Source organism: Cynocephalus volans, chromosome 4 (genome assembly GCF_027409185.1).
Source record: "Cynocephalus volans isolate mCynVol1 chromosome 4, mCynVol1.pri, whole genome shotgun sequence".
NCBI lineage: Eukaryota > Metazoa > Chordata > Mammalia > Dermoptera > Cynocephalidae > Cynocephalus > Cynocephalus volans.
The window spans coordinates 117,604,714-117,675,360 of record NC_084463.1 but is presented as its reverse complement, the minus strand read 5'-3'; the positions used below and the strand labels follow the sequence as shown (position 1 = coordinate 117,675,360).

At 51.8% G+C, this 70,647-nt stretch overlaps 2 protein-coding genes across 7 annotated transcripts in view; one reads left to right on the top strand and one right to left on the bottom strand.

The window, feature by feature from the left end:
• The window catches only part of SERGEF (secretion regulating guanine nucleotide exchange factor), a 271,297-nt gene extending 255,554 nt beyond the window's left edge, over positions 1–15,743 (top strand). For all 5 annotated transcript variants that reach the window (XM_063094497.1, XM_063094499.1, XM_063094498.1 and 2 more), the window contains one exon: positions 15,437–15,743. In XM_063094497.1, the coding sequence (XP_062950567.1) occupies positions 15,437–15,699 (263 nt within the window). In that variant the 3' untranslated portion in view covers positions 15,700–15,743. The remainder of the gene's footprint in view (positions 1–15,436) is intronic.
• Positions 15,744–21,212: 5,469 nt separating this feature from the next.
• On the bottom strand, positions 21,213–64,143 carry KCNC1 (potassium voltage-gated channel subfamily C member 1). Of its 2 annotated transcripts, XM_063093987.1 has the most exons (4): positions 63,574–64,143; positions 30,806–31,739; positions 23,501–23,689; positions 21,213–21,449 (listed from the first exon to the last, which is right to left on the bottom strand). In XM_063093987.1, exons 1-4 carry the CDS (start codon positions 64,141–64,143, stop codon positions 21,385–21,387), a joined length of 1,758 nt encoding a protein of 585 aa, XP_062950057.1. In that variant the 3' UTR covers positions 21,213–21,384. The 2 variants fall into 2 exon arrangements, with proteins under 2 accessions (XP_062950057.1, XP_062950058.1); XM_063093988.1 differs by lacking the exons at positions 21,213–21,449; positions 23,501–23,689 and having other exon boundaries at positions 30,483–31,739.
• Positions 64,144–70,647: the final 6,504 nt, after the last annotated feature.

Below are 70,647 nucleotides of genomic sequence, written 5' to 3'. Positions count from 1 at the left end.
TGAGGATTTTTGCATCTATATTCATCAAGGATATCGGCCTTTAGTTTTCTTTTTTGGTCATATCTTTACCTGGTTTTGGTATCAGGATGATGTTTGCTTCATAGAATGACTTTGGGAGATTTGCGTCCGTTTCAATCTTTTGGAATAGTTTGTAAAGAATCGGTGTCAATTCAAAATTCTGCTGTGAATCCATCTGGTCCTGGGCTTTTCTTTGTTGGGAGCCTTCTGATAACAGCTTCAATCTCCTTTATTGTTATTAGTCTGTTCAAATTTTCTACGTCTTCATGGTTCAGTTTTGGGAGCTTGTGTGTGTCCAGAAATTTATCCATTTCCTCCAGATTTTCAAATTTGTTGGCATATAGTTGTTTATAGTAGTCTCGAATGATTCCTTGTATTTCAGATGAATCAGTTGTAATATCGCCTTTTTCATTTCTAATTTTTGTTATTTGAGTCATCTCTCTTCTTTTTTTAGTTAACCATGCTAATGGTTTGTCAATTTTATTTATCTTTTCAAAAAACCAACTTTTTGATTCATTGATCTTTTGAATTTTTTTTTTGTTTTCAATTTCATTCAGTTCTTCTCTATCTTAATGATTTCTTTCCGTCTGCTAAATTTAGGTTTGGATTGTTCTTGTTTTTCTAGTTCTTTAAGGTGAAGTGTTAAGTTGTTCACTTGCCATCTTTCCATTCTTCTGAGGTGAGCATTTAATGCAATAAATTTCCCCCTTAATACTGCTTTTGCAGTATCCCACAGGTTTTGGTATGATGTATCATTATTTTCATTAGTTTCAATAAATTTTTTGATTTCCTGCTTGATTTCTTCTTGGACCCATATGTCATTAAGTAGAATGCTGTTTAATTTCCATGTGTTTGTATAGTTTCCAGAGTTTCGTTTGTTATTAATTTCTAGTTTTAATCCATTGTGGTCTGAGAAAATACATGGGATAATTCCAATTTTTTTGAATTTATTGAGACTTGATTTGTGACCTAATATGTGATCTATCCTGGAGAATGATCCATGTGCTGATGAGAAGAATGACTATTCTGAGGTTGTTGAATGGAATGTTCTGTAGATATCTGTCAATTCCAATTGGTCTAGAGTGTTGTTTAGATCTTGTGTTTCTCTACTGATTCTTTGCCTAGATGATCTGTCTAATATTGACAGTGGGGTGTTCAGGTCCCCTGGTATTATGGTATTAGTGTCTATTTCCTTGTTTAGGTCTAATAGAGTTTGTTTTATAAATCTGGCTGCTCCAACATTGGGTGCGTACATATTTATGATTGTTATGTCTTCTTGATGGATCAGTCCTTTTATCATTAAGTAGTGTCCCTCATTGTCTCTTTTTATGGTTTTTAGTTTAAAGTCTATTTTATCAGATATAAGAATAGCTACTCCAGCTCGTTTTTCTTTTCTGTTTGCATGGTAAATCTTTTTCCATCCTTTCACTCTTAGTCTATGTGAATCTTTATGGGTGAGGTGGGTCTCTTGTAGGCAGCATATAGTTGGGTCCTCCTTTTTGATCCAGTCAGCCAGTCTTTGTCTTTTGATTGGGGAATTTAAGCCTTTTACTTTAAGAGTTGTTATTGAAAGGTGTTGATTTATTCCTAGCATTTTATTGGTTGTTTGGTTGTCTTAGGTGTCTTTTGTTCCTTGCTTTCTGATTTACTGTTTGGTTTCTTTGTTTGTTGGTTCCTTAGGTTGTAGATAGCGTTTTTGTTTGTTTGTTTTCTCTTCATGAATGCCATTTTTATTATACTAGTGGGTTTTGATTTTTCTTGGGTTTTTATGGCAGTGGTAGTTATTTTTCAGGAACCAAACCCAGTACTCTCTTGAGGATTTCTTGTAAGGGTGGTCGTGTGGTAGTGAACTCCCGCAGTTTTTGTTTGTCTGAGAAATATACTATTTGTCCTTCATTTCGCAAGGATAGCCTTGCAGCGTAGAGTATTCTTGGCTGGCAATCTTTGTCTTTTAGTATTTTGAATATATCATCCCATTTCTTTCCAGCTTTTAGGATTTGTGATGAAAAGTCTGATGTTAGCCTGATTGGGGCTCCCTTATAGGTGATTTGACGCTTCTCTCTTGCAGCTTTTAAGATTCTCTCTTTGTCTCTGAGTTTTGCCAATTTGAGTATGACATGTCTTGGAGAAGGCCTTTTTGGGTTGAATACATTTGGAGATCGTTGAGCTTCCTGGATCTGAAGATCTGTGATTTTTCCTATACCTGGGAAGTTTTCTGCCACTATTTTGTTGAATATGTTTTCAATGCAATCTCCGTTTTCCTCCCCTTCTGGAATACCCATGACTTGGATATTTAAGCGCTTAAGGTTGTCTGATATCTCTCTCAGATTTTCTTCAATGTCTTTGATTCTTTTTTCTTTCTTTTTGTCTGCTTGTGTTATTTCAAACAGCCCATCTTCAAGTTCAGAGGTTCTCTCTTCAACTAGCCTGCTGGTTAAACTCTCCGTTGTGTTTTTTATTTTGCTGAATAACTTCTTCAGTTCAGCAAGTTCTGCTACATTTTTTTTCAGGACATTGATTTCCTTGTACATTTCCTCTTTCAGGTCCTGTATACTTTTCCTCATTTCATCATGATGCCTAGCTGAGTTTTCTTGTATCTCATTCAGTTTCCTTAGAATTATCACTCGAAATTCCTTGTCAGTCATTTCAAGGGCTTCTTGTTCTATAAGATCTAGAGTTTGAGATTTATTAACTTTTGGTGGTGTACTTTCTTGATTTTTTGTATTTCTGGTATCTTTTTTTTGATGTTTATTCATTGTGTCAGGGGGTTTCACAGTCCACCAGTTTGAGACTATTGACTAACTAAGATGTTGCTGTGGTTGCCAATTTGGTATGGCTACCTCCGTGACTGCTCAGTTGGCCTCTACTGCCTTGTGTGTATGGTTGCCTCAGGTCTTGGGCCTCTCCGGGGAGCCACCTCTCTGGTCAGCTTGGACTCTGCTGGGCTGCTGGATCACGTACCACAGGGTGTATGATCTCTGCTGAGCTTTCACTTCCCGTGCAGGACTTCTCCCTGTTCTGTGCCCTCTGGCCCGGGCTTTTGGATCGTGCAGTGGCAACCCCACAGGGTGTGTGGTTTCTGTCGAGTCTCTGCCTCCCTGGCCGGACGTCTCCCCGCTCTGTGCACACTGGGCTGGGCTGGGACGTGTCTTCTTTGAACTTATGGAATACTGCCCACAGCTCTGCAATGTCGGTTGCAAAGGTGATATCTGTGTCAAGGACAATCACTCTCTCCAGGTTGGCAGGAAGAGTCTTGGTCAAGACGAGCTTTATCAGACCATAAATCCCAGAGTAATGTTTGTTGGGGATCCAGGAAACTTCAGAGATTCTGGGACAGCTGCATCTGGCACGGGCCTCAGGCTGCTTGATTCTGGGACAGCTGCGTCTGGCATGGGCCTCAGGCTGCTTAGATTCAGAGGCTGGGAAGTCCAAAGTCCAAGGAACACATTTGGTGAGGTTCTCCTCAGAGGTGGTTTTACAGCAATGTAGGGGTCTCACATGGCAGAAAATGGCAGAGCAGAGAGAGAGCTAATTTTCTTTTCTGTCACCTCTCCCATGGCAGCTGATAAGCCCAAAAAGCCAGCAGTTCTAGCAGAGAGCACAGAATTCAGAAAGACAGACTGTGGGGAGGATTTCAGTTGTTTATAAAACAGGCCAACACGTTTCCACCTCGTAAGTTCTAAATCCGTCATCCCTAGCTCCCTAGATCTAAGAATAGTCACCCGGTGCAGCCAACATGCCACGGCATGCTCTCTCTGCAGGTGACTAAGGAAATGTGTCCACAGCAGCCTCAGCAGCCTCCTACTCCTGGGGAGTTGGGGTGGGGAGGGCTGGCCTCCGGCTCTCCCAGCTTGTCTGTTTCTGAACCTCACCCGGACTCAGTTTTGTCTTCCATATAGTGTTGATGCAAATACCTGCCTTGCTGAGGTGCTCTGTCGGATGATGCAGAGGAGGATATTGGAGAACAGTGGGGAAGCAGGCAGGTGGGGACCTTTTGAACAGTATTGCCCCACTGTGGGCCTCAGTTTCCTCTTAGGTAAAGGGAAAGAGATTGACAAAGAGAAATGAACAACCTTTTGAGCAGTGGGGTTCTAAAAGAGGTTCTAGAGCAGTCCCCAGCCTTGTAGCCTCAAACCCATCAATTCAACACTTTTTTACTTATCACCTGGACCAAGGCCATTCCTCTGTCTGGTTTGAAGGAGCCAGCCCGAAGAGTGTGTATTCCACCACTCTGCTCTTCTGCCTCCACCTTCCTTCTCTTTCTTATACATATCCATACCCACCCACACAACACACAAGTTCTCCAGGATCAGAAGGACTTTTGATTTGTCTCATCCCAGCCTCTGCCGACCATAAGAATGCCCTCACCAGCTGGGGGCTTGGAACCTCCAGCAAGGGCTGTGTACCAGAGCAGCCTTCCAGTCATTGCAGCATTCTTCCTGATAGTGAACTGAAATCAGCCATTCCCAGGACTTCTTCTCCCCACTTCCATGGGTTCTCTTTTGGCGCTCTAAGAGAGAACAAGGCAGCTCCATTCTCTCACTAGCCATTCATTCATTTGTTCCTTCATTTCCACCATGGTATTTATTGAGCACTACTGTATGCCAAGCACTGTTTCAGGTGCTGGGATACAGCAGCAAACAAAACAGAGCCCCTGCCCTCAAAGAGCTTGTGTTTTGCTCAGGAGAAATAGATAATAAAAGAAACAGTAAAAAATATAAAGAAAAATAGAGGTGAGGAGGTGAAGATGGGAATGGGGGTAAATTGCTATTTCATATAGATTTATCAGGAAAGGCGTCTCAAATAAGGTGACATATGAGCAAATAGCTGAACAACATGAGGGAGTGAACTTGTAGATATCAGGGGCAGCAGCATTCCAGACAGCAGGAACAGCAAGTGCAAAGGTTCTGAGGCAAGTACTATTTGAAGAACAGTGAGGAAGTCAGTGTCACTATGGTGATGCCAGCAAAGTGGAACATAATAGGACATAACATCAGAGAAGGAGCCAGGGACCAGCTGTTCTGAGTAAGATGAGAGGCCATTGGAGGGTTCTGAGCAGAGCAGTGCCATGTCTAACTTAGGTCCTGATAGGATCACTCAAGCTGCTATGTGGAGAATAGACCATAGGGGGCTATAGACCACTTTAGGAAGCCCTCGCAGGAATACCAGTGAGTGGTGATTGGGCTGGAGAGAAACGGCCTGATTCTGGCTGTGTTTTGAACATTGCCTTCCTAAATCCCTCGTCCACAGGCCCTCATCTTTCTTATGTGGTGGACAGCCACAGCCTGCTCACTCCCTGTCTACTCCTCTCACCCCATTCTCAGGGCTGCCATGGATCCTGGTCTGGAGGGGACCCTAGGCCAGCCTACTCTCTTTTCTGAGGCAATTTGGGCCACAAACCCAAAACATCTCCAGAGTAATTCTTTGGGTGAATATCCACTTTCTGATTCTGGAATAGCTTCTTCCCACTGCCTCAGCTTCTACCTTGAGGACATCAGTGGCCCCGGAGAGTGATAGATGGTCTCATTATTGAAAGGGCCTGTCTTAGTCCATTTTCTGCTGCTATAACAGAATACTACAGACTGGGTAATTTATAAAGAAGACAGATTTATCTGACTTATGGTTCCAGAGGCTGGAAAGACTAAGATTAGGGGCTGCATATGGTGTGGGCCTTCTTGCTGCATCACAAAGAAGTGGAAGGGCAAAGGAGCATGCAAGACAGAGTGAGAAAGGGGCCCAAACTCCTGAGATAACTAACCCACTCCCATGATGACATTATTAATCCATTCATGAGGGCAGAGCCTTCATGACCTAATCACCTCTTAAAGGTCCCAGCTCTCAACACTGTTGCATGGGGAATTAAGTTTCCAAAACATGAATTTTGGGGGGACACATTCAAACCGTAGCAGGGCCCAGTGCTGACAGTGTCTCTTTCCTCAGTCAGGCCCAATGGGGCCAATGTCTTCACAGCCGTTCTCTGTAGGAGCTGCCACTCGTCTGGGTCAGCATGACCAAGAACAGAGACTTGCAGCTCTCTGTTCTTGAGGCCTGTGACCAGGAGGCTGGTCTGGCCACAGACCAGGGAATAGAGATAAGCAGGCAGACATAGGAGTGAGATTGATGACACTGGATCTCAGCATTACGTGTGTGTGCATGCCCTTCCCCTACTGCTCTCCAAAGCAGGGAGCTCAGAAAGACTGTGGGCAGGGGAAAGGCCCAGATATATTCACTTCCACTCAGTAACTGTATCCTAAGTGCCTGTCCCATACACCTGAAGACTGATTGATGAGCCAGCCCTGCTCCCAGCACCCCACTCCCACCCCTAGCTCACAGACTGGTAAGACAGTTACAAATAGAAATACCTCTAAAATCAGGAGGAGTGTAATGTGTATGCTTAGAGAGGTCTGGGTACCATAAGAGCTCAGAGGAAGTTAACAGCCTTCCAGCAGCCCAGCAGGACCTAGCCCTACACCCAGACACAATTCACTTCTGCAGCAAAATAAACTGTCAGGATCAATGAAGGCAGCTTAGAGTGGGCAAATTTCAATGGGTATTCTCTATGTAAGGCTGGTGACCTCTTATTAATCCTTCAAAACCCAGAATTATCCTCTGGAACTTTCAGAGACCCCCATCTTTGTCCCCAGTCGAATACATCATCCTCTCCTCTATTCTACCTCTGTCTCTTAGAGTAATTGTTTGTTTTTTCTTATCATTTCCCTGTGTTATTGCTTTATAAATTATTATAACAATGTACAACAAAGAAAATGAGGGTCACCCTTCCCCCATTTTTCCCTCTCTCCCTCAAGGACTGTTCTCAGTTTGGGATATATTCTTTAGGATCTGTACACATAAAACTGTATAGAAGCTTTACATAATTTGAATCATACTCTATTTGTTCTGAAACCTATTTTCTCTTAAAAATGTCTTAGATACCTTCCCATGTCAGACCATAGAGCTCTATAATAGCTGCATATTATTCAATAGTAAGGTCAAACCCTAGTTTCTTGAAATACCCCCCCCACTGGTATATATTTTGGGGTTCCCCCAATCTTTTGTGATTACAAATAGTGCTACAGTAAACATCGCTGCCTCCCTGTGTGCACATGCCATCATTCCCATAATCATCTTTTCCTGTGGACTGACTTCCCCAGTGGACTGGGGACCCTGAAGACACAAACGGAATTTTTCTCTGCTCTGGGTCTTGTGTCCAGCACAGGGCCTAAGCCATAAAAGGCACCCACATGATGAAATAAACAAACTCAGTCTGGGCAAGAGCATGACATTGTGAACAAGCCTGTGGGGCTGGAACAGTGAGTTGGGAGAAAGGGGAGACCAAGGCCCAAAGGGACGGCCCACAGAGGGCCTTCGAGAGCTAGCTAAGGGGCCTAGACTTAGTCTCATAGGTGGTGGGGAGACAGGAACTGTTCTATGGGAGGGCCAAGTCTGAGCTGTGTTTTTGCCTGATTTACCCCACCCAGGCCAGCAGGCCGAGCATGAAGAATAGAGCAGCTGTTGCAGTTGTCCAGGCAGGAGAGGTGAGGACCTGTACTCCTTCTTTCTATTCTGAAGTTACCACGTAGACCCAAAGCACTTCAAGAGGCCTGAACTCTGTGTTCCTCACTCATTGTTCCTTGCTCACAGCACGACCCTAAGGACCATCCCACTGATTGCTGCCAGAAGGGTGGGATCCCTGTGAGCTTGGGTGGCTGGACACTCAAAAGTGTTTCCCAGATTTGCCCTGCTCTGAGGCCTGCTCCATCCACACTGACATGTACCAGCTTCTGAATCCAGAGCCTTCCTCTCTGTGAGGATGCTCAAACCTCCCCGCTCCGGTCAGCGCAGTATTACAGAACAGCCCTGGCGGATGGTCCAGGTCTGTGTGAGCACTTGAACAGCCAGGAGACAACATGAACCATGAGCTGCCTGACTTGCGGCGCCCATGCCTCCCACCTCTTCCACCGTCCACCAGACTGGGGAGGAGGGCGGGGCAGGGCCTTCTGTGTCGGCTTCCTCGGGCCTCAGCCCCAGTGCTCACAAGGGCCTGCTGAGCTTTCAGCTCCTCTGAAGAATGCTTTCTCTCACCACCTGCAGCTCTTGCTTCCCATCACTGATCTTGTCCCCACACAGGTGGGCTGTGTGTTGTACCTTTTCTTAACTACCTGGCAAACAGTGTTTTTGCTGGAGAGGACAGTATAACAACAGAAGATGTCCTGGAGTCAGACTGCCTGGGTTTGAATCAACTCCGCCTCTCACCGGTTATGTCACCCTGCACAGTTCACATCACCTCTCTGGAAAATGGAGATACTTATTACACTGTACCTCACAGACTTATTGCAAGGATCCAGTGAATTAATACTTACAAAGTACTTACCATAGGGCCTGGCAGACACCAAGTATTCAGCGACTCTGTTACCATTTTTCACATGGTTTGAAACTAGTAAAGGAGCCTGAGATTTGGGAGTCCTGGATTCTAGTCCTGACTAGATTGGCTGTGTGACCATAGACAAGTTATTTTACCTCTCTGAGCCTAGTTACCTCATCTGTAAAAGGGAGGTAACAATGCCTCAGAGGGGTGATATGGGAATTAGGATGATGTTCATATGAAACCGAGAAGCACCATCGCTAGGTTGCTCATCCTCGTGGTCAGAGATGGCAACTAGAACTCTAGCTATCACATCCACATTCCCAGTGATGGGATAGAAAGGGACAAAGAAGGGGCAAAGGGTCCCAGAAGCTATTACAGAGCATTTCAGCTTGAACCTCATCAGTCACACCCAGCTGCAGGAGAAGTTGGGAAATGTAGTCTTTATTCATTGTTCAGAGGATAACCAGGAGGCTCTGCCACACATGCTCAGGTGTTTGCCCCTCCCTGGCAAAGCCCTCCAGCAGAAATGCTGCCCCCTCCCTCACACTGGGCTGTAGTCCCAGCACCATAAGGTCCTGTGAGGACCCAGGCTGCCAAGAATCTCAGGCAGGTGCCACGAGGCCTGAACAGATTTGGGTATTGTGTTCAGCGTGTGCCAGGGACCCTGGCAGTCCTGAGGATCCACTGCCTACAGGACTGTTAGGCTGATGCAAGTGTGGTGGGCAATGAGCTCCATCACTTGTCACAGCCTTAATTGAATGCCATGAGCAGGGACCTGAACTCCAAGGGGCAAGGGATCTTGGTAACTACAGGGCTCTCCACCCAAGGCTCGGTCACCTGCCTCTGGGCAAGCAAAGCAGATTGCCATAAACCAGGTGGGATTTCATTGTCCTCAAGGACCTGGTGAGTGCCAGGTACACTGCAGAGAACCCTGTGTAGAGCCAGGAATCATGCTCTAACTTACTTGTTTCAAAAACTGGAGATTCCATATTCCAGTTAGCTTAGGGAGAGGCTTATCACAGGCCACTCTCCTTCCTCTCACCTCTACATGAGAGCAGCCCACCTCATAGCATCTTGCTGAGTCCAGAGGGCCTTTCCATCTTTACTGTGTCCCTGAAAAGGTGGCCCTAAGTGAGGTGTGTCAGGGGAGGGAGGTGAAATCTATTGTAAAATGCTGGAGGATCTTGTTACTTAAAGATGTCCTGCTGCAAGTACTTCTGTTAATGGGATTACCAGTCCAGTTCTTTCTGAGTTCAACAGCCTGGTTTTTTTCTATAAGAGGTTTGTTTAAAGTATTTGGAAACCTCAAACTTCTTGTCATCATCCTAGGCCTTCCCATCTGCTACTGCCCCTTTCTCTCCTCTGTGCCTTTGGCCCCTGCTGTGGCCCTCCTTGCCTTTTCCTCCCCTCCTCGTGGTCTGCTTCACCAGATTTGAGCTGTCACTATGTGCCAGGCACTGTGCTAGAGCATTAATCCTCCTCCTGATAACTCTGTGAGGTCGGTGGGGACCTAAGTGCCGTTATCACACAGCTGTGTGGTAATGTGGGACCCAGGACAACATAGCGTAGTTCACAGTAAGTACTATATATTAGGCACGTACCAGGGGCTGGCAGACTATCACCAAATCTGATTTGTGGCCTGTTTTTGTATGATGCTGCAAGCTAAGAATGGTGTTTAAAGGGTTGTAAAAAGGAATATGTGACAGAAACCCAATGTGGCCCTCAAACCTAAAATATGTCATACCTGCCCTTTATAGAATAAGTCTGGCAAGGCTTAGTATATAAGATGCAGAGCATAGCACAGATTTTAGAGCCACACTGCCTGGGTCCTGGAGCCTCAGTTTTATAATTTATAGAATGAGAATAATCTATAAAGTGTGGATAGGGTTGTTAGAATTAAATGAGATAAAGCATATAAAGCACCTATCCCCAAGTACTTTCTTTGGAAGTATTGGGTAAGATATTTCAGGGCCTTTGCCAGGCTTCTCTACCCAGTGGGCATGAAAGTCTTGGCTGCAGGTCTTCGGCAACTCCCTCCCCAAGTGTGGCTTCCTCAGAGCGTGTTCCCTTTGGCAGGTGGAAAGGGACCTGGCAGGTGGAGAGGGACCTGCCAGCTGCTCGTTGTGTCGTGTCCTGCTGGTAGGTCAGCTCTGCCTTCCTTCCACCCCCCATCCCTGCTGATGGTCAGCTGGTGCCACTCCCAGGGCCGGGCACAAAGCCCACGCCAGGTGCTAAACTGGGCCTGAAAGTACCAAGCCTCTTCCATTCTCCCCTCCCATGCCTCAGATCAACCTGGCTGAACCTCCTGCTTCACAGTAGGAGATGCAGCCTAGGGTTCATCCTCTCTGCATGTGTTTCCTCATTCATGGGCCAACCAAGCAAATATCTGTGTTAACCCAAACCCAAGCTTTTAGCCAGTGATTACCTTCCTACAAGAGAAAAAGAAAAGGAAGGGTAATCCCAGGGCCCAGCCAGCCTCCTCTGTTGAAAGTGGTATGCAAAACAAATTTTCAGTGGATATTGAGTTAAATGTAAAGATTTAAAACTTTTTTTTTTTTTTAAAGATCACTGGTAAGGGGATCTTAACCCTTGACTTGGTGTTGTCAGCACCACACTCTCCCAAGTGAGCTAACCGGCCATCCCTATATAGGGATCTGAACCCGTGGCCTTGGTATTATCAGCACCACACTCTCCCAGTGAGCCACAGGCCGGCCCTAAAGATTTAAAACTTTAAATCAATGAAAAATCAAAAACAAAATTTTTTCTTTCAATTCTTACAAGCAATGGGAAAAATTGTAACATAAAAGATATAAATTTTACTACATAGAACCATAAATTTATGTATATCAAAAGATCTAAAACAAAAATTTAAGTCTAACTGAAAAATATTAATGCTAAAATGTCAGAGAAAGAATTAATATGCTTAAAATAAAAATCTTTAAAACAACAAAGCTTAAAAGGTAACAATAACAATAGCAATATTTATATAATACTATGTGCCAGACACCATTCTAAGTATTTAACACATACTTACTCATTCAATCCTTTTAAACAAGTCTATGAGAAAGGTTCTATTATTATTCCCATTTACCATATGAGGGAACTGAGGTTCAGAGAGGCTGAGTGACTCGTCCAGAATGACACAGCTAATATATCGTGAAGCCAGGATTTAAACCCAGGCCATCTGGCTCTTGGCTCTGAACACTTAAACTCTTCTATACTAACCAGGAAAAAGATATGAAGCAGACAGTACACAAATGAGGGAATACAATTATCTGAGAAACATAAGAATTATTTCTCAAATTCAATGGTAATCAAAAAAGCACAAATTAAAACATTGTGATACCATTTTTTGTCTTCAAATTAGGAAAATGTTTAAACATTATAATATTAGTAAATGCTGACAATGCTGGAGTAAGACAGAGACTCCCACACATTGCTGAAGTTATATTCAAGCGGCCTTTCTGAAAATAATTCTGGCAGTACTCAAAACGTACTCAGGAGTCCCAAAAATGTCTATACCCTTTGACCAGGAATTCCCATTCTAAGAATCTTATTTGAGAAAATAATTAGAGAGGTAGACAAACACTCGTGTGTAAAAGATGTTCATAGGAATGCTATATAAAAATGAAAATTAGAAACAACCTATGTATTAATAATAGGATACAAGTTAAGTAAATGGTTTAATCTCCATAATGGGCAATTAGGCAGTCATTATAAATAAATTTTTATAAAAAAAGACAAACCAAGTGAAGAGACACCACAGACTTCTGAGAGAAGACACTTACAATGCACATAACAGCAAAGAAATATATTAAAAAAGAATACGCAAAGAAAACTTCCAAATCAGCAAAGAAAAGACAAACAACCAAGGAACAAAATAGGCAAAGGATATAAATTGGCAATTCATAGAAGAGGCAACTAAATGGCTAATAAACGTAAAGCATGCTCCATCTCACTAGTAGTCAAGGAAATGCAAACTAATTAAGTATATTTATCAGAATAGCAGGAGTCTAAAAGCAAAGATATAGGGAAGCAAATCCATATCCACTGCTGATGGGAATATAAATGACTACAGCCATTATGGAGAGCTATTTGGCCATACCTAGTAAAATTAAACATGTGATTGATTCCCACATAACTCACATGCCCTTCTGTGGATCACCCTGCACAAACACCAGTTTATACAAGGAGACATGTTCAGAGATGTTCATTCCAGTACTGTCTATAGTAGCAATCACATTAGTGCAGACGATCCCCAACTTACAATGGTTTGTCTTAATGATTTTTCAACTTTGCTATGGTGTGACAGCAATATGCATTCAGCAGAAACCATACTTCAAGTACCTATACAATTATTCTGTCTCTCATTTTCAGTACAATATTCAATAAATTATATGAGCTATTCAACACTTTGTTATAAAATAAGTTTTGTGTTTGTATTAGTTCATTTTCAGTTGCTTGTAGAATACCTGAAACTGGGTAATTTATAAAGGAATGGAATTTATTTCTTACAGTTTTGGAGGCTAGGAAATTCCAGATTGAGGGGGTACATCTGATGAGGGTCTTCTTCCTGATGGGAACTCTCTGCTGAGTCCTGAGGTGGCATAGGGCATCACATAGCGAGAAGGCAAGAATGTGCTAATGTGCTCTCTTCTCCTTATAAAGCCACCAGTCTGCTCCTATGATAACCCATTGATCCATTAACCCATTAATCCATAAATGGATAGTACATTCATGAAGGCATAACCCTCAAGGTCCAATCACCTCTTAGAGGCCCCATCTTTCAGATACCATGTTGGGGATTAAGCTTCAACATGAGTTTTGGAAGGGACAAACATTTAAACCGTATCAGTGTTAGGTCATATTGACCACCCATAAGCTAATGTAAGTATTCTGAGCATGTTGAAGGCAGGCTAGACTAAGCTATGATGTTTGGTATGTTAGGTGTATTAAATGCATTTTCCACTTAAAATATTTTCAACTTTTGATGGGTTTATGGGGACATAACCCCATTGTAAGTCAAGGAGTATCTATATTATTGTTGCATAATATTATTATATATTATATATTAAATAGTTATAAAATAAAGCAGCACAGTGATTATTATTAAAGAACCGTCCATCAGAAGGGACATGCATAAGTGAAATGTGATTAAATATAATGGGATACTATGCACAATTGAAATTAAAATAATTGAACTAGATCTATAGCTATCAGCTTAGACAAATTTCAAAAAACAATGCTGAGTATGAAAAGCAAGTAAACAAAAAAAATACGTATTTGAATGATACTATTTATGTAAATCTTTAAAACAAACTAAAAATATTACGTAGTATTTAAGGACACATATGTACAGGAAAATATGCAACAAACATGGAAATAACATATACCAACTTGAAAATAGTGGTTACTTCTGAGAGGAGGGTTGAGTGGAGGGGCAAGGATAGGAGATGGGGCTTAATCTGTATATTTATGATTTTTTTTTTTTAAGGAAAGGATTGAAGAAAATATGGCAAAATGTTAACTAATGTTCTAAATCCAGGTGGGGATATGTATCTTTCTGTTAAATTACTTTCTGTACTTTTCTGCATATTGAGCTATTTCAGAATTTTAAGGAAATTATTTTAATTTATTTTTTGAATATTTGCAATTCCATGGAGAAATGTTTGTGTTTAATGTTAAGGGATAAAAACAGGACAAAAATATACACAAATATTTACAAATTTCACAAAGGTTTGAAAGAGATATCCAAAATATTCATAATAGTGGGAAACATTCTGAAAGTTGGCTTTTCTTCACACACATACATATTTTCTATTTTTTCTTTTTCTTTTTAATTCTTTTTTCCCATGAAGATGTAATACTTTGATATCCAGGAAAAATAATGAAAACAGCCACAGAAATATGTGAGTTGAGGCCCTAGGAGAGGGTCTGACACCTAGGAAGAGGTGACGTGATGGGTGGAAACACCATGGGTTGTCAGAGTGACCTGGGCCTAAATGCTGGCATGGCCACTTTCTGGCTGTGTAACTCTGAGTTTGTCCATTCTTTTATCTATTTATTCAACAAACACATATTGAGCACCAACTGTGTGCCAGGCACTGTGCCAGAGATAAAGCAGTGAACAAAACACACACACTTCCCCTCACCATAGTGTACAGTCTAGTGAGGGGGGTGACCGTAAACACATCACTACAAAGTGCAAGGTCCTCATGAGGGAAGAGTACAGGGCAACAGCAAGAAGCTGATTTGGATTGGGTGGCCAGTGAATCTTGCCTCTGAGGAACATTTCAACTGGAATTAAAAGGATGACAAGGTCTGGAACCCCAGAAAAGTGAGGACTTTGAGAGAAAGGAAGGCCCTACATGGCATATTTAAGGAACTGAAAGAAAGCCAGAGTTCTGGATGGAATGAGGGAGGGGGAGAGTTGTGCACGGTGAGATCAACCAGGTAGTGAGGAGCCAGATCACTCAGGGCCTCATAGGCCAAGAGAATGCCTCCTTAAGGACAGTGGGAAGTCATTAAGGGCTTTTAAGCCGTGGAGGAACACATGGATGGATTTGTAATTGTCAAATTGATGCTCTCTGAAGATCAGAGTGGACGGTGAGCAGCCCAGTTAGTTGGCTATTGGCATGGCCCAGATAAGAGAACATGGCAGTCTAGATCAGGGTGGTGGCAGCGGAGTTAGAGAGATGTGGAGAAAGATTGGAGATATATTTGGAGGCAGAGTCAGCAGGTGTTGATGATGAATTGCCTGGGCGGGGGGGGGGGTGCGGTGAGAGTAGGGAAGGGCTGAGAAGGAAGGCTGAGGGTGGGGCAGGAACAGTTGTGGGTTGGTGGGAATGGGAAACACTGGACCAAGAGCAGACTTGGGTGTGGGAGGAAAGCAGGGGAGTGGGCAGGGACAGTGAGCATGCCACCAAGTGTCACTGAGCTTTGATTTCTTCATATGTGAACTGAGGTATACGGTGGTACCTTCAGCCTCAGGGTGAGCATTTCAGCCCTGTTGTCCAAGACCATTTCTACAGCAGTCTTCCCTGTCCTTCACAGGTGGGGCATGTTACTCTTGGGGCTGGAACGAGCATGGCATGTGCGGAGATGGCACCGAAGCCAATGTCTGGACCCCGAAGCCCGTGCAGGTTCTGCAGTTGTCATCAGGGCTCCTCGTGGGCTGTGGAGCTGGCCACTCCCTGGCCCTCTGCCAGCTGCCAGCACATCCTGTCCTGATCCAGGATCCCAAGGCTACCTACCCTTCCCCAGATGCTGCCGAGGACCCCGAATCTCAGGAAGCCATGGACAAAGAGAGAAACTGAAAGAAAAGACAATCTTACAGCTCTAGAAATGGGGAACTGTGATAGAGAACTTTTAATAAAGTGGTTTTTCTCACCAAAAGTTTTCCCAGAGAATCACTTTGTTGGGTTGTAGGGTTGGCTTGAGAAGGACTCAGGAGGTGCCAATGGTTGCGCTGACCACAAAGCAGAACGATGGGAGGCTGTTTGCCCAGTGTCTGGGGTTCAAGGAGACAGACATCCTTTCTACTCAGCAGATGAGAATGAGGGGTTAGGTCCTCACCAGTAGACATGGGAAGCTAAAACACCAGCAGGAAGGATCCAGCCCGTTCCAGCCTGGTGGAGACAAAAAACCCAGCCCTATCCCCATGGTGGTTTTGGTTCATCAGCCTTTGATTCAGCAAGACAGAGTGTCCCTAGGCCACGCTCAAAGCAGCCACAAGCCTCTCCTGGGGTTTTCTTCTCAGGGCCTAGAGCTCACAGTTTTCTGGTTTAAGGATATCGAGGTACCCTGCCTGGATACTTGGACAGGAAGGAGCTCTTGTCTTGGTGACTAGGGCCAAGGGAGAAGACTCTCGGGAGGGGATGAGTGGAAAGGAATAAGTGGAGAAAAAGACAAGACTTCTGGAAAGACCCAGCAGAGGAAACCCCTGAGACAGACAAAGGATCTAGAACCAGTGAGACTCTCAGAAGATTTATGTCTTCATCCAAGTCAGGCAGGACTTTGGCCAGGCTAGTCTGTATGCCTGTAATTGCCAAGTTATGTAGTTTCAGATGAGGGACAGGCCATAGCATGGGAAGGGAAGTCTGCAGGGATAGTAGTGTCACAGACCCTAACCCCTGACATCTGCCTCTCAGGCCCTAGCCTCTGCAAGAGGATGACCCTCAGGTGAGATGGGAACCAAGCCAGATCTTCAGCCTCTGGATTCCCCAGGTGGCAGCTGTGGCTCTGAGGGACATAGCACCTTTCTGTTGTCACTGGCAACAGGTCCTTGGCCAGAGGAGAAGCAGACTGTCTCTGTAGTACTATATGGCAGTGTCACCATCCAGGCAGCCCAGGTTTTTGGCCCGTCCACACTGCCTTCCCTTTGCGACTCAGGAGAGAGTTTGAGTCTATGATGGCTAGGTTCCAGTGGCTTTGAGAAGTTAAAAATCCCAGGGCGTCAAAGCTGGAAGACATTTAATGACCATCTAGCCTAGTGGCCTTCAAACTACATTCTTTAGAGCCCTAGGAGCCTTCTGAGAACTCAGTGGCCATCTTGAGGGCTGTGGGTAAGGAGGCCAAGTAGGCCTCCCACCTCCACCTAATTCAAAGCAGCTTTAGTTTTATCTACGTATTATATATTGGGCTTCACATAAGATTTCATTTGACAAGGGAGTCCTTGAGGAGGCTTAAAAAACACTGATCTTATGCAACAGTTCCATTGTTCACATGGGGAAATAGAGGTGTAAAGAGGGGATGGGACCATCTCAGGGCCATACACCCCATTCCTAGTCCAGGGTCCTGATTGAGAAGTAACCCTGCCAAGGGCCCTGAGCCAGGCAAGGGTGGGATAGAGAGTAGCCCTGGGACCAGAAGTGGGTTAGCTCAGTAGCATGGGAATGAGAACAATCCTGAGCTCCCCAGGCCTGACCGTAGCAACCACCCATAGCCATAGGCTGACCTTGAACGCCAGTGTATGGAGTCCTGCGCCCAATATTGCACCCAGAAACCTGGCTGCCATGGCCCTCAAAGCCCTTGATCCCCCTTCCCAGAAACAATAGGGGCCAGTGCACCCTCCAAGCACTTTTTGAAATGGGAGGAAAGACATCTCCATGCACTCCGAGGTGGTCTTGCCAAGGTGGTCTTGCCAAGGTGACCAAGCCCACAGAGATGAAGCAATCAGATGACCCATACTGGAGCAAGTCTGAGGTTAATGGCCACCACACACTGTCCTACAGGCTGGGTGGTCTGCATCAGACACACATGTCAGAAAGCAATCCCACATGGGTAGTACTCAGGCCCATACTGCCGAGACAGCTTCCACTCACAAAGAACCAACTCTCTTCTCTCACAATGTTGCAATGCAAAGCTCCCTCCAGCCTCTTTCAGTACCTGCTGGAAGAACCCAAAATCCCAAGTCCTCTGCTGCTGAGTCCTAATGCTTCTCCCAAGGCATCCTGTGGCACCAGAAAGAAGTGTCTCAGGGCTCCTTCTCAGCCTGAAACAGGATGAGGTGGTGCATCAGTCCTAAGCCCTCTAGAGCCTCAGATTTTCAGAACTGAATCAGACCCTTCCTGGAAGCAGGCAGGGCATAGGTAATCCACACATGGAAGAATGAATGGCTCTTGGCACTAGAAGATACCACAAGCCATCCCATCACCTTCAGTTCCTCCATTTCACCCTTCCTGATAGCAACATCAAGTCTTCTTCAAGTCACTTCACTGTCTGGATCTGATGAGTGAAAGCACTTATCAGATGACAGTGAAAAGGTGTTGACAGTGTCTCCCAGATTTTTTTCTAGACCTTTTGATTGCTATTAGTCATTCTCAGACTTTGAAAATGTCCAAGCTCCTCATCTGCAATAGACCATGAGCTCTTTGAGAGCAAGGGACTGTGTCTTGGTCAATTCTAGAACCCCTTCACCAAGGATGGGTCCTGGTAGCAGAGGAAGTGCCCAATGAATGTAAATGAATGAACTCATCAGTATACCCTCGGGGTCACCATGGGGTGGGGAGATTCAATGAGTGGACTCTATGATCCCCTCATCCCTACCCATCCTCTGCTTTTATCCCTTTCACAAATGTTTGAGAACTATGCTGTAGATTATCATAACCATTCTACAGTCAGTTAATGTCAATATCATCCGCCTGGTTAGCTAATGAGCTGTAGGAGCTAACTTGAGAAAATATCCACTCATTTTTAAAAGTGATTTTTTCTCTGATCAGAAAAGAAGTAAGTCAGCTTTCTTATTCCTCCTGTGGGAGGAGGAAAGGAAAGGGAAGAGGTGAGTGGGCCCCTGTTGTGTGCTCACAGGTCTTTGGCTTGGTCCCTGGAGTGATTGTTGAAGGTCGAGCACGTACTGGATGTTGGTGGGATGTTTCCATCCCTACCTTCCAGATTCACTCTCCCCTGCTGATCACAAGCACCCCATCTTCCCTTGACATCCCCACCACCCCACCTGGGGGTTCTGAGGGCCATCAGAGCAACCTGAGATGAGATTGTGCTTAGGGATGGTGAATCCAGGCCTAGGGCTCAGAATAAAGCCCTCCCATCTTGCCCCAGGTATCCACCACTTCAGGGGTGAAGAGTCTTAGTAATGAACGGCAGTTGGGAGTTAGCAAGTTAGTCTGGAAATGGTGGGGTGTTAGAGGAAAGGCATTCCAGGTCCTCAGTCACATATGTGTTAACTGCTACAAGTTCAGAATTTCAGAGTGAATGGAGCACAGAGGGAAGTGGGTGCAGGGAGAGGAGAAGCTAGAGAGGCTGGTGGGCCTTGTAAGTCAACTTAAAGAGCTTACACTTCATTTTAGGGTAACAGGGTGTTTGAATGGGGGATTGAGGTTGGCCAGCTGTGTGTGTGGGAGGCTTGGAGCAGGATGTGAAGTAGCCCCTTCTGTCATATTCATGTGCTTCATGACAGAGTGCAGGAGGCCAGGTCCTGAGGGCCTCATTTCCTTATCTGTAAAATGCCATGACCTTTAGGGACTCTTCCCAATGAACATTCCTGGAGTCTCTGATAAAAAGAGAATTGGAACCCTGATCCTCCATGCCTCCCCTGCACCAAAATCAAGTGAACAACCAAAGCAATTCAAGCTCCCTAGGAGAGTGCTCTACCCCTTCCAAGATGCCTCCAGGCTGAGAGAAGGGTTATTCAATGAGGAGGTCCTCCAGACTGAGCCCAGCAAGAGGACAGCTAGGTAGGGCATCCAGACCTTACAGTCAGACCCCTGCCTCTGGCTCCATCAGATTAAGGAACAGCCCTAAGAGGGAGGTGGCCATGTTCTGAATAGGGGGCTGGGAGCTCCAACATGGCCAGATTCAACTGTTCATCAACATGGCATGATTCACAAGGAATATCAGGTGAACCCTTTAGAGGATGTGCTGGTCTTAGGTCAAGTCCTCGAATGCCCTGTGCCTTCTGAGAGATGCCTCCCTCCCCCAACCCAACAGTATCTGCAGCCCATAGGGCCACCCTACCCAACCAACCTGCAGAGAGCAACTTCTTCCTTAGGGCCTGGCTTTCCTCCAGAGAGAAAACAGCAAGTGCCTTAAGGTGGACCCTTGAGACCAGAGTAGCCAGGGCCCAGGTTTACCTACCCAGCCACAGCAGACCAGAGGCCCAGAGCAGAATCGCGACACTGCCTGAAGGCAATAAAAACCCAAATCCGTGCTTTGTCTCAAAAGTCAGCTTTTTATTATTGGGGCCAGGGCCCAGGGAGGGGGAGGGTGTTGAGCTATCATTGCTCTTTCCAGGAAATGTTGTGAGCTGCAGTGAAAGCTCGAGATGTTGCATTTTTTTTTTCAACTCAAGCATGTGTTTTTCAAAAATATCATCCTTTTCTCCCCCCCCCACCCCCCACCCCCACTAATTTTAGAATCAGACCAAAGCCAAGCTACTGTCCTCTGTTTCTGTTGGGAAAATACTATATTTATTCGAGATGCAGAAGTGTGTCTCTGCAAACCTCCGATTGCTTCAGGAAAACAAATCTGCTTTAGACTATACAGAAACCATGATACAAAATTTATTTCATGCTAGAGTCGCTTTGCATAACATTGGGCATGCAGTTTTTTACTCTGAAGTACTAAATTGCATACAATGCCAGGTTGTGCCTTAATAAAGGTGGAGGAGTTGCTCCTCCCATGGTCCTGATCTTTTGGTGCTCTACATCCTGGTTTTAAAGTAACACTTGGAAAATCCGTATGGTGTTGATTATTTATTATGAACAATTTGTTATGAAAGTTGGTCACACTGGATCTACACATTGATAAGATGAGAGAATCGACCTAGACTAGCCGCTGTCAGGGGTCTTGGGGAGACGTCCGGTGGGTCACAAGCATGCCAAACAGAGAGGGAAGAAGGCGGCAGTGCGAGTTTCCACGATTCTATTTGGAGCAAAGTTCTCAGTTTCCGCATGAGAGATGAGCTACAAAGGTGAGGTCAATATGACCGATGACTGACCGACTGCCCTTTTTGGAACCTTTACTCTCGATCTTGTGTACAAAAAGGGAGACAATCCATTCTCCATCCCCGTTCTTCCTCCCCTTGCCCCACACCCCCAGAAATGTACAGGTTTCTACCGAACGTCGTTACAGTTTGGCTCCAACAATGTGTGTAAAAGTAAAGAGTTTTGAAAGAAAATAAAGACTTTTGCTTTTTCTTTTCATTATTGTTGTTTAGGGTAATCATACAGTTGCAGGGGGTTGGTGGGTTTGGCTTGCTGGATTTTCTGTTGAACTTCATGCAAGTCATGCTAAGGAACCCCTCCACCCCCCCTCCCCAAATAAAATAAAATTTTAAAAAATGAAAAGAAGGAAAAGAAATCCTCTACGGTCAGTTACCATTTGGCCGTAGGAAAAGCTACGTCCGTCCTAGTACAATGCCTGGGCCACTCGGACTCGTCCGGCAAACCTGCATGGCGTGAATTTACTCTGTCCGAGGGTGAGGAGGGGCTGCAGGTCCACCCAGATGCTTAATAGCCACCAGTGTCCTCGGCCAAGCCGCCTGGTCAAGTCACTCTCACAGCCTCTGTCGGCATATACTTAGCAATGACAGGGCTTTCTTTGCAAAGATCTGTATGTAAAGAATACAATTAACACTTGAGCTTCTCTTCTTGGCTTTCCCATCCCGCTTGGTACTTAGTTCTTAAGGAAGGAGGAGGAAAGACAGTACAGCCACATGCAGAGGCAGGCAGATCTTCTCCAGCTGGCTTGGATTTCCCATGCAGTGAGCCAGCCTAGCACGCCTCTTTCCCTCCTGGGGGAACGGGTTAAGTCCCTAATTCTTCTCCTACTCTGAACATGGATTCAAACACCTGCAGGGTTTATGGCTCAGAATTAGCCTGAGAAAAGCAAGTCCTTGGCAGTTGCCATGTCTCCATGACTCCATGGCAATGGGGGCCAGGTGGATGTTGGTGGGGACACTTCACCCTTGGCACCTCTCAAACACTCCCGCACCTAAGCCCCTGTGGGACTGGGGAGTGGGTATCACCTCTAGACAGTGGTTGCTGCTGGGTTCCCTAGCCACTGCAGGGAGATGGGGCTGCTTCTGTCCCACACTCCCTGGGCTTCTGGAAGCACAGTAAAGAGACTCTCCTGTCTCTTCTCTTAGGCCACGCTGATAAATCCAACAATCAAGAAGGAGACAGGCAGCCCATGAGACCTTACTTAGGCAGGGCACAGCCACTGGGAATGGTCTACCTGCTCTCCCTCTCACTCCCCAGGGCTGCCCCTGCTCCTGTGCATTCTAGAGCCTCCACCTGGGAAAAAAGCCAGTTGCAAAGGGGAGCATCAGGCCCATCCATGGAGGGTGCGAAGGATGGGGCCCTCCCCAAGGCTGGCAGCCCTCTGCCATGCAGAACCATGCGGGGTGCTACACCATGCTGGGGTCCGAGGGACCTCCAGGCAGGCCACAGAAGCAGGGCCCAGCCTAGACCAGGTGGGCACAATTAAGCACTAGTGACCAGAAGGACTCGCCCTCATCTCAGTGTAGGCTGCCTCTCCTGGGTTTACTTTTGATTTTGAATTCTGTTTTCTCCTTGTGTATGGTTTAACCACTTCAAATATTGGAGCGGTTGCAAATGGCCACAGGCTACACTAACTGCTGCTCTCCAAAACCCAACTACTTGTCTGACCCAGACTGCTCACCCCAGTCAGCATGCATCTGTGTGAGAGCGTATGGTGCTCCAAGACATGCACGAGCTGCCCAGCCAGTCTGCTGCACCAAGAAGGGCTTTTCTCCACCTTCCAGGCCAGGCCAATGCATGGAGTCTTGAGTTAGGGTGCTCTGGGCCCCCGCCCCAAGCCTCTCCCCAGCCCGTGCTCAAGCTCTAGTAGAAGCCTTCCTCTCCAGCAGGGTCACCTACAGTTCTGTGTGAAAGGAGACCTTGAGCAGAGAGGCCACCACTGGTCTCAGCCTTCACCAACCACAAGTGGTGCTGACCAAACCCAGGGTAGTGGTCAGTGGGCACTGGGGATGGAAGGAACTGCACAGAGTCTTGCTAAACCACCTTCTCTTGGCAAGTTCTCTATCTGCCACTAGCAATATTCTGACTGGAGCACACTTTACCTGTGCAGGGACAATGGCCTTACACCCAAGCTCTGAAGCCACCTCTTTCTTCATCCCTCCCTGCCCACTGGCCCGTGGATTCTCTTTAAAGAATACTGCTTCCAGAATATACATTTTGGGTAGCTAAGCCCACAAGGTCCTGGTCAGGCCAGGCCACCCCACCGCCCTCCTCAACCAAAGGAGAGGAGAGGTCTCTTGGCCTTCTGGACCTGACCTGTCATCTGCCAGAGCTGCCTGGGGGAGTCAAGGCTCCTCCTCATCCCTGGGATCCCCTGCCTTGGGATCATGGCTGTCATCAGCCAGCCTGTCCCAAGCCCCTTAGCTCAATATCAACCCCCAGCTGCCTGGGCCTGAGGTTCTCTCTGCCAGCCTGACATCTGCTTAGGGGACAGGGACTCAGACCTCCAGGGGCTGACCCTGGGGGACTCCCTTCATCCCTGCCCCCTTGGTGTGCCTGCCTGCCCCTCAGCACCCCTCACCCGCCACCCTGCCCACCCATCTGCAGGAGCGCGAGGTGGGCCCAGCCGATGAACAGCGCTCCAGCTTCCTCTACATACCCTTTCTCATTCCTCCACCAGGTGGGCACGCGTACTCCCCGGTTGATAAGAGGAAGCAGGGTCCGTATCTCTCGCGGGTGCCCGAACGCGTAAAGGGCAGGCCCTCATCGGGAGTGAGGGCCTGGTCTATGTGGGGGCAGTCTTCGTTCGCCAGCGCGGCCTTCGCCACCTCCCCATTCAGTTTGGAATCTTCAAACATATAAGCAGAAGCTATTGAGACACTGAAAACTGTTTAGTTGGTGGGGGATAGGCCAGAGGTGGGGCATTGGCAGAGGGCAGCCCATCCCTGAGGATGGAGAAGCAGGCATTGAGCAGGGCACGAGGCTGGGGATCTCAGCTCATTCAGGCAGCCTGGGGGCTGCCATGATGCTGGGAGGGAGGGACTTCTGGGTTTGCTCAAAGTTTGCAAAAAGATGAGTTGGTGATGGGCCCAGCAGGTGCAGTGCTGGGGGCTGGGCCCAGGGCCCAAAGGGGTCGATGACACAGGATGGTGTGGATGCGGTCATGGGGAGAGGGCCAGACACAGAGCTCAGGGGAAGACAGACAGACAAGCGGAAACACTCCAGTCCAGAGAGGCAGCCTTTTTGGACCTCTCTGCTGCTGACCAGAGCCTGACTGTCACCCATCCACATCTGGCCAGTTGCTCAGGCTGCCCTAGCTCCATCCAGACTCATCCAATCAGCTCTGCTTCATTCCCTACTGGGATCCCATCTGATCACTTGGTTCCTGCTGTCCCCCCCAATATCCTACCTGATCACTCAACCTGCTCCCCACCCATGCATACCCAAACTGGTCACTCTGTGTGCCCCATCCCCCATACAGACTAGACCTGGCCACCTAGTCTCCTCTGTCCCCATGTAGACCCAGTCCGGTCACTCTGTATGCCCCATCCCCCCTACGGACTAGACCTGGCTGTGCAGTCTCCTCTGTCCCCATGCAGACCCAGTCCAGTCACTCTGTATGCCCTGTCCCCCCTGCAGACTAAACCTAGCCACCTAGTCTCCTCTGTCCCCATTTAGACCCAATCTGGTCACTCTGTATGCCCCATCCCCTATACAGATTAGGCCTGGCCATGCCATCTCCTCTGTTTCCACGCAGACCCAATCTGGTCACTCTGCATGCCCTGTCCGCCTTACAGATTAGGCCTGGCCACGCAGTCTCCTCTGTCCCCATGCAGACCCAGCTCGACCACTCCATCTGCTCCATCCCCACACAGATCTATGCCCAGCACTCAGTCTGCCTGGATCCCCATGCATATCAAGCCAGTGTCTTCCACCTGTGCTGCCCAGCGGGACTGGTCAGCTTGCACAGGCACAACAGGGATGTACGCATGAGGCCGTGACAGCGGGACATGGATGTGGGGGAGCTCCCATTCCCGTGTCTCCTCTTGTCAGTGTCCCCGGCAAAGCAGAGCAAATGATGTGTAGAAGACAACAGCAGCTGATGGACTTGGGTGGGGAAAATTCAAGTCTTGGCCTCTGTGGTAGCCTGGGAAGGAACCTGAGAGGAGTTCTGGGGGCACATTTGACGGGGGGCAAAGTGTAGCCAGAGCAAGGAGCTCTGTCTCTCTAGTTCCAGGAGCAGAGCCCTGGAAGCCTGTGGAGCTAGCAGAGGTAGCTCTGACTGGCCCTTGCCTCTGCCCTGTTACTGTTGGGGACTGAGCCTGCCCCACACTCTCTGCCCCCAAAGCAGACTCTTTCTGGCCACTGTGGAGCCTACTCAAATACTTCATCTGGGGCAAGAGCCTCAAGGGCAAGCCCTTTTGTGGAAGAAGGAAACCAACATGGGTGTGGCCGCATTAAGGGAGGCTCTCTGAAAGAGAGGGAAAATGCTGGAGACAGTTCCCACCCGATTTGACACTCTCTTGTGATCCTGTTCACATCATGTAACTACACGCAGAAGTGATCCTTCTCCACGTGCACATACTCAGCGTGCACGTGGGTGGGACCACCCCCCGTGTACACATCATGTCACTACAAAGAGGCAGTCAGTCGAAAGAGAAATGGACCAATCAGGTTTATTCATAAAGCAAATCCAAAAAAAAAAATCCCATCATAATTTTGGAACTTAAAAAAAAATCTCTCGTACAAGATGGCAAAGCATTTCACGTACAGTGTGTTTCTTGACAAATCCCAGGGGCTTCACTCCTCTACTTACTCTGAACCAGAAAGGCCAGTTACCAAGGTAACTCTGACACCACGTGACTGGGGCTGGGGGCTCCCTGGGAGCTGGGGGCTGTCTAGCATGCGGGGGCGTGTCTGCAGGCACACACGTGTGTGCGCACACACGCCCGGTCCTGCCTCCCAATCTGGTTGGCCCGTCTTCCTTCCCAAGGGTCTCTGGGCTGAGGGAGGAAAGCATTGGGAGAGCGGAGAGGAGCGGTCCGGAGGGGGAAGTGGATGAGGGTGTGCAAGTGGGGCCCAGAGTACCCTGCTTGAATTTCCTTGAGGGGAAAATGCTGGGTCCTCCCAGGCAGCGTTTCCATCTAGGGGCAGTGAGGACCTGCTGTCTCTTTGTAGGCCATCATCTGTCAGTTCTTGGCCAGGGGATGGGTCAGAGGTGGGTGCCCCTCTCTGCCTCCACCTCCATGGAGATGGTGCAGCCTGAGACCCCTCCTCTGGCTCTGTCCACCAGTCCCCCACTCCCCTGGGGCTCCCAGCTCCTACCACCTTTAAGGAGCCCAAAGTTGGGGCTGGTTTTCACTGCGGGGGGGGGGGGGGCAAGGAACAGCCATCAGAGAGCCTGGGGGGTGGGGTGAGAGCTAGGTACCTTTCCTTCCCTGGGGGATTCACAGGACACCCCAGACCCTGCTTTTTCCCTCAACTTTGACCTTTGACGAGGGGACTATGATTGGGTGGGGTGTTTAAGTCTTGCTCTGTGGATGAGCCCAGCTTCCCTGGGCTGTTGATTTGTCTGCAGTTTGGGATGCTCTCAGAAACTGGGAGTCTTTGCCCTCCCTAACTTCAGAGGGGTGGGCGGAAGAGAGAGACCAAGGAGGGGCCAACTGTCTAAATCTTGGGAACCCATGAAAAGGGCCACAGCTGCGAGCTCACCTAAGGCCCCCCATCCTCCTGTCCCTGCTCCACCCTTTGGATGAGATGGCAGCTTGGAGCCTTGGTTCCCGCCTGCTTTCCAGAAGGCTGGGGCCCCACCTCCCTTGGTCCAGGGCCCCTAGGCCCCCACTAGACCCACAGGCCTGCAATGATGAAATGGCAGCATGGGCAGCGTCTCAGAGATGGTTTCCAGGCTTTGAAATGGGCTGAGATGAGCATCCGTGAGGGGGTCATTTTTTTTTAAACTTTGGAGCAAGGAGAACCCGCGTCACTGGGCCCTCAGCCAGCAAGACTGGCCTGTGTGCCCTGGTCTCCAGGCGCCACCGACGTACTTACTGTTCACACCAGCAGTGGGTACCGGGGGCACACGCAGGGCTGGGGTGGGGTGGGGGGTGTCTAGGCATTTCCTTGGGGTTAGCCCCGAAGGATCTGCCCAGCTGGGGACTCAGGGGAAAACGTCCCGGGCTAAATGGGGACAGTCTGTGAGAGACACGAGCAGAGTACAATCACGAGAACTGGCACAAGTCATGCAACAAACGAGGAGAGAGAGAGAGAGAAACATGATTAGTGGAGAGAGAGAAAAAGAATGTGAACAACATGGAAAAGAACACCCATGCCTGGCCCTCAGAGTCAACTCACTTCTCTGCTACTTCCCCTGAGCTGTCTGGGGGCCACGAGGACCCCACGCAGGGCTCCAGCTGCCAACCCTGCGGCTGGACCGTGCGGAAACTCCTTCAGCCCCACCCCCGCCTGGTCAGCTCTGACCACAAACAAGCCCGTCACCCTCCCTGCCCCGCGGACTAGCACCACACCCTGGGCAGCCACTGCAGCCCAGCAGGGGAAGGGTAGAGGAGCCAGGGACAAGGCATTTGGGGCTCTGCTGCTTAGGGGAGAACTCCCCACCAAAGAAGACCCAGAGTCTGCCATGGTAGCTCCCAGGGGATCCAGGCAGGAGCTTCTCTGGGACCTCACTGCTGCCGTACATGCCCATGGGCAGGAAGGGAGCCTGGCCACCACCCCTCCCCCCTTGCTCACCTACTCACTCAGGACCCTGCAACCCTGGGCAAGGCACCACAAAGGACCAACCCACATCACAGGAGCAGAGATGGACAAGACACACATGAACGGACACAGCAGGACAGAGGAAGCACTCCGAGTTGTCCAGAGCAGCTGATCTGGGCCCCAGCTGCAGACGGGGCAGGGAGCCCCTTTCTGGGAGAGGAGCAGCTTCTTGTGGGGCATCAGCCCTGACAGTCCCTGGTTGTGCAGGGCACCCTCCTGGCAGCCCCCTAAGAGGCCCTGCAACCAGGTGAGAATTGGACTCTTGACAACCCCCCAGGATGAGACGCCCAAACACGGAGGCCATGCCAGCCATGGCACAGAGGAGCAGACTAGATCACCCCTGGGACAGACACACAGACTGAGTTTTCAGGAGGGACCAAGAGGTGGAAGTGAGGGAAGGGGCTGCCGTGCAACCAGGAGGCCTTACTTCATTACCGGGGCTCTAGCCTGGGGGTGAGATGCCCTCAGAGCCCAGCAGGCTGCACCTGGCCCTTCACCCAGGTTAGAAAAGTTGAATTGGAGAAGCCCAAGTTCTGGTCACCCTCAGGGGTGGAGTGAGGCTAGAAAGGCCTCGGGGGTCTGCATCTCACCCCCCACAATTCCTTAGGGCCCGCTTTCCACCCACCACATTGCCTCCCTTGCCTCGGGCCCCCCCCTCACTCTTTCACAAACTCACCCCCAACCCCGTGCCCATCTGGGTGCAAAGCCACAAGCAGGAAAGAAGGCGAGTGGGAAGGGACTCGGGTGCAGAGATGGGGGAGGACTCGCCTTGAGCCTCACACACCCCCTTGGTGGCAGATAATCCAGGTCTCACATACGGGTCTGGACGTCAGGACAGCACCAACACCACCAGGGGAAGCGAGTGCTTGTGGGAGGGTGTGGGGACACAGCATGGGGGGAGAAAGCAGGAGGATCCAGGAGGCATGCAGCCTTCAGAAGGCAAGTGTGGGAGGGCCCGAATACATCCTCAGCCATACAGACTGTCCAAGCCAGAGCCCTCTGCATCCCCAAAACCTGGAGCCAGGGCAAGGTGGCTCCCAAGAGCAGGGCTGCCAGGGCTAGGGAGAGGCGATGGAACCAGGGGAACCCCACAGGAGTGCATGGGTTTTACAGGGCTGCTGGAGCATGGGAAGAGGGCTTGTGTGCCTGGGACTAGCTGGTGTGCATGTCACACACACATCTGCACTCCTGCCTGTGCGTGTGTGTGCATGCATGCCCTCAGCACATGGATAACACTGGCTTGGTCTAAGAATACAGAGGAATCTGTGTCTGCCTGGAGTGAACTGGGGATCCTTTACGGCCTGGCCTGGGGCACCCAGGCTTGGGGCACCCATCCTGAAAGGTCAGTGTGGAGGAGGACACAATGGAAGGGCCAAGCAGTGCCATGGCAATGCCACTCAGGCTGAGCTCCTGCTGCTGGGGTCCACGGTGGAGCCTTTCCCCAGAGCCCCAGGAACTGTCCTTGCCCTGGTGGTGGCTCCAGAGATCCATGGCTAGCTAATCCAAAGCAGAGAGGTGGGGTGGGAGCTTTCCACAGAGCAGGAGCCATGCCTTGGCCAGGGCCCCTAATTCAGCCTCTGAGACCCCTGTCTACCCCTGGCACAGCCCAGGACACTAGCCACATTCTTCTCAGGTGCCTCCAGGAATCCCAGGAAGGGACAGGGAAAAGGGTCTGGATAGCCCCTATGGGCAGAGACGTGGGCCTTGGGGTTACTGCTGTGGCTGGCATGGCTGTGGAATGAAGCCAGACAGGATCCAGGATGGGGTGGTGGGTCAGAGCGCATCAGTGGGGAAGGAAAGCAGTCATCCACTGGGAGAGGCCACCCAAACCAGGGGGAAACATCCTCACCTGGGGCTGAGCCAGCCTGCAGTCCCCGCTGCCAGACCTGGGCACGGGATGCCTTTCACAGAGTAAATGCTACCTAATCTCTCCCATCAACCTCCTGCTCACCCTGGTACTCCTTCTGAGCTCAGTATTGTCTTTCTTCTCTGGGTCATCTGTTCCTTTGAAATCCCTGTGTCCATAGAATAAGTCGATGGTATTCCATGGGTAGAGGTAGACTATGGGCTTTATATCTTCAGACCAGAGCCCCATGATCAACTTTATGTGCTATGTGCAGTTCTCATAAAACTGAGATAGTCCCACAATGAACCACTAGCCATGGAATATTAGAATATATCCCACAGTGACTAGTATTGTTTCATAACCCCCCTCCCCCCGCCCCGACCCCAGTGAATTCAGGGGAAAGTGGTCATACACTGGTTGGGATGTCTTGTATTGCTGCTGCAGTCCCTACCTCCGGAAACGGGGAGAACCCTCGGTGGGAGGTTGTTGCTGGTCTGTAGTGCTTTCATCTAAGCTGCCCGGGGTGGTGGCCCCCTCTAGTCCCTTGCTCACCAGCCGCTTCCATCAGGAGGTCACTGGAAACTCCCACTCAACCATCAACCCAAACAGACAACATGAAAGCTAGAGTCACTCCAATAGGTTCCTAAAGATAAACGCTAAACTCTAGAGTGGTGGTAGAAGATGAGTTGGTTCGGCATGCTATGGGATAAGTAAGCTTGTCACGGAGGGCTAGAGGCGTCTCCCAGGCAGGACCTGGAGCTGGGCAGCCGGAATCAAAGCAGGAATTCTACTCAGCTATGGAGACAGGCTCTGTGGGGGGTGAGGATCCTTGCTACTGCCTTTGCAGGGACCCTCCTGCCAGATCCCATGCACCATTTCTGCCGTCTGCACAGCCTGAAAGGGAGCTGTGTTAAGGACCAAATCAAAACCTGTCTGGCATTTCCGAGTCACACCCGCCCCCACCCTGCCCCAACACTGGGTCGGTTGCCTGAGTCACAGACTCATGCGCGACTCCTGCCCACCCAAGCAGCAGCAGCCCCCTGGGCTCCTGCTAAGACAGTCCTCAGCCACCTGGCAGGCCATGTCGTCTCTTCAGAACATCACGAGACCAACCGTGTCAACTTCCTTACCCGGGGCCACCAGGGAGGTTCCTCTAGCAGGCTCTTGCCTTCTGCATTTGGCTGCCCAGCATCTCCCTGGGCCCCCAGGCTCCACACCTCCAGAGCGAGTGCGGGGTCCGGGGTCGCCCACGGAACTAAGGAAGCAGTCTGACTGGATCTGCAATCATCGCTACGGGGGCGGAAGTGAAAGGTCAGATCGACATGCCTCTAAGAGGTTTCCTACCTGCTCTGTTAATTTCTAAAATTTCTTCCTGGGCCAGCGGACATGTGTCACTCTGAGTACTGTGGTGTGGAGAGTTTATGACAGATTTACAATAATTGGGAGATCCCAGCTGCGGTGGCCGTGGAATATGCTTCTTTTTTTTCTTTGGTAGTTTCTGCTTAGCCATGGCTAAGGAGTAGTACATCCCGAAATTGTTCACGATGACGGGCACGGGCATGGCGATGGTCAGCACGCCCGCCAGCGCGCACAGCGCCCCCACCAGCATGCCGGACCACGTCTGCGGGTACATGTCTCCGTAGCCCAGCGTCGTCATGGTGACCACGGCCCACCAGAAGCCGATGGGGATGTTCTTAAAGTGCGTGTGCTCGCTGGCGCTGGGGTCGTTGGGCTGCGCCCCTATCCTCTCGGCGTAGTAGATCATGGTGGCGAAGATGAGCACGCCCAGGGCCAGGAAGATGATGAGCAGCAGGAACTCGTTGGTGCTGGCGCGGAGCGTGTGGCCCAGGACCCGCAGGCCCACGAAGTGGCGGGTCAGCTTGAAGATGCGCAGGATGCGCACGAAGCGGACGACGCGCAGGAAGCCCAGCACGTCCTTGGCCGCCTTGGACGACAGCCCGCTCAGGCCCACCTCCAGGTAGAAGGGGAGGATGGCCACGAAGTCGATGATGTTGAGCGAGTTCTTGACGAACTCCACCTTGTTGGGGCAGAAGACGACACGCATGAGGAACTCGAAGGTGAACCAGACCACGCAGACGCCCTCGATGTAGGTGAGGAAGGCCTCGGTCTCCGCTTCCCGGTAGTAGCGCACCTGCGTGCCGTTCCGAACGTTCTCGATCTCCGTCTTGTTCACGATGGGGTTGAAGCGCTCGTGGGTCTCCAGGCAAAACGTGGTGATGGAGACCAGGATGAAGAAGAGGGAGGCAAAGGCCACGTACTGTGGGGAGAAACACACAGAGTCAGAGGGGAGAAGCCCGGGGGGGGGGGGGGGGGCCTGATGTTGGGTCCGGTCAGAGGAAGACGCCTGTGCAAGGCGCCCTGCAAGGCGACCCAAGCTGACGGGCCACATCTCCCTCCTCAGGGCACAGGGACGTCGTGCAGGGCTGTCAGGCGTGGCCTGTAAATCCCTCCTCCTCAGCCTTCCGTGCTGCTCTCTCTTCCTGCCATTGCCAGGCACATGCCTGAGGGGCCACTAGAACCACCAGAGGGAAGGAGCCTAGGCCCCTGAAAAGAAAGCCATCCACTAAATGCCCTCATCGAACTGTTACCTGAGTGGGAAATTAACTTCTATCGTGCGAGGCCACTGCAGTTCAGAGGTGATTTGTTAAAGCACTTAGCTACCCTGAGGCGTGAGAGTGACCTCCCACAAAGATGATAAGTATGTGGGGCAATGCATGTTTTAATTAGTTAGACTTAACCCTTCCACAATGTGCATGTATTTGAAAATACCATGTTGTACACAACAAATACATACAATGTTATATGTCAATTTAAAAAATAAATAAATTTGGGGGGAAAAATGTGCTCTAGCCTGCTGGAGCTGAAGTTTGCAAAGAAATGAGAGGGGGCAGCTATAGCGGAATCAGGCCTCTCGAAGGCCACATCTCCCATCTTTCTTCCTTCCAACTCCAGTCTATGCACTTCAAGGAGTGCCATGGTCCCACCTCCTATCAGCGGCTGCCTCTAGCGTTTGCCTTAGTTTGCGTTGATGCTCCTCCCCTACCCTGGGGGTGCCCTGGAAGTCCCAGAGCAGCCCTATCTGGACTGACCATGGCCTATGGGGCCTGACACCCACCCTGGCAGGGATCTGGGAACCGAGACCTATGTGGACCTTCCAAACCACATTCTGGGTTGAGGAAAGGGGAAGAGACAGAATCAGCATTTCAGAATGACAGAGTTAGGGCAGCCTTTAGAGATGATCTGATCGAGATACCACATGCCACAGACAGGTAGCCTGAGGCCCAGAAATAGGGATAGATCCGCCTAAACTACTCCTTACAGTACATTCATAGTCCCGTTGGTTTTAGAGCATTGTGCAGTTTCCAAAAAATTTTCTCCTAGGCTGTGATTCTTATGCATCCTTCCATCCACCTCTCCCTCCTTTCTTTTACTCATCCATCCTCCTCCTCCCTTCTCTCCTGTCTTCCTTCCTCTCTCCCTCTGTTCCATCTACACATCCATTTGTATTCTTTCCTCCCTCCTTCCTTTCTTTGTTCCTTCCTCCCTTCCTTCCTTCTCTCCCTTTCTTCCATCATTCTTCCCTTCCGTCCCCTCCTCTTTTCTTTTTTCTCTTCCTCCTTCATTTTCCCCTTTTTTTCCTTCTTTCTTTCCTTTCTTCCACCCATCCACCATTCATTCATGCATCCATTCCTCAGCAGCCACCAGATTATGCCCAGCACAGAGCTAAGGCCTCAGCCCAGCCCACAGGGAGCTTGCTGCCTGGCTAAGGGTGAGGAGCACACACGGAGACAAGCACAATGCAGTGGACTGAAAAGATGAGCCCCTCTGTGAAATCGGTGGGCTTGGGAAAAGGTGAGAGTGATCTGTGCACCCTTGAGAGAGCAAGGTAGAGACTTAGAGCCATGACCTGCAATCCAGAAAGCTCTGTCCAGACAGTTCAGAGCTGGGGCCCCACAGAGGAAAATCAGGGGAGCAAAGTGGAAGCAACTGGAAGAGGCCACCACCTCTGGTCCAAGTTCATCTTGCTCCAGAGCTCTTTCCATCATCAGTTGCCAAAGTTCCTGGAGCGAAAAAACACATCCCCGTCTGCTGATATCTGGCCCCAGATTGCCTCTGGGAGGCTCCATATTGGAGCCTGGCATTCACAGCCCAGACTCCCTAAGGGCAGGTCATGCCCCCCAGCTGCGGCCCCTGCCCTGGCCTTTGTGTGAGAGGAGAGGAAAACGCACATGGTGAGTGTCTGAGCAATGCTGAGAGGCAGGGCCCGCGGGACCCCAGGCTCCCGATCCTGGCTGGTGGTGGAGGTAGGAGGCCCTTCCCCTCCTCACTGCCCCATGGGCCACCACATCCATCCTCCTGTGCCCTCTGCTCCCATGTGACTCTCTCTCAACAGGGCCACTGCCATCAGAGCAGGTCTAGGCTTCAGTCTTGGCCACCAGCCTACCCCGCAAACAGCTACCAGAGGGAGCCGTCCACTGGAACCCCAGCTCTGCCCATGCTGCCCACAAAGAAAAGCCCCAACTGCTCAGCTCACACACAAGGCTCTCTGTGCCCTGGCCTCACTGGGCTTTCCAGGGTTCTCGCCCCACATGCACCCAACATTCTTGCCGTGTGCAACTCTCTCACTTCTGACCACAGAGTGACCATCTCCCCCATCTCCATGGCTTTGCACCTGCAGTTCCTTCCAACAAAGAGTGTTCCTGCCAGTCTGTCTGAAATCCCACTCATCCTTCCGTGTCCCACGACGTGGCCCTTCTGCTGGGGTGAGGCTCCCCTTTGCAGCTGTGGCCCTTAGGAGGCAGCAGATGAAGGGACTCCCCAAGGAGTCTCTAAATTCACCCCCAGGGAGGCAGTGAACCTGTCTCCAACTCTGGCTCTTTGGTGATTGGGAGGCTCATGGGAACAGCCAGAAAAGACACATATATCAGGGGCCTTCTAACTCCTGGGTGACCCATGGGCTCTTAGAACTCTCATCTCATTTGTCACTCACACCCTGAAGATTCGGATGGGGAAACTGAGGCCCAGAAAGAGGTCAGGCCTTATAAGATTAGAGTAGAAAAATCCTTGATCTCAGGGATCAATGGACAGCCTGTGATTCTTTCCTGTCTGGGCCCTGATGCCCGCAGGCTGGGGGTGGAGGACGGACAGCAGAAGTGAGGCCTAGAGCCGGACACTAAGACTTCTTCCTCAGGAGAGCCAGCAGCTCTGGAAGCCAGGCCTCCGCCCTGCCTAGTTTCCTTGGGCGCCTGCCTCCCTGGCCTCAGCTGCTGTGAGGCCTGTTCCTTCCTCTGTCCCAGGCAGAGCCCCAGCAACGTCTGGGCCCAAGTGGACCCTTAGAGGGCTGTAGAGGAAGGTGCCGCTGGCTGGCTGAGACCCCGACATTCTCCCAAGCCTAGACTAGCAGGAAGTCAGCCAAGGGGCACAGCCAGAGCAAGAGCTCACATGCGACCACGCTCCCAGATCCCTTCTGTCCATCCTCCAGGGCTCGCTGAGCACAGGAAGGGGACAGGGAGAAGCCACCAAAGCTGAGGCCCTACTGTGTGCCTTCAGTCCTGGTGAGACAGGTGGCCATATTTCCACTGTATCCAGAAGGAAAACCAGGTAGAGAAAGGTTCAGAGCCAAGGCTTTGAAGCTAGTGGTGAAGCTTAGACTGGAACCCAAGTTTATCGCACCCAGAACCTAAGCTCTCTCTACTGACAGAGTGACAAAGCTCTTGGGGCTGGAAACACAGCCCCACCCACTGGGTAGCTGACTGTGTCTGGGTGGTTCCATCTTGGAGTGTGGTACCCACAGCCCAGACTCCCTAAGGGCAGGTTATGCCTGTCCCCACAATGGAGAGGGCAGAGGGGTACCTGGAGCCACAGGCTGGAGCCAGCCATGCATGAATCACACTTAGGCCTCGTTGCCCAGCTTGCTAGCACCTGGGGCAAGAGCAGCCCCATGGGTGGGGAAGCTGCCCACCTTACATGGGGAGTCAAAGCCAACAGCAGCCTTGGATGGTCCAGCTTGCATCCCCACCTGGTCCCACTCTGGAGAGATGACGTCAACGTACCCAGGGAGTTCAGCCAGGGATGGGGGGTAAAGGCATGGGGATGGGGATTCCTGTGACCAGATGACCCCTGGCAGGGAGGGAACCTCTGCCCAGCAGACCCAGGGCAGCAAGCCGAACAGCAGTCTCTGCAGCACCCCTGGGCTGTCACTGCCAGGGTTGCAGGGGTTACAGGCAAGAGCAGGAGGCTGCGCTCCATGCAATCTGTGTGCCTTCCAATCCCCAGTCACCCAAAGACAAAAAACAGGCACCCACAGGCCACAGACACACACAACAACCCAAAGTACGCACATTACCCATTCATTACCCAAGCACAGACACTGTGCACATGGGCACATAAACTACAACACAGTGTCCCAACCACACCGACACAGAGAACATGGGAGCCATACAGAGATCACTGAGACATCACCGCACACCAAGCAGCACCCTGAGGTGCCGTACTGCCAGGCGCACGCGCACACACACACACACCCAGAGCCACATGGATTATGCAGCAGCAGTGGCATACCCACCGTGAACACATACACACCCCAGGACTGCCACCCAGCTGCCCTCCCCGCCCCGGCAGCTCCCCGTATTCCCCTACCCACCCCAAACCCCTGGGTGGTCACTGACTCAGTGTCTATCTCCCTCCCCCAGGACAGGCAGCTCCAGCCTGCCTCGTCTCTGCCTCCTCAGCCTGCCTGCTCAGGCGGTGCCAGCTCCTTGACTTCCTGTCCCTAGGCTCTGCCCATTATCCAGGGGCTACCCGATTTCCTGTCACCAGCCAGACCTTGTCTCCTCTCTCCATCCCACCTGCAGCAGCTGAGCCCCACCACACCCAGGACCCAAGCCAGCTGGGAAGTCAGTCCCTTCTGGGCTGCTAGTATGACTGAGGGCACAAAGGGGGCTTTGCTAGGTAGCCCAGAGGCAACTGTCACCCAGCTTGGCCACCTCAGTAGCCACCCTGTAAAATTTCAAGACAGCGCAGGCAAGATCGCCTGACAATGCGGCATAAACCCAAGCTGGTAGTTTCTGGATTTTTTTTTTTTTTCCATCCCAGAACCAAATCACAAACCATGAGAGACCCACCAATTGTGTTCTAGAAAGTGGTAGTCATGGCAACGGAGGTTGGCATCTCATTTCTATGGTAACCAGGGTGGTGAGGCTGTTGGCTGTAAAGTCAGACAAAACCTACTAACGATCTGTTGACTTAAGAAGATGTTTTATAAATCACCAAGTTATTTTTATCATAACCCCACCCCTGAAACCATAAATCAGAAAGGCAATTTACTATCTATTAAAATGACCAATATGTGCTATGACTTTCATTTATGAATTATTTATGCCACAGTCATCTTTAGAAAATTGTGCTTGCCTTTCAGAGCTATTCAGGGGTTCGCTGTGGGGATCTGGGTTCTTGCAGTTTGGCAGTTCAGGAACAGGGCAATGATGTAACATTGGGCAGGGACCAACATTCTGGTCTGGCTGCTCACTTGCTGTGTGACCTCAGCAAGTTACTTCCCCTCTCTGGGCCTCAGTTTCATCACTGGTGAAGTGAGGGTTGGATTTGATTCCTTCTGAGGATTCTGGGGCAGTGCCAGGTTGCAGGCAGCAGGGCATATGACAGCTAATCAGGGGAGCCCTGGCCGATGTCCAGCCCCAGGCCCCCAGAGGCCTCAGGTCAGTTTTTCCACTGAATTAAATCTGCCCAGCAGGGGTGTGCAGAGTTTGAGTTAATCCGCACAGAGTCAGTGATGCAGAGCAGGCAGGATGGCCAATTGTCCTAAATAAATTGTCAGTTGAGTTGGGTTTGGAAACTGAATTAGACTCATCTGGGCTTCCTTGGGCTGGGCATGCCTACAGTGTGCTAGGCTGGCTGGGGGCCACAAGAGAGGGCAAGGAGGAGAGGGGGCTCTTTGGGGTCCAGTCCTTTTTTCATTCTATCAGTAAATGCCTCCCCATCAAGCCCAAGAGGCCTGGCCCCTGAGCACTCTGTCTGGGCCCCAGCGCCTGCTCCCTGCCACTGGTCCTCCCCTCTTGGCACCGGCTCAGACAGCAGTGGGCGGGGAGGAGCTCCCCATGGCGCTCCATGGCTGGTGTGAGCTGGAGTGTGTGTGAGTATGTGCAGAGAATGTGACCATGTGGGAGCCTGCTGGGAAAGTCTGTGTACTGGGGAGGTTGGGGGGAGGCAGTTTGTAAATGTGGAGTAGGTGTGTGCATGGTGACTGTGTCATCTATGTATCTGACCTGACTGTAGGCCTGTTCACAAGTTTTGTGTAAGTGGTTGCTGTGTGTGGCATGTGTGATTCATGCAGGTAGAAGTGTGTGTGTATGTGTGTGTATGGGAATATGTATGGACATATATGAGGGGTGTGTGTGTGAAAGAGTGTGTTTGTATGGGACATATATGGCTTGTGTGTCTGTGTATGCACATGAGCATAGGGTGTGGTGTGTGCATGTGTACGTACATGTATGGGACACGTGTAGTTTGGGAAGTGGCATGTGTGCATGTATGCTCACATATATGGGGGCATGTGAGGTTTGGGGCAAGTGTGTATGCACATGGGGTGTGGTGTGTGTGCACATGTATGGGAGTATGTGTGGTTTGTGGTGTGTGTGCACATATATGGGGCATGTGTCATTTGTGGTGCATGTGTATGCATGTGCATGTATGAGCCATCTCCTAGGGAAGATGAGCACTCTGGACATGTGTTCTCTGAGTTGAGACCCATCCCAGGGCCCTGACCCTTCTCCATGCCTGAGATGGTCACTCATACACTAGCCCGGGGTGAGCCCCTTTCCCTGCAACTGTCCCTGACTGGAGAAAGAGGATAGACAGGGTGGGAGTGGGGGAAAGGCCCTTGAGCCAGCCCAGGGGAAGGCTGCAGGGAGGCAAGGCGGTAGCCAGATCAGAGTCCCCCCAGCCCTCCGCACTGACACTCAATCCCAGGATCCAGCCTGGTGTGAGTGGGAGAACCAGGGCCAGAAAAGGCAGTGCTCAGGCCTCAGGGAGCTCAGATGCCAGCCAGAGACAACGCCAGCCAGAGACAACCATCTACCCCAGTGAGTTCATTGTCATGATCCTATACCTAGGCCATATCCAGAAAGGGCTACCCCAAAAGCTGGGCTGGCAAATCCGGAGGTGGCAGAGGTCCCGTGGTGTTTTCATTCCAAGATGCACATTTTTTCATATTTTGGAAATTAAAATATATCATTAAATGCATACATCCTTAAAATAGTATTTCTTCCTCTATCCCCAATGTGTTGTTATTGAATTAATGGCCTGTCTCAAATTGATGGTACCTTGGACTTATGGAAACGTGGTCATTAGAAATCCAGAACACCCAGACAGCATCCTCAGAGGTTTTGGAAATGGAAGCACGTGAGGGAAGGGACCTGCCCAAGGTCTCAAAGCTCTCAGGGTGACCAGAGATGAGACCACGCTGTCCTGAGACAGCAGCCCTGGGCTCCAGCACGGGGTCATCATTGTGGCTTCTGAGCCTCTGATGAGGCAGTGTCCTCTCCACCCTCCTCTGACCCCTGGGTCCCACTGCCTTCCGGATTCCAGCTCAAGTCCCTCTGTTAAAGGAAACAGCAGCTGGGGCAGAAATGGCAGGACAAGTCAGACCAGGCTGAGTTTTAGGCCTGGCTCAATTGGGCGATCTTGGGCAAGTCACTGCCCCTTTTTCAGTCTCCATTCCCTGCCTCCCCAGTGGTTGTGCTGATGAAATGAAAGGATACACAGAGAGAAGGAAGGAGGTATTCAAACACGGTGCTCGGTCCCACACAAAGCCTCCCACCTCTGACCCTCAGTGGGGTCTCCTGCCCTGGTCCCCTCCCGTCAAAACTGAGCGCGTGGGATCAGAGAGCAGCATCCTCATATAGAAGCCTAGAATCTCACAGTCATGGAACAGGAACTGCTGAGCTATGCGGCGCCTGGGAGACCAAATGGCCATGTCCTGGTCACAAAGCACCACCGATGTTCTTCAGAGAGCCACCCTTCCCCAGGCTCAGCCCACGTGGCATGAGTGAGGCTGAGTCTGCCTCCTGCCCAGCCTGGACAAGCAGCACAGGACAGTCCAATGAGGGCCAGCTCCGGCCCAGGAGTACAAGGGGAAGGGCATTTCCTGAGGGAACAGCCTCAGACAGAGCCAGTGAGATAGGGTCAGAGGAGAAGTCTGGATTTAGCAATGGGGAGAACTTGATGAGGGGCCAAACTCAGACCCCCTGGAAGGATGCAAGGGACAGGAGGGAGTAAGAGCCCCTCCCTGGAGGAGTGTGGTGGGCAGTAAAGGAGGCAGGAGCGGGCAGAGGTATGTGATGGGGACATGGCAGTAGAGGGTGCTGGGGGAGAGGGACTAGGTGGAGACAAATACAGAGCCTTTGGCCCCACACCCAAAGACTCGGGTTCAGGAGCTATGGGGGGGACCAGACCTTTAATTTGTGCCCCAGGTGGCTCTGGTGCTGCCAGCTGTATTCTGGTGTTTGGGATCCATGAGGCCAGATGAGACCCAAGGGCCAGGCGGCTCTGATGCACAGTGAAGCACACTGGGTGCGGGAAGCAGGCAGCACATTGGAAGGAAAAGTCCTGGACTTGCTTCAGAGACCTGGGTTCGGATCCCAGCTCTGCCACGGGCTGTGTGACTGCAGGCTAGTAACCTCTTGGAGACTCAGTCTCATCATCCTTAAAATGGGGACAATAATAACACATTCCAGGAAGTAAGGTGAAAAGACCAGGTGCCCAGGGCTTCCCCAGGCCCAGAGCAGAATTCCGGGGCAGGGAGGTACCCCAAGACTGCCGTTCTCCTGTATACTGGTATTCCAGGAGTTGGGCCAAGGCTTCTCTCCACAAAAATCCAAACACAGCATTTTGGTTTTTGTTTTTCCCGAATTACCAGGGGCTGAGGAGTTGGGGGGAAGGGAAAAGTAGCAACAGCTAAAGGGAGAAATGTGTTCAGTTTTAGGTTTTTTTCCCCTAGTGTTTTCTTCTCCTGCCACCACTTGCCTGCTAAATACCCGGAGCAAATGACAGCCTTGTGAGAGCTGATGGCATGGCCCTCATAGCCTGTCTTCTGTGGACAATGCGAGGCTGCATCCAAGACCCAGCCCTGCAGCCTCCAGTTGGTGAGGGACAGTTCTCAGGGTGAGGGAGACTTAGCACTCCCACATTCACAGGGTCTTTCACATGAGCCCCGCCCTGGGGCTGAGAGGGAATGAGGCGCAGGTGGGAAAGGACACCCAAGGTCACACGATGAGTGGGTTTGAGCCAGAGCTGCCGACTCCAGCCTAACTCTGGTAACAAGATGAAGGACCACAACAGCTTCCTGGGCCTCGAGCAGGCCTGCTTCCAGGGCTTTCCATACCTTGTCTCATTCAAACCTCACGCCGCCCAGTGAGGTAAGTTTTATTATTATCGCTGCTTTTCAGATGAGGAGTCTGAGGTTTAGAGAGGTGACGAATCTTGCCCACAGTCTGAGTTCTCCATGGTGAGATCAGTCCAACCCTGCTCTGCAGCCCCACACTTTGCTCCCTTGTGCCTCCCAGGAGCCCCGCTGAGCAGCCAGGCGGGCGAGCACAGGCCACATAGCGCGAGTCAGCGCGGCTGTGCCCCTGCGGGCCGGGTTCCCACCTCAGCACCAGCAGGTACGGCGGGCCCAGGGGACTTTGGGGAGTGGGGCCACGCTGTTCCAGAGTGGCCCCTGCAGTCCCACAGGCCAGGAGGGCTGAGTGGAGGACTCCCGAAGGCTCCATCAGGAGCCAACATCCCATATGTTGCTGTGGCCTGAAAGTCTCTCCTGGAAGGTAATAGGAAACACAGGAGATGACAGGGGTCTCCTCTCACCCTGTCCCATTAGCACATTAGACCCAGAGAAATACCAGTGTCACACACGGGAAATTCCTCTTATGTTTCAGGACTTAGAACAAGCATGTGTCTCCTGGTATGCTTGTGTGCTTTTCTGTTAGTAAATGATAAGTCACACAGTCCCTCACATTTCCTTTTTTGCTGTGACTGCCAGGGAGCTCAGCTAAATTTGGTGCTCAATTCTGGGATAATCCTATACCTGTGTTTGGGGTATAACTATTTCTTCTCTTCATTATACTACTCTTTATTTTTTCTTTTCCATTTTATTTTTATCTTTATTTTTCTCTGGTGGCTGGCCAGTAAGGGGAACCAAACCCTTGACCTTGGTGTTACAAGGCTATGCTCTAGCCAACTGAGCTAACCAGCCAGGCTCTTCTTCTCTTTTTTTCGGGGTTCTATTGTAGATGTGTCCTATATGCCTGAACCCTTTTTTTTCAAAAGCCATGGATTGGAATAAGAAATACGTGTATGAGACTTCCAGATCAGGAAGCAAGGAGGAAGGCACCCTTACAGGGTATACAGACCTCCCAAGGCAGGGCAGATCAATGATGCCCTCTGCAGTGACCCTGAGACAGATGCCTCTGTTGGTCACCACCAGCACTGGGGAGCACATGGGGCCACTCATTCTGTCTTTGGACACCTCTGAAAGACATGCATTTATTTCTTGTTTAAGTCAGCCTCTTGCCCTTTTCTCCCAGTTCTCACCTCTTTGGTTGTCAGAACACACCTGCTCCTCTTCCTCCCCGAGACAGCCCTGCCCGCCCTGCAATGAGCCTCAGGACGCACCCCTGTGCCATCCCTCCTGCAGACCAGGCTTCCTCGGCTTCCTGCCCACTCCCTTTCTTGCCTTGGCCCATTCCAGAGTCTGCCTGTGTTACGCACTCACTGTGTGTGGCTAAATGAACTGTACACTTTACGCTTTTCAATCCTCACAATGGTCACAGGAGTATTTAATTTTGCTCAGCCTCACTGTTCTCTGCTATACAGTAATAATTGCATGCTCACCAGAGTCCAAGAGCTTTACAAACATAATCTTGTTTATCTTTAAAAACCTCCCTGAGGGAGGTATCATTGCCTCCATTTTGCAGATAAGCAAATTGAGGTTCAGAGTGGTTACGTCATGTGCAAAACCCCCACATAGCATGGAAGTGGAAGGCAGGATTCAAAACCAGGTCTCTCTGACTCCAAAACCACTATGCTCCAGTACTTCCTCTAATAACTATCACATCCATCCCAGGAGGAAGACGTCAGTCTTCCTATTATGATGACAATGGGGGCAGCCTTCTTCAGCTTATAACACATCTTCACATTTTTAATCTCATATAAACACCATGCATGCATACACACATATGCACACACACACACCCCAACTCAACCATCAGCAGGGCAGTCTTTTTTTTTTTCTTGGAATTTCCTTTTTTATTGAAACATACTTGATTATACATATTTTGGGGGTACAGTGTTTACTATCAGTATTTGTGTACAATATGTGATGATCAAATCAATATTATTAGGATGTTCATTATTCCAGATCGTAATTATTCTTTGTGATCAGAACAATCTTGATTGCCCCCATTGGTAGATAAGAAGACTGAGGCTCCAAGCCCCATGGAGGAGCTAGGAATGGATTCTCTGGGAATCTACTAGGACATTTCCCCCTAGTGCCCACTTGCATGTTTGCATTGAGTCAGGAGTCCTGGCCCCTAATATGTGTTTGCATGTGTGTACATATATATGAGTGTTTTGTGCGGAGGGTAATAAAATGATGGCCCCAAGAGGGACAGCTCAGGAAGGGCAGTGGACACAGTCCAGGTGGGACCACACTTGACTGCCCACCTGCTGTCTCTCCAACAAATATTTACACCTTATCCCATGCCTGCACAGGGCACTGCGTACAGGGTGAGCAAAAACAGCCACAGGTGCTGGTGGGGGAGACTGCCATTTATCCAATAACCATATAAGCAAATTTTGTACCTATAAGAGGTGACAAGGCCTTCAAAGGGAATGCACAGGCATTTGTCAGGCCTTTAACAACAAGTACTGGGGTCAGAGTGGCTTCCAGGAGGAGTTGGAAGGATAGTAAGAACCAACCAGGGAAAAACAAGGTGGAAGGAGAACCTTCTAGGCAGAGAGGACAGGAATCATTCTGGGTCCTCATGGACCTGGACTCTGCAGCAGCATCTGATCCAGCTGATCACTCCCTCCCGAGACCCCACAGCCTCCTGATTTTCTTCCTAGCTCCCTGCCAGCCTCTTCTCTTCAGCATCTAACTATTGGGTGCACCAGAGCACAGTCCTCGCTCCTCTACTCCATCTACGCTGACTTGCTTAGTGATTCTCCCAGCTTCGTGACCTCAACACCATCACCCGTTCAAATAGCATTCAACAGCATATCCCATATCCCAGTGTCTACCTCGGCCCAGCCCTTCCCCTGAACTGAGGACTCTAGCCCCCGCTCCTGGCCTCTCCAGGGGGAGTTCCCATAGCCATCTAGAACTCTACATGTCAGCTGAACTCCTGCACCGCCCCCATCCCTGCAGCCTCCATATCTCATGAGATAGTGTCTTCATCCCTCCAGGACATCTTGCCAAAAACCTTAGAGTCATCCTCGACGCCTCTCTTTCTATCACGCCTCACATTTCATCTGTAAGGAAATCCTGGTGGCTCTGCTTGAAGCTAAATCTGGAATCTGAGCCCTACCCACCACCACTGTTCCCACCCACACCCTAACCCTCATCGTCCCCCCCAGGTTGTGGTAGTAGACTCTTAACTGGTCTCCCAGTTTCCAACATTCCTGCTGCTCTGCGACTATTTTCAACACAGCAGCCAGATGATCCATTTAAAATGTAAATCCAATTGTGTCATTTCTCTGCCCGAAAGCCTGAGCTAGCTCCCCATTTCTCTCAGAGGAGAAGCTATGGTCCTCACAGTGGCCTGCAGATCCTACTTGACCTGGTCCTCTGTGACCCCGCAACCTCCTCGCCCACCACCATCCGCTTCACTCGCTCTGGCCATACCTGCCTCCTCAAACATGTCCTTCACACGTGTGAGACACACACCTGCCTCAGGCCCATGCACTGGCTGTTCCCCTGCCTAGAACGCCCTTCCCCAGACACCCCCCATGGCTCATTCCCTCACATCTCACGAGGCCTATCTGACCACGCTATTTAAAATCTCAAGAAGCACCCCCCAGTAATCTGATTTGTCCTACTCTGCTTTCTCCCCACAGCACATATCATCTTCTAACACACTAACTTTTCCCTAACTTCACTGGGATATGATTTACATACAACAACATTCACCCATTTTAAGTGTCCATTTGCATGAGTGTTGGCAATCCGTACTGTCCGACCTACCTCATTTTCAAGTGTTTTGTTTGTCCCTCTTTCCCCTCTAGAATAGGTCAATGAGGTGGCTGGACTGGGGGGACAGGGTTGGCCCTGCCTGAGACCCAGCCAAACACTCCAACTAATAGGGGAGCCCCTTCCCCAGGAACAAGGGGCAGAGCTAAGCACAGCTTCGCATTTGTGGGAAGATCATGGACACGTGTCCTATGTCTGCTGGCCTCGATCCTTTTATCCTCACAGTGGGCATAGCAGTCTACTCTCCCTGCAGCCTCCTGCGGACGCGGGCCTCCCCTCTGGTGCTCACTTTCCCTCGTCTACACAGGCACTTGCACAATCACTGATTCACTGATACCGCATCTCTATTTATGCTGGCAAGGTGCACATTCTATGATTTCAGACTTGCATGTACACCGGCACTGACCACACTGACAGCAGATCCACATCTGCGCTGGTAAAAGGATAATCTCTGTCCACGAATCTGTGCCTAAACTGCCATGAACATAATCACTAACCATTCCGCTATGTTCTTATCAGCAATGGGCATGCTCAATCTCTGCAAAGATTGCTCGTTATACTGGCAGTGGGCACAGTGATTGAGAGCAGACCCATGTCTACACTGGCAATAGGTATACTCATTGACAGCAGACTTGTGTCGACACTGGCAGCAGGCACAACCACTTTCACCTCCCCGACTATGGGCACAGTCAGTGAACAAAGACCTGAATCCCCACTGGCCATCAACATGAGTGACACGGTCATTCATGGAGAGTAGACAGTCACAAGGTTTCCTTTCCAGAGATGGGGCAGACATATTCTCCACTCCTAGCAGGCTGGCCAGCTGAAGGTGCTCATGGCAGAATTCGACAGCCTGAGCCCTGCCTATGGGGCAGAACTGGCACTGGAATGTGGAATCCAAAACCTGGATGTGGACAACTGGAGTGGGGAATCTGGAATCTGGGCATCGGAATTGGAATCTGGGACACGTGGCGAGATGAGCGCATGTCTATTCCCAGCGTCTTGAGATCACTCAAGGTGAGGAGAGACTTAGGCTGTGTGACTCCCAGTGCTGCCCACCCCCAAGCCCCACCCCAGGCCGAGGCCTGGCCCAGCCAACTTGGGCTTAAAAAAGCACCAGGGAATGTCACTTTGTCTTTGAGGAGGTGCAAGTGGGAGGAGACAACCCAGGCACTTTAGCAGCCGGGTTATTCAAAGGTCAGGAACAATGACAGTACTTCCAAACCCTGAAGCTTTTTTGTGCCCTGGCTGGACCCAAGCCCCTTCCACAGCATGAGGAAACCCTGCCTAGTGCCAGCCCAGAGGCCTCAGCTTGCCTGAGAACTCAGCCAGGGCTCTGACTGATGCTACTTGACTCCTGTGTCTGCCCAAGACGGGGGTAAGGGCTGCACTCTGAGCAGCTTCCAAGGTGCAGGGTCCAGGCTCCAGCTGCCTGGGGCTCAGGAGCTTCAGCTTGACTAGGTGCCACCCACTATGCTAGGCCAGTGTACTAGGCTGCCTCAAGGTGACAACCGTGGGCTCCGGCCACTGACTGCTGTTCCGTCTGGGACAATGCCTGCTCCCTGCTCCCTCTTTGTGCTGCCATTTTCCCATCTGCAGAATGAGACGTGGCCCAGACACCCTTGAGCTCCTCTTCTGTCTCTGGGATCCCTGTGTTACTCATAAGAATATCTAGATCCTACTGCAGTCCAGCCTGGATGCAAGGCAAGAGAGGGTGGATTTCTCCTGAGAGAATAAAGCTCCACAGACATCCGGCCAAACACTGACGCAGCTTTCTTCATTCATTCAATCATTGAATATTACTGAGTGCCTATCATGTACCAGGTGCCACTTTACACAACCACCTCTAGAAACAGCAGCTTTAAATAATGCTCCCAGCACAGAAGTAGGCACACAGAAGGTACTCAATAGTGATTATGAAGACACCTGCTGTGTACTGACACTTATTCTGAGCCAGACTCATCCTAAACACTCTTCCATGTCCCATTCCATTTACCCCTACACCAACTCTGAGGTCCACACTGTGGTCACCATCCAGTTTTACAAAGAAGGAAACTGAGGCTTGGAGAGGTTAAATTGCCCATGGTCATACAATTGGGAAGAGATGGAGTTAGAATTTGAAAGCCACTTTTGTCTGACTCCAGAACTCATGCTCCTAACAAACATTTATTGGATGAATGAGTGAGTGAATGAATGAAGCTTTGTGTTGGTGCAAGTCTGTGTCCACATGTGTGCAAGGCCATCAGTGTGCATGAGTGTGGGGAGCACGTGTGTGCAGATGTGTTTGTCTGTTTGCATGTGGAGTTTTTTTATGGAAAGACTTCCCTTTGTTGTCTTGGTCTTGTGTGTGCTGGAGCTATACTTAGCTGCAGCCGTGACTGTAATGAGCAGTTAGCAGCGCACCAGGCACTCTCATTGGGACCTAGTTTCCTAGGGAGATCACCAGTGCCAGGGTGTGTGTGTGGGGGGGTGCATCTTGGTGCTGAGGAATGCTAAAGCAGGTCTTTGGGAGGGAGCCTGGAGCTCACAGTGCTGTGCCTTGTGCAAATGGAGGGCCTTAGCACCAGGTGGAAGAATCTGCTCCAGGCTAGCAGCTTCTAAGCCTCCAAGCCCTGCCAAGCTCAACTATTGGCCATCCATGCCTGTGGTCCCTTTACTGGCCTTGCTAGGTAATTAGAACTGAAGCCTTGGAGTTCATGGCTAGAGCCTGAGGGTTGGTGGCAAAAAGCAGTGGGAGATGGGGGATCTTGGTATACCTGAGCCAGGATCTTCTGAGGCTTCAGGAGGGCCCACTCCTCAGCAACCTCTCCCTGGCCAGCAGAGGTGCACTGCCTTCTGCACTGCACACACCCTGCTCAAACTACCAGAGGCCCTCGCTCACCGAGGCTGGGGACCTGAAGAGGAAGGGTGGCCACCCCAACCCCTCTCAGACTGAAACCACAGGTATGCTCAGCACAGCCTAGGGTTCAGAGGCCAACCCCCATTCACTGTCTGCCCTCCAGTGGCTGCAGGGAGAGGAGAGTCTGGAAAACCCTGGGCCCTGAGGCCTCCCTGTCACATGGCTGCACCTGCAACTTCTTTCCAGCCTGTTCCTGGTTCTCTTGCATCAGAGCTTCTCACCCCTCCCCCATCCACATCTGGCAATCCCACTTTCTGCACACGTGTGCACCCTGCCTACTACCCTGAAGGCCTCGGCTTCCATGTGCCATCCTCTAGGATGCTTTCATCTATTGAGAAGCAGGTCTTTTCCTCTCCTGCCTTGAAGGCAAACAACTAGCAATGTAGCCATCCACCCTCCCATCCCTCCATTTGTTCTTAGCCATCCACCAAGTTACCCACCCAGCTGTGTATCCATCCATCTACTGTCCTTTCTTCCATCCATCCATCCATCCATGTCCATCCACATATCCTCCTTTTTATCCATTCTTTCATCCATTTGTCCATCACTCCTCTGTCCATCCAACCATCTCATTCGTGACCATACAACCACAGCATACTAGGGCAGGAAGGAACACTGGCATGGCTCTACTTTACCTTCTAAATTTTCAAAAGAAGACCTGGGATCTAACCCCTCTTCTACCACTTACTAACTAAATGGTCTTGGACAAGTAAGTTAATCTCTCTGGGCCATTTTTTCCTCATCAATAAAATGGGTATAATGTCTAATCCTTCCACTTCATGGGGCTGCTGTGAGGCACATTGCTTTAGCAAAGATTTATTGATCCCCTATTATGTAACTGGCACTATCATTGCTAAGCTGATCCTTGTCCTCTAATAGGTAGTGGTTGTATCCGAGAGACATGTAACCTCAGTTTGTCAGGGGGTCAAGGGCCTGAAGTCAAACAGGAAAAGTTTTCTGGAAGCACAAAGGGAAGACCGGGCTCTTCCAAGACAGAGGCTCAGGAAAGTCTCCGTAAAGGAGGAGCCATCAGAAGCGGCCCTAAAGGATACATGGGTTTCAGATATGCAGAGGTGGAAGAGAAGGTGTTCTTGGTGGAGGAAACAGAATAAGCCGAGGCAGGGAGGCAGGGAGCTTGTGGGAAATGGCTGATGTGCCTGGAGGCCAGGGTGGGCCTTCTGGAAAAGCAGGTGGGTGGGATCTCCAGGGCAGCACAACAGGCTTCAGAGAGGTCTGTGGACATGGGAAGGCCTGGCAAGCCAGCACAAACCACAGGGATTCCAAACTCCGAGGCTTTTACTAAATCCCAGACTGCCAGACAGGGAAAAAATATCTGCTTGGTGACAGCCAGGCCTCAAGAGACATGATTCCTGCCACCTAGAAGGGAAGCCAGCGCCTGGCATTTCTGACCTTTGTGCCGCTAAATATATCATTGGTGACAGTGGTACGTGCCCCCGAGGGTGCGGGGCCACCAGGCGAGGCTTCCATGGCCTCCCTCCGTGTCCTGGTGGCTCAGGCAGGGCCTCACTCTTCCCTGGGGACTCTGAACGCAGGACCAGCTGACAGCAGTGGTCCCAGCAGCCAGATCCAGACCTCAGACCAGTGCCTCCTGTGTGCCAGGCACTGTGCTCATCATAGCCCATGAAGTATAAACAGTCGCCCTCATTTCACACACGAGGAAACGGGCTCAGCTAGGCGCCACCTGCCTGTGTCCACACTGAGACAGAGGGGAGACCACTGGCCTGTGCTCTCTCCTCTACCCGTCCCCTCCCCACAGTCCCCAGTCCTTGGGACCATGGTATCCTCCTACACATGGCCCTACTCAGAACCATATTTTCTCCCTCACAAATTACCTTTCTGCCTCTAGTCTGACTGGACTCTCCTAACATCCCTGAGAGACAGGCGACACCATTACACACACTTTACAGATGAGGAAACTAAGGCCCCAAAAGGCAGGGGCTGTGCTCCAGGTGTGTGGGCTGGTTGGGGTCCAAGTCAGGAGCACCCTCGGCAACATGGGGGGAAGCACACTGCAGAGGGTGGCCCTCAGCAGATGACAGCCACCCGGGCTTTCAAGATCCCAGCACTCGGACTGGCTCCAGGGAGCCCAGCGGGTGACTGTGTACCTCAGAGCTGCTCAGAGAGCCCCTGAGGTTGAGCATAAATAATTATGTCCAAGTGCTGAGACACTGGTCCTGGTGGGTAGCTGTGGTCTGAGGTGTGTTCACAGCCCTGCCCTGGTGACAAGGCCTAAGGGAGTCATGCTTTCCCGATCCACCACCTGTGTGGGCAGAGGAGGTCCCTAGGGAATTGCCAGGCAGGCCTGGGTCCCCATGGAGGCCTCCCCAGTTACAGCAACCCCCTTCATGGATATTAGGTTCATACCCTCAGAACCCGCCAGGCGGGCGGGGCCAGTGTCTGCAGAGCACCCTAGAAGATGCCTCTTTGGAAAATGGCGAGGATGATCATAATGCACACCACGTACACATATGCATGCTATGTACCGTGCTGAGGGGCTTTCTAGGTCATATCTCGTTGGATTCCCCTCTTCATAGCTGAGGTGACAGGGGCTGACGAAGGTCACTTCCGCAGAGCCAGGCTTGGGCCCAGGTGGTCTGGCCTCAGTCTGGCCATAACCACCCCACTAGCCATCTTCTGTCAGCACACCTGTTGTGAGGACCAGGCGGCGCCCATCAAGGGCTGCATGAATAAATAGAGCTGCCAAGACCTGTGTCTGGCAGGCCCCTCACCTTCAGGCTTCTTCACCAACTTCTCTCCAGCCCCACACCCAACTCCGAGAACAGCTCACCTTCCAGCCTGGTGGCAGCCCTGTGTGGCCCCTCCATCTCCCCCTGGGCACAGCTAGCCTTCAGGGAGAGGACAGAGGTCCCCCTTATGGCTGGGTAGCAGACCCCTCCACGGAGGTCCAGCCGTGCAGGTCCCTGCAGCTGCGGGAGGGAAGGGGACGGCAGTGTTGACATGAGCACAGCCGAGCTCTGGGCTGGCATGCTCAGGGGTCCCCCGGGGGCCAGCCCCACCAGGGCAGACCCCACTGTCAGGAGCCCAGTGGGGCTGTGGGGAGCTCTGCCCTTTCTGACCTACCACTATCCCCTGGTTCCCCGAGTCTGGCCTGGGACACTGGCTTCCGTGCTGTTCCTTGAACCCCAGGCACAGCCTGCTCAGGGCTTTCACACATCTCACCTTCTCTGTTCCCCAGATGTCACATGGCTCCCTTTCTCACCTCTTCAAGTCTCTGCTGAAACATCACCAGCTCAGCGAGGCCTTCCCTGCCACCTGCAGCCCTCCCTGGGCTCTGTCCCTCCATTATATACCTCTATAGCACTTATCACCACCTGACACTACATAGCCTATGTATCCACTTGTTTCCTCTCATCCTCCCTACACTAGAATATAAGGACTTAAGCACAGGGATTTTGGATGGTTTTTTTCTTTGTGCTAGTCACAGCTTTTAGAGCAGTGCCTGACACATAGTAGATGCTCACTAAATAGTTGTTGGATGAATTAATGAATATTAACAACAGCCCCTGGCAGGGAAACTACTCACAACTATCTTTATGGTCAGAGTAGGAATGTGGAGAGAAATGCCCCTTCCTGTACCACATGGAGAAGGAAAGAGGTGAGGTGGGGGGACATCATGGTGGTAAGACAGGGGCCTTGTGGGCAGAAGCCTGAGCCAGCATGCAGCAGGGGCAGGGCTGCCAGGCCAGCAGGGGAAGAGGTGGCTCGAGGCTCTGCATGGGCTTGAGAAAGCTTCGTTGGGCTGCTGTGGCCCAGGCCAAAGCAGCATCTGAGCCTGGGCCCAGTAAGGCTGGCTCCTGAGGCCCCCTGAGCTCAGCTGTCTGGGGCTGCCCCAGCTAATATTAGCTCATCCCCACCCAGCCTGGCGTCAGCCAGGCGGAGCAGCCCAGTCTCAGTGGGCACTGCCCACTGGCACCAATAGGAGACCCCAGCCCTAGCCCCCAGCCTCCAGCAGCTCTGGGGTCTGCCTGGCCCCTGCTGCCACTCCTCCCTGTACCTGAGCATCCTCTTTAAAGAGGAGACGTGTCAACACCCTGAGCGGTATGCATGGCCCCCACCCACCAGCCCCACCACACTGGCACACTTGTCAGCATCTCAGGTCCCTGTGCTTGGCTCCAGACCAGAGCCTGATGTCAGTGACCCCTCCCTCTCGCCCAGCAGGTGGAAGTTTCTTTGTACCCCACTGCACCTGGGGAGGGAGGAAGAGCCAGGTGAGTGGCCCATTACAACAGGTTGGGGGGAGGTGAGACTCAGAGGGGGCCGCGATCTGACGGTGACACACAGGGGGCTTGCAGGGGAACCAAGAGAGAATCCAGGCCTGTCTCCCAGGGTGACACCCCTGAAATCTGGCCCCTGGAAGACAGACTCTGGAAGAAGGGACCCCAGGGGCCAAGGCAGGTGAGGTGACCCCTAGAAGAGGATGGCGAGTCAGGAGCTGGAAGGAGGAGGCAGTTGGGGAGCAGGTGAGGTGGGTTTGGATCTTCTAGGGCCAAGATCTGGTGAAAAGGAGATAATGGAACCCACTGTAATTAAGTACTTATTGCGTTCTGGGTTCTGGGCTAAGTGCTTAACACATTTAATCCTCCCTGCTTCCCTATGAGTCAGGTGCTATTAATACCCTTCTCTTGAGGCACAGACGGGTTAGGGAACTTGTCCAAGGTCACACAGCTGGAAAGTGATGGAGCTGGGATTCGAAGGAAGGCCTCCTGGCTCAAGAGGCTGTGCTCTTAGGAGAGAAAGGGGTTCCTGGGTATATTGTCAAGGTCATGTAGCCAGGAAGCATGGGGGCGGTAGGGAGATGAGAAGCCCACACTTTTTACTGAACACATGACCAAGGCTCAAAGCAGGGGGATTTAGGACAAAACATCCTAGGCCTTTGAGGGGAGGAGTCTGTTTTGAAACCCAGTGACTAACGCCTAGAACTTCCCACAAATACAGCTGACAGAGGAGAGGTGAAAGGGAAGGGAAGGAGGTAGTGAGGGAGAGGCAGAAAAAGAACCTGGCTGGCTTTCCAGAGGAACAGAGCCCCAAGAGAAGTCAGACTTGGGGGTGAGGCTGGACCAAGTGGGACTAGGTCCCAACTTGTGCACCCTGGCTTTAAAAAATAATGTCTCAGTCTCTGAGCTGTGGTTGTGGGTGATGGCTGGATGCAGCATGAAGGAGGAGTTTGGAGAGACAGAGGTGCCAGGATTTGAAGAGTGTCATCTGGCCCTGGGTGGTGACAGTGGCAGGTGGGACCATGCCCTGACTGGGGCATCCAGCAGCCCTAGCAGTGCCCCACCTTTGCCTGCTCGTCACTGCTGCTGGCTTGGGGGAAGGAGGGATCATGTCCCAGGTGAGGCAGGGGGATGGGGGGCAACCAGTAATAGGCTCAAAGGCATGGCACCAAAGCCTGGTCTTGGTCTTGAACCCCACCTGCTTATTCATTCTTTCAATACATATTAATTTGGCACCTACTATGTGCCAGGCTCTGCTCTAGGTTCCAGGAATAGAGGTATTGATAAGAGAGACAAAAATGTGTGCTCTCATAGAATTTACATTCTAGCAGAGGTAACAGACCATACACAAGGCAAATAAGTACAATGCATAGTATGTTAGTATATGTGCTGCCGAAGCGAGCACAATGCATAGTATGTTAGATGGCGGTAAATGTCCAAAGAGGAAAGGGACAGAGAGGTGCCGTCTGAGACGATGACATCTGAGTACAGACCTGCAGGAGGTGAGAGTGCGAAGATCTGAGGGGAAAGGCTCCAGGTGGAGGGGCCAGCAAGAGCACAGAACCTGAGGCACAGGCGCAAACAGTGTGCACAGGCAAGCCAGGGAGGCCAGGCGTGAGGAGCAGTGAGGTGGGAGAGCACAAGGGAGCAGTTGGGGGGTCACCTATGTGGGTCCTATTACCCTCGTTAGGACCTGGGCTTCCCTTCTGAGGGGGACCAGAAGCTGGAGTGAGACAGGGTACAGGACTGGCTTGGTCTGCCTAGGATTTTACCAGTATGGCCCCGGCTGCTCTGGAGAGAAGGGGCTGGGGCAGGGCAGAAGGAGGGAGGACAGATAGGAAGCCTTGGCTGTCATCCAGGGGAGATAAGACGGTGGCTTCAACCAGGGAGGCAGCAGTGGAGGTGATGAGACGCGGTTGGATTCTGGGTGTGTTTTGAACGTGGAGACCACAGGATTTGCTGATGTGCGAGAGAAAGAGAGGAGTCAAGGACGACTCCCAAGGCTTTGGGTCTGAGCAACTGGATGGGTGCAGCTGCATTTTACTGAGAAGGGGCCTTCACCCCCAGCCCCAATCACAGGCCCCCAAAGTCTTGGCCATAGGAAAGATGAGACTCGTCCATGAAGCTCTGCCAGCCCGCACACACACATCCAGCCCTCTTTGCGTCCTGATGCTTCCCCTCGACTGGGAACTGTTGCCTGCATCAGCACTTCTCAGACTCTAGTGTGTATGAATCATCTGGGGATCTTGCGAAAATGCAGATTCTGAATCAGTACGTCTGGGGTGGGGCCTCAAACTCTTCATTCTAACAAGTGCCTGGGTGATGTTGCTGTGGGTCAGAGGTCCACAGTGGGAGTAGCGGGAGCCCACACATCTCAGACCCCACTGACACAATTCTCCCCCGCTGAGTACTGGCATCCCTAGGAGTGGAGTAGACATTCTCACCCTCTCCAGATCAAGGAACCTAATTCTGCCAGGACAGAGCCCAGGTGTCTGAACTTTGTGCAGCATCCTAGGTCATTCTGAAGGTCAGCCATGGGTGGGAGTCCTCCAGCAACCACCCCTACAGCCCCCATTGAAAGCAGCTCTCCCTAGCCCTGGTTCTACCCAGCACCCTCCAACACACAGTGCACCCCTCTCCATAGCACCCCTACCCCACTGAGGTGAGCCCCACTGTCCCTGCTTCAGCCTCTACAGCCTGGCACGGTATCTCCCCTCTGAGTGGGCCTTTCTGCAACTCCCTGAGGCCAAATGGCCAAGATAAGGGCCTGCAGAAGGGGGCCCCAGGTGCTGCCCACTGGGCCTCAGCAAGCAGGTGCTACCCTCAGGTCTGTGCCTGCCAGAGGGCTGGGTGAGCCTATCAGGCAAGGGTGTGACTACTATGCCTTGAATGAATGAATGAGAACAGGTGGAGGAAGGCTGAATGAATGTAGGAAGAAGCTTTTCAGACCCCCTCCTCCTGAAGTCCTACCTGCTCAGTGCCAGGAATCTTGCCAGGACAACACACACGTGTCCAGGAGAGGAGCTAGGCCAGGGTGTGGAAGGAGATAGGGAAGGACTAACATGGTTCCCCCAGCTCTCTGAGAAGCTGAAGCTCAGAATTCCTGGACTCCTGGAATGTCAGAGCTGGGAAGGGGCTTAGTGGTTGCTATGGTTCAAATGTGTCCCCTAAAAGTTCATGTGTTGGAAACTTGATTCTCACCAGTACAGTGTCAAGAGGGTGGGAAATCTGATTATGGTATTTGAAAAATAGGGCCTTTGACAAGTGATTGGATGGTGAGGACTGTGCCCTCATGAATGGATTAATCCATTCATGGAGTAGTGGGTTATCATGGGTGTGGACTGGTGGCTTTATAAGGAGCACATGAGAGAGCTCTTCGCATTCTCTCACCATGTGATACCCTGAGTTGCTGTAGAGTCACCACCCAGAAGAAGGCCCTCACCAGATATGTTTCCTGGACTTTGGACTTCCCAGCCTTCAAAACGGTAAGAAATGAATTTCATTTCTTTATACATTACCCAGTTTCAGGTATTCTGATATAATCAACAGAAATGGACTAATACAGTAGTCATTTAGAATGATCTCTGTGTTTTACAAGCTGAAAAACTGCAGCCTGAAGGGGGTGATGCCCAAGGTAGCCTGGTTGGCTTAGTGGCCTGGCTGCAGATCTTGCTCTAGTCCAGCTTCCCGATGCCGACCACTTGGGTCTTGCCTGTGGCCTCATCTCTCCACACACCCAGGCCAGTCCCTAATCCTATGGGCCTGCCTGTCCCCAGTCCCAGGCTTCCAGAGATGACCCACTGAGCTCCAGCTCGAATCCTGTAAGCTGGGTAAATCAGTACCCAACCCAGACCCCTCACTCCCAAAGGAGGAGGTCAGTGAGAGCACAAGAGGCCAGGTTACGTGTCAGGGATCTTGAGGGATGGATTTTCACTGTCAGGAAAAAGCAGAAAGGACAGTGAAGTGGGAGGAACAGATGAGCGAGACCTGGAGATTAAAATGAGAGCTGAGTGCCTACTACCACACCAGCCAGCCTCAAAAGAAAGAAAACAAAAAAACGAGGACTGAAGACGAGGAAGCCAGAGAGGAGGAGGAGCCTGGCAGAAGGGAGCAGCAGGGGACATGGCCAGGTTCCAGAGCAGAAGGCCTTGAATGCCGAGCTGAGAAGCAGCCGGCGTTCCTCCCAGGCACCACTGCACCCAGGATAACTTCTGATCCTCGCCAGTCCCTCTGCCATTTCCCTCCAGGCCATATGGAGTCAGTTCCAGGGCCTTCATGGATGGGGGTGGGAAGGCAGTTGAGGCACTGTCATGAAACCCTGTTCCTTGGGACTGCCAGAGCACTCCCTTAGCCTTGCCAGGCAGGACCCTCACTAGCCATTATCCAGGGGCCAGAACTTGCTGAGCAGGATCCCTGGACCGGTTGTCAGGAAAGAGTGTATGTGGGGAGAGAGGAAGGCAGAAGGTAATCCAAGCCTGGAGCATGGCAGTCCACAGACTCCACTATCCCTATCCCTGGCACATCGACAGAGGAAGTACTGTGTAGTGGTTATGGACAGAGCTCTATTGTCGGACAGACCCAGGTCTGACTGCTGGCTCCCTCACTCATGAGCTAAGTGACTTTAGATGTTACTTAACCTCTTTGAGCCTCAGTGGCCGTGTCTGTGACATTGGCATGATAAAGATAATGCAGTCCCGTGAGAGTCTTTTGAGAATTAAATGAAAATATGTAAGTCAAGCCCTTAAGACAGTGTTTGACATGTAGCAAGAGCTTTAGTAAAAAGCAGACATTAGTGTTATGATTCAAGAAAGGAAGGGAGTTTCGGAAATCCTGCTTGGGAGATGCTGAAGATTTGGGCCAAGTCTGGGTTGCCTGACCTGAGGAGGTCTCAACCAGCTGGGCTTGGGTCCTGGGAGGACAGGAAACTGCTTACTCTGCCTCCCTCAGGGGAGGGAATCGGTGGGAGGAGGTAAGAGAACAGCAGCCCAGGTGCGGGTTGATGTTTTTTCAAACCGGAGAGCTGAGAGATATACAGATGGCCAGCCCTGGGCCGGGGCCCGGCTGTGAGTTTGGATCAGATTCCCCTGGACAAGGGTCTTCTACTCTTGGAGCCTGTTTCTCCTGCACTGGATGAAGGAAGTGACAAAGACTCTCTGCTTGGCCACACTTTCGTCCAGCTTCTGAACCTTCTCCTAGGCCCATCCATGACTTCCTCGTGAAATACAGTTTTAGCAAAAGAACCCTGCTAAGTCAGTTTAGCCAGAATCCCCCCCTAATATCTGCTCAGTTTCCTCATTCTCCACCCAGCCCCCCACACCCTGGCCTGTCTCCAGCAAGAATCCTGTTAGGTCGGTTTAGCCAGAATCCCCCCTTACCCCTAATGTTTCCTCTTAGCACTTGTCCATCCACTGACTGCCCTCCCTTCCTAGGCCTTGGCTATCAATTCCCATGTGCCCATGCTTTCTGAGTTGAGCCAAATCTCCACCACTACAAGACACTGTTGCAGTGGTCCCTATATCTCTTGCAATGGTCTTAATAAAGTCTGCCTTACCATGCTTTAACAAGTATCACTGAATAAGTTTTTCTCTAACAGTAGAAACTAGAGGTGGCCCAGGAGCATTCATCTATTCCAACAGTCTCATGCACATGAAAAGTGGTCCCTCCCACTCAAGTGGTTCCCCTGAATAAGGACTGGGTAGCAAACTGTCCCCGGAGACTCTCAGGCCCTCCTTTTCCTCTGAGTCTGCACCAGCGATGGGAAGATTGAGCTGGGTGGTAGCCAGGCTGGCCCAGGAGCTGACCGGAGGCAGCAGCTCAAGGCCCTGACCTTTTGGTCCAGAGTGAATACACTGGTCATGCGACTGCTCAGAATAGCCAGAGGCACTATATTCAGCTGTCGTGGGAGGCCCCGAGATGCCCAGCTCAGGCAGTGGGCCCTGGAGTGAGCCCCCACTGAACCCCCTCCCCCACCTCTGAGACAACCCACCTCCCTGCCTGAGAGGCTTAAGCCAGTCTCCTCCATAGCTTTTGGCAGATGCCAGACCTCCTACCCAGAGTCAGGGAGCACTGACTCCTGCACCCAGAGCACCAGACTCCAAACACTCTCTGAGGCATTGTGACATAAAGCACCCACTGAGCCAGGAGTTAGGAGACATGGGTTTCTGAGCCAGCCTTCCCAACTAACCTGCTCACATGTGGCCTCAGGTAAAGCACTCCTCTCTAGGCCTCAACTTCCTCATCTGTCATAATAGCTCCTGTTATATTGAGTATGTAAGAACCATACAGTCTGGAGGGGGAGACAAACCCGAATCAAGCAAGGCTGCTAATGAACATTTTATTACAACCAGATAGCTTCTCTGAGGGCTATCTGGTTCTGAACCCTGATCCAGCAGCTGGGAGGTCTGGGAAGGCATCACTGAGAAACTAACGTGTTGATGCAGGGTGTGAAGGATGAAGAGGGGTGAACCGGGAGGAAAGGGTGCTCCAGAGAGAACTGTACATACAAAGGCCCTGGGGCAGCAAACCTGGCACATGCAAGAAACTGAAACAAGGCCAGATGGTTGGAGCTCAGTGAGCAATGGGGAGAATCAGGCCAGAGGAGATGAGACAGACAGGCAGAGTCAGAGAGGCCACGGTGTGGGCCAGGAAAGCACTGAAGGGTTTTAAGCGGAAAGGCAGTGATCTGACACATTTGTGAGTTGAAAAGACCTCTGTGGTTGCCAAGTGGAGAATGAACTGGAGAGGCCAGGGGCTGGAGGTGGGACAGCAGTCAGGAAGCTGTTGTGGAGGTGGCCTGAGGAGAACATGTGGCTTGCAGCAGGATGATGGAGATGGAGGGAGGAGGACAGAGTCTGGAGAGAGCTGGGAGGTAAAATGCAATACGACTGATAGAAGCAGTAGCAGCAGCCAGCATTTACTGCAAGCCAGGCCCTGTGGCTTGGGGCTTCCCACATATTACCTCAGTTAATCTTTGCATCGACTCTTGAGGTTAGTTCTATCATGATCCCCATTTAGTGGGGGAGAAGCTGAGGGACTCTGACTAGGAGATGCTTGGTTTATGACTTTTATTACTGGGAGGGGAGCTGGGGGGGTTGGAGATACCATTCAAATACATGAGGACCCCTGTAAAAGGAATATGAGAGGGAGAAGAACACTGAATGGGGGACCCTTGGGGTGTCTGGGAGGAGAACACACACGCCCTTCTCCACTGTCTCCTTCACATGTCGCCATGACTCAAAGTGAGGCCCTGGCCTGGGGCAGTGGGCTCTGGGGGCCAGCTTCCTAGGAAGCCCCTGACAACAGCTCTGTCCCCCATCTCCACACGCCAAGCCAACACTCCCTGAGTCAGCTGCACCCAAGGGAGGAACAGAAGTCTCTGGCTGGGCTCTTCATTCCTGCTACCAGATGCACATCCTTCCCAGGGAGTTGAGGGGGGAGTCAGGGCTGCATCAGGTCCCAAAGAGGTGGGGACATGCAAAGAAATACCAGGCAAAGGGTGAGATGGAGGTGGGGCTTCTCCAGCTTTAGGACCATTGGCACTTCTTCGACATTTGGAAGGTCAAGCAATTCTGGGGGACAGATGTCATCACATACGCGCACGCACACACACCCTACACACAAACTAGGGGCACTCTCTGGCCTGCAGGTTAGGGACCACTATTGGCCCAAATAATACAGAGAATGATGCTCCTGGTGATGACATGCAAATTACAGATGAAAGCCAAGGGCCTCAGAACTGAGCTGGCTCCCAAGGAGACAGGAGGGCAGGTTTCAAGCCAGGGCTGCCCTAGGCTGTCTCAATACACCCCTGTCTGCTCCCAAACCTCTAGGACTTTGCAAAAGAGGACTGCCTGTCCCCTGCCCTCTGCCTAGCTAACTCCTATCTGCCCCTCAAATTTGCCCCAGCATTACCTCCTCTCGTGACCCCAGGACGCCCCTTTGCAGCCCTCACTGCATAGTATCATCATTATCCTTATCTTGTGCATGTCTGGGGCACCAACACCCCAGAATACAAGTAAGTTGGCTCCTCCTGTCCCAGTTTGCTCCCCGCCTCTCACCTCCTCAGGCTGTTGTCCAAGAGAGCACAGGAAAGGGGGCCAGGGAAGGAGCTGCTCCAGCTGGCAGTGTCACCCTCGGGAGCTCAGATGGGACCTCTCGCCCCAGCCAAGTAGCCTCTATCTTCCAGGGCCAACACCAAGTCCCGGAGTTGGAGGCAGCTCCTCAGCAAAGGTGACCTCACCACCCGGCCCAAGCACCAACAACTGGCCTGGGCTGCAACAGTGTTTCTACTGAGGATGGCAAATGTCCTCAGCAAGGTAGCTCAGGAGTCCCAGGAGGTCAGGGCAGCAGGCAGGAAGCTGCTCTGGAATTTCACCTTCCTCGAGGGACACTCACACTCAGGCCACACAGGGGCTCTCTCACATGCAAGCACACACAGAAACACTGACGCACACACCCAGGGCCTCACACACACTGTCACACATAGTCTCCATCATACACACAGCCTCACATACACACAGTCTGTCACATACACCCCTCTCCAAGCACAGATGTGCCTCCTGCACAGATGGTCTCAGGCACACAGCCTTACACACACATATACAGTTTCACACTTGCCACACTGTGCAATACACTTACACAGAGACACACTCACCTTGAATTTCTCACATACTCTCAGAATCTACCTCGCACACATGGCATCTCTTACACACAGTCTCTTTCTTATACACACACTCTCTCCCACAGTCTCATTCTCACACATACACAAAGTCCATCTCTCAAAACACGCAGAATCGGTCTCTCATATTCACACAGAATTTCTGACACAGGGACTCACAAAATGTCTCTCACAGAGTCACAGTCTCAGCACACACACACACACACCCAGAGTCTCACTCACACATATTTTTATTCTCACACAGTCTTTCTCACACCAGCACAGAATCTCTCTTACACAGATTCTCTCTCACACATACAGCTTTTCTTTCACACACGTATACAATGTCACACCCATACAAGATTTGGATCTAGAATCTAGAACAAAAATTTAAATTCCCACCCACCAATTTGAGGCTGCTTGGGGCCCCATGGCGGGAGGGGTAAACAAAGGTGACAGCAGTAGCGGCAGAGCAGCGATGGAGGGGGAGGAGGGAGGGCAGACGGCTGGACTCTGCGCAGATGAGCTGCAGAGAGGCAGCGCAATGCAGCTAGGCCAGCTGGGGCAGGCAGCAGGAAGCCTGGGTTCTAATCCCGGCTCTGCCTTTACGTCCATGTGCCCTTGGGCAGGTTCCTCCCCCTATGGGCCTCAGTGTCCTCATCTGTTACCCAAGGGAGTTGGAAGGGACTACAACCTTTCTGTGAGGCCACTGGAGAACGAAAGTGGCACGGACAGGCTGGGGGGTGATACCTACTAACACCCACCTGCATCCCAGTATCCCCCACCCCTGCTGTCACCCCTGACTGCCCAGCTTTTCACCTGGAGTCTGCTCTTCAATGGACATTCCCCTGAGAGATTTTTTCAAGACTTTTCTGTATGGTTTTGTACACCAACCACATCTCAAACCACACTAGGGGTCCCATTTGTCTGCAATGGGTGAAGGCCACCCCACAATCTAGGAATGTTCAGTGGGAGGAGATGGACAGGGGAGGGGGCTGGAATATGCCCCACTGACCCTTGCCTGCCCTGAAACTCAGGGACACTGAGTTTCAAGAGGTGGGGTAGAAGGACCTGGCCTCTTGCTAGGGAGCCAGGAGGCTGAGATTAGAGTGAGAAGATGGGCCTGCTCCTTGCTTTCAGGGCCAAGGTTGGGGAAGGGGGGAATGCTGTCCAAGGTCAAATGTGGGCTGAATGGGCAGCTGCTGTAACCCAGGCCTTTGCCCACCCTGCCCCCCACCCCACCCCAACATGTGCTGGTTCAACCTCCCAGTCCCCCCCCAGCCCCTCCCCACAGCTCAGCCACAGCCTCCAGTTACATAATCCTCTAGCTGTGATGGCCTCTGTCAAGAAAAGGGAGGGGAGGGGAGGCACTCTGAGGGTCCCAGTCCACTCTGGAGAATGGCAGGGAGCTGGAAGCCAGCTCAGGGGACGATAGGGTCCCAGGAGACTTACATTCTAGTCCTGCTTGGCCTCCAGCTCCCTGGGTGACCTTGGGCAGGGTTCTCAGTGGCAGAATGAGGTGCCTGGCTCTCTCCCCATTATCCCCGCCATCACACACACACCTGTTCTAGGATTCAGGGCAGAAGACTGACCTGCTGACCCTCCCTCACATGCCTTACTGTGTTCTATCTCAGGAACAAATCTAACAGGTCTGTGCCTCTACACAGCCTTTCTCTGCTGTGCGCTCCTCAGGGCCCCTTAGTCTCCTCTCTCCACTGACCCTCTGCAGAGTCCTGGCCCTCCCCACCCAGCCCCCTGGCTCTGGCTTGGGCTCCAGTGGGCAGGAGGGAAGGGATGTGCAGGACAGTAAAAGGCAGCAGGGCAGAGGCAGTGCTTTGCCTGGTAGGGGGTGGGGGTGGCTCACAGATGGGGGAGGGGCTCTGCTTTAAATTCCTAATTCTGCCCCTCCCCCGCATGCCTTGAGCTTTCTTCAGGCCTCTGAGGACAGAGCCCAGCAAAGGCCAGGAGTATCTCTTCCAGAGTGGGTGACTGCTACGTCTTTCTTTTGGGCTCAGTTACTGATGGTCCTTAGCAGCAAAGGTCCTTAGAACTCACCAGACCCACTCCCCCATTTTACGGATGAAGAAACTGATCCAGAGAGGCCATCTGAGGGGCCAAGGTCAGCAGCAGGGTGTCCTTTCTCTCTGGCAACAAGCTGCTGTCACTGAAGGTGAGTGGCCGATGATGACACGCCCACTTCTCACACACCTTCTGCTTGCACGGTCCCCTGTTATGTCCCCCCTCTCTGCCCCTGGAAAGGTCCCAGAGGAAGGGCAGGTATAAGCCCAGTGACCTTCTACAAACCCTCCCCTTTTGACAAGGAGGAAGGCAGACTGATCCCAGGTCTCAACAGAATCACCACCCCCCTACCTAGCAGCCTAGTCCTACACCAACTACCAAGCTATTAATTAGCGTGAAGATTCCCCCTTGACCATCTCCTCAGAATGGCCTGAAGCTGCTCCCTGGGGAGGGGGCGGTCTGTCTCAAGCAGCCAGGAAGGTCTCAGGTCCTCCTGATGGGCCCTGTCTGGCTCCAGGTGCCCCTTACCTGGGATGGAGGAAGGGCTCCCAGCTTCCCTCCCCACACCAGAATCTAGAGGGCAGTTCACACCTTCCCAGTGTACATCTGCAAAGATACAAATATGCACAAACAGGTGCCCATGCACACTCAAACATGCACACATGCTCGCTCATTCTCACTACATACTTTACCCACCCAAATATACACCACCACGCTTACATAAATATGCACATGCCATCTACTCATACACACAAGCACACCCATTCATACTCATACATATTAAATTCGGCAATACAGACCCAGATTCTTACATACATATAAAACCAGACACCTTGCAAAGAGTCACCCTTTCTCTCTCTCACGCACGTACACGTACACATACACACCCCCCTTTCAGTTCTGAATTCCCTAGGCGCCAGCTCTCTAGTCCACCCTCTCCCGAGGGAGGCAGAGGACGCTGCCTTCCCCGCCCGCTCTTCTGATGGGTAAGTTGCCACTTACCCGCGCGTAGCGGGACGAGTAGGGGTCCTCGAAGAGCGCCCAGATGCGCGGCTGCCAGCGGCGCCAGAAGCCACCGGGCCGGCCATCCGGGGAGTCACTGAGCGCCAAGCGCTTGGTCATCTCCAGCTCGTCCTCGCCGTCGCCCGAGTCTCCGGGGCCGTCGGCGTCCGCGTCGTCGGCGCTGTTGTCCAGGGGCGCGCCGCCGAAGCTGTCGAGCGCCTCCTCGGCGTCGCGGTGCTGGCGGTACGTCATCCAGCAGCAGGGCTCCACGTCGGTCTCGTCGATGCCCCAGAAGGCCAGCTCCTCCTCGTAGAGCGGCCCGCACACGTCGGCCGGGCAGTGCAGCTTGCCCGTGCGGTAGTAGTTCAGGATGTGAGCGAAGACGCCCGGGTGGCGGTCGAAGAAGAACTCGTCGGCACGCGGGTCATAGTCGAAGTGGCTGTGGGCGTCGGGCTCCGCCAGCCAGGCGAGCCGCGTGCCGGGCAGCGTGCGCAGCGTCGAGCGGTACGTCTGGTGGCGCGTGCCGCCCACGTTGATCACGATGCGCTCGCTCTCGTCCCCTTGGCCCATCGCGGCGCCCCCTTAGGCATGGCGCGGCCCAGCGACACCCATGGGAGCGGCCGCCAGGGGGAGTTGGCGCCGGGGAGGGGGGCGCGTGGCCTCCTCCCCCCTCCCCCCAGCCGTCGTGGAGGACAGAGGACCGCGGCTCTGGCCACCCCAACGAGCGACCCAAGCCCCTCGGGGCGCTTTCTGCGGAGTGTCGGTCCAGGGGAGTGCGCGCGGGATCCCTAGGGTATTTAGGCGCCAGATGTGGGAGGGAGCCGGTCCGGCTGCGGAGGAGGCAGGGGAGGAAAGCGGCGAGGGAGAGAAGGAGGCAGGGAGGGGGGCGGCGCTCAGCGGCGGGCCCCGGGAGGAGGGGAGAGAGGGTGGGGGGGCCGGGCTCGCGTTCCCATCTCAGCGGGAAAATGGAGAAATCCACACAAAGCTTTTGGGGGAAGGTCAGCGGCTCCCGGGGCCGGCCGGCTAGACCAGCCTCCGGAAGGCGGAGGGGAAGAGAAGGGGCCGGGAAATGGGCGCTCCGCTGTGCGGTGGTCTCCACAGCGCGCGCTCGGCGCGGGGGAGATGGATGCCGGCCGCCTTCCTCGCTGCGTGGCCAGGCTGCAGCTCGGGTCGCAGGGCGGGCTCCGGTCCCCTCCCTCTCTCCTTGCCTGGCTGCCTGCTCCCCCCGGCGGCGGGCGCGCCCGCCCGCCCTCCGCGTTCCTTCTCCCCGCCTCCCGGAGGAGATGGCGGGCCCCCTGAGCAGGGGCACTCGGGGTGCTGCTCGGGGCGGCGGCCGCGGAGCGCCGCGCTCGGGCTCGAGCTGGGGCCCCGCTGGGCTGCGCTCCGACTCAGGCTCCCGCGGCGGTGCTGAAGGGACAGCTCCCGGACGGTGGCGGAGCTGCGCGGGGCCGGGCCGGTGTTCTCCGAGCTGGGTTGGGTCTGCGGGGCCAGAGGGCACTGGCTCCGTTGCCTCTGTGCCTCGCGCTCCGCTTCCCGCTTTGGGCAGGCGGTTGGCGCCGTCGACCGAGGCGAGGGGTCTGCGGAGGTCGGGCCCGGGAGGCGGGGGTGGCGGGTCCGGGCGCGGCGCGGCGAGGCCGACGAGGCCGGGGAGGCGAGGGGCGCAGCGGCCGCCGCCGCCGCCGCCGCCGCCGCCGCCGCGACGCTGCTGCCGCCCCGGCTGCTGCTCCGCTCGCTCGCTCGCTCGCGCGGTCCGCGTCCAGCCCGCGGCTCTCCGGACACGGGCACACGGCGCGCGCAGCCGCACTCGCCCCCGGAGGGAGGCGCCGCGCTGGGTCCTAAAAAGCCCTGATTCCGCGCCCCCTCCCAGCCCCGCGCCGAACTCGGCCTCCCTCAACCTCGGCGCTGGGGGCGCCCGTCCCACACGGCTCCTGCTGCTCCCGGGGGACCCGCCGACGCTCCGCCCTGCAGGAGCCTCCGCCACTCGATGGGCGGGGGCTCCGAGAGACGTCTGGCCCGCGCCCCCGGGTCAGACTGGGGTGAGAAGGGCGTCAGCATCCTACCCTCTCCTTCCGAACCCGGAACTGTCTGATCCCCTTGAGAGACAACATGCTCCCGATAGTCATCAGAGACACTTTGACCCCGACCAGTACTGACTGCTCCAAGGAACCCTTTAATACCGACCCTTCCAGCTGGACCAGGAACCCCAGGATCCTTGCACACCCCACACATGTCTGCTAAGCCCTCCTCTAGTAACCGGTCCTGGACGCTTTTGTCCCGTTACTGACCCTGGGCCCTTCATAACTCCACAGTGACTAGTCACAGAACTCTTACACGTTGGTCCCAGCTCACTGACTCTCTCACACTCGATCCTTTATGTAAAGGGTCATCTGCCCTCGGAAGGAGCAACCACTCCTAGTGTCCCTGAAAGTTTACACCCCCCCACACACACCCCGCCCCCCAGGGCTTCAGCTGCCCTGGGTGGAAAGCCAGCGTTGCATCTGGGGACTGGGCGAGAGCAGCTGCCTGCTGTGACTCTCACCAACTCACAGTGGACCCTGGAGGTGCGAGTTGTAGTTTGAACCTCAAAGCCTTCTTGGCCCATGCTCATTGCCAGTGCCTCAGTTTACTCAGTCTAGCAATCACTTCTTTACTCTTGTTCCAGGCTCTGTCCCAGGCACAAGGGCACAAGTGACAAATCAGACCCAGTCCCTGCCCTTGAGGGGCTCCCAGCCTTATGGGGAAATGGGCAGTTGTGCCTGGGCAAGTCTGGGGAAATCAGGCCCAGTTCCAGGGGCAGCTGGGCTGGGAAAGAGGCTTATTGATCCCGGCCCAGCCCAATCGAACACAGGCTGCCTGGGCAAAGGGCGATTTAATTAGGAAAATAAGAGCTTCTTATTTACCTGTCAGCATTTGCTAACTGTGCAGACAGTTGTCCCACTATGATGATCCACAGATGCCGTTGTGGGCCTGGGGACAAAGCTGTGCCACAGATATCTCTCTCCTTGCTTGGCCGGGGGAATCCCAACCCAGCAGCAGGGAAATCTGTGTGTGGTGGGGAAAAGGCTTGGAGGGGTGGAGAGGGGCAATGGGCAGGACAAGGAATGAGGGATGGGAGAAGGACAAGGGGAGAGACAGAGAAGTACACTAAGTCAGAAACAGAGGCAGAGATGGGCAGAGACAAAAGAGGGCTGGAATCTGGGGTCAGAATGACACCTCCTCCCTCCAGAGATTGATCTGCATTATCCCTCTAAATAGGAGCTCTTTCCAGTTCAATCTCAGAGAAATGCAGGGACGACAGTGTTTTTGAGCGTCCCTCTCACCTGATAAGAGTGAGTCCCATCCCCTAACCATGAGGCAGCCTGGCCCGGTGTAGCCCAGCCTGGCTCATTTTCAGATCCCCAGGATATGGGCTCTCAGAAAACTCCACCCAACCTCAGGAGATGATGAAAAAGAGAAATGGAGACCCCAGAAGAAAGAGAAAAAGATGGACACCCACCCCCCCCCCACACACACAGCTGGGAGAAATTGAAATGGGGAGTGACAGGAAAGAGGGCTGTCCAAATCTCCCCCTTTCTTCCAGCCAAGTGTCCAGCCCCTCTTCTCCCCAAGAAAACCTTCTGTAACTCTGCCAGTCCTAGGGGCCCATGACCCCACCTCTGCCCTCTCCTGCAGAAGCACATGGGATCAGACTATGGCTCAACTTTCTCAGTAGCTCATCTCATTTCCATAAAAGGACTAACAGCTCCTCCAGGGCTTCTTATTTGCTTCCTTCCACAGTGCTCAGAACACAGTAGCTCCTCACTAAGGTCTAGATGATTTGAGAAAGGCTAGGAGAGGGGCTGGGATCCTGGAATAGCAGTGTGAGAGACTATGGGAGTCTGGAGCCTCTAACTGAGGCCAAATCAGGGGAAAGGGCTTACCCAAGGTCTCTTAGGGAGTCAGTGCAGAGCCCTACCCAGGCCACTATCCCATGGTGAGTCCTAATGGGGAGCTGCAGTGTGACCCAGGCAGTGAGGAGAAGCAGACAGAGAGAGGGGAGAGGTGGAGAGACAGAGAGACAAAGTGCCCCTGGTAGGAGGAAGGTTGGGTGATGAGGGGCTCCAAGCAGGGCTGGCCCTGGAGGATGTGCTAGCAAAAGAGAGGCAGACCAGGGCTGGAGAGAGAAGAAATGTGAAAGGGTATCCATTGCACCTAGAATCCCCTAAGAGGTAAGCAGAGAAGACTCAGACAGAGGAGCCTCCCCAGCAAGAGAAGGTAACTGCCCCGAGGTGCCCCAGGCTGCTCCACTTCAGGATTCTCACTTTGACCCCTGATGACAACCCCAGCCCAGGCCCCAGGGAATGCCCCCCACCCCCCACCTAATGTATCCTAAGCAGGAATAAAAGTTCTTTCTCTCGCTTCCCCTTCACACTGTGAGAAGGCTGGCATTTGCAGAAAGCCCAGAAAAACCAAGAGGGCAACCAGGAAGAAGAAGAAGAAAAAAAAAAAAACCACACACACACACACACACACACACACACACACACACACACACACACACACAAGAAACAAAGACAAATGGGGAGGGGAGGAGGAATTGCTGACCAGGCCCTAGCTTCCCACTCACAAATGCTAGTCACAGACCCTTAAACCAGCTGAAAACCTCACCCCTTTTCCACTTTGAATAATCTCCCCTATTCATAGCCACTTGCCCCCTTCCTTGCAGAGAAAGGCTTGTGGTCCCATGCCAGAGGGGCTTTGGTAGTTGTGACTAGTGGGGGGTGGAGGGGGGGTATGAACAGTATCATTCCGTGGTTAAGAGTATAGACTCTAGAATCAGACTGCCTGGGTTCAAAGCCCTGCTCCACCATTGACTAGCTGTGACCTCGGACAAGTTACTCATCTTCTGCTCCTCAGTTCCTTTATTGTTGAATGGGAATAATAATAATAATAATAATAATAATAATAATAATAATAATGATAATTCCTATATCCTTAACACCTCGGTTCTGGAATTTTTCTTGTTCAGGCTAGAGAGGAGATGGTGCAGGGCTCCAGTAAGCACCATGGGGGAATGGCTAGAGGATGAGCTGGGGCTGGGAGTGGACTAGAAAAGGTGAAGGGGGTTCTGAAGCCAAGTTTGGCCTTCACACCTGGCACTTGCAGGCCTTAGATCTGGTCCTGCTAGGCTCTGGAACTGGCCCAAGTACAGCCCCCAGGCCTTTGTCCAGGTTGGCTCATCCTTCTTGCTGCTCTCCAGGCCCAGAGCCTCAGCATACCTGGAGGGTTGGGGTGCCATCTTGTGGTCATGCCTGGAAACTAACCTAAGCTGGGCACTGGCAGAGTAGGCTTTGGAGGTAGCCCTGCTGTGATGGTAAGCAGTGGGGCTGGCAGATGTCCCCTCCCAGACCAGACTTCCTCCCTCCAGTGGGGAGGGGAGAGTGAACCTAGAGGTGCCATAGTAGAAATTGGTAAACTTGGCCACAGGGTAGCTTGAGCAGTAACCTTGGTACTTAACCTGGGCTGGGCTGGAGTGGAGTGTATGCCTGTTCTTTCTTGCAACTTCTGGGGCAGGTGCTCCCAGATCTCGTAGGCCATGGGAAACTAGAACGGGGGCAAGGGGAAGCATACTCTGGAGGGGGGTGGGGAAGCTAGGTCGGGGTTTCTCAACCTCTGCACTGGTGACATTTTGGACCAGACTCCTTTGTTAGGGTTATAGGGATACAGGGGCGCTATATTGTGTATTGTAGGCTGTTTAGCAGGCCTATATCCACTAGATGTCAGTAGAAGCCTCTTCCCCAGTGGTGATAATCAAAAAGATCTACAGACGCTGCCAAATGTCCCCTGTAGGGTAAAATTTCCTCTGATTGAGAGAACCACTGATCTAGACTGATTTGGATGCAAATCCCACTTTTGCTGCTTACTAGCTGTGTAAACTGGTCACCCTCTCTCTCTAGGCTTCTGTTTCCTCAGCTCTACAAAGGGAATCATATTTCATGAGGATGAAATGAGATAATGCCTCATTACCTCGCCTTCCCTTTTCTTCCTTCCCTCAGGCTGCACACCCCTCCCCCCCCACCTCCCTATCCTTCTGTACCAGCCCTCACTGCACCACTCCCTCCTGGACTCCTGCCATTCCTCAGCAACGTCCCTGAGAGTGTCAGTGTGGCCCCAGGAGCCTCCCTGAGTTTGACCTTTGAGAAGGTGGGCCTTCAATGCCTCTCCCTGCTGGCTGTGGGAGTGAGGTTGGGAGGTAGGCGATGATGCTGGCTGTGGTGAAGGCACTCAGGGGTGCATATATGTGGGCACTTCTGAAAGCATGTCCCCAGCAGGAATGGGCAGGGACCATGAGTTCTCCTTCCAGGAGTGGTCTTCCTTCCTCTGTGCTCTGATAGGCAGAACTTTGTGGATTCTGTTGTGTGTGACCCTGGTGGGCATCTGTGTGCGTGTCAGCCTGCAGGCCACCATGGTCAGCAGTGTTCAGAGACAGGTCCAGGTGTGTGCAGCCTGAAGCCTAGACATTTTGGGAGTCACTCATTTTTTAAAAAGTCAAAAAAGAATAGAAAGTTGTGTACAAAAGTGAATATTTATTTAGGCTTAGAAAAGAAATCAGGACCTAATATAAACACTAGTATTTAAAGGCTGACAAATACAACAAACATAAAAAAATTCCAGAACAAAAGAGCTTCATATTTTTATTAACTGTCTGAAACACCTATATAATACTTTAAAATAAGTTATATTTGCTTGGAAGCATGCAGAATGCCAGCAAAACCAGTTGCAACTTTTTTGCAATTACAGAATAATATTCAGTTAATAAACATTTATTCTATATAAGTTGCATCAAAGATGATTGAAAATGAAAAATTCATCACCCCCTACCACATAACCATTTTTTTCTGTGCACCAACAAGAACCTGCTTTACATTTTCATGCCAATTTACAGCTGCCAGATTGTACCAAGCAAGGTTAGTAGCTGCTGAAAATACAAAGTACAGGGCAGGGCTACTTAAAGATACATTCATGAAATGCAAGGAAGCCAGAATAGCTAAACAGTCTTGAAGAAGAATAAGACTGAAGAACTCACGCTTTCTA

Bases quoted from the DNA above. Each gene is read 5' to 3' on its own strand.
- KCNC1 (XM_063093987.1), bottom strand. From the start codon at position 64,143: ATGGGCCAAGGGGACGAGAGCGAGCGCATCGTGATCAACGTGGGCGGC. The intron at 31,740-63,573 runs GTAAGTGGCAAC...TTCTCCCCACAG, and splicing joins ACTCGTCCCGCTACGCGCGG to TACGTGGCCTTTGCCTCCCT. The intron at 23,690-30,805 runs GTAGGAAACCTC...ATATGTTTGAAG, and splicing joins TTTAGAAATTAACAGAGCAG to ATTCCAAACTGAATGGGGAG.